At 40.1% G+C, this 72,089-nt stretch overlaps 1 protein-coding gene across 3 annotated transcripts; it reads right to left on the bottom strand.

Annotated features, from left to right (window-relative positions):
• Positions 1-33,136: 33,136 nt before the first annotated feature.
• On the bottom strand, positions 33,137-64,400 carry STX7 (syntaxin 7). Of its 3 annotated transcripts, none has more exons than XM_066546997.1 (11): positions 64,300-64,400; positions 57,817-57,957; positions 43,437-43,506; positions 41,806-41,896; positions 40,036-40,173; positions 39,344-39,396; positions 38,581-38,671; positions 37,908-37,980; positions 37,079-37,161; positions 35,209-35,419; positions 33,137-34,548 (listed from the first exon to the last, which is right to left on the bottom strand). In XM_066546997.1, exons 2-11 carry the CDS (start codon positions 57,896-57,898, stop codon positions 34,418-34,420), a joined length of 1,023 nt encoding a protein of 340 aa, XP_066403094.1. In that variant the 5' UTR covers positions 57,899-57,957; positions 64,300-64,400; the 3' UTR covers positions 33,137-34,417. The 3 variants fall into 3 exon arrangements, with proteins under 3 accessions (XP_066403094.1, XP_066403095.1, XP_066403096.1); XM_066546998.1 differs by lacking the exon at positions 64,300-64,400 and adding an exon at positions 58,705-58,976; XM_066546999.1 differs by lacking the exon at positions 35,209-35,419.
• Positions 64,401-72,089: the final 7,689 nt, after the last annotated feature.

Here is a 72,089-nt window from a genome sequence, read left to right as displayed (position 1 = left end):
TCTCTTTTGGCCTTCAGCGGGGATCACTTTTGGCAAGCTTTGCTGCATGTGCCTCCATTTCATAGAATATGGGAAAATTTTTTCTTTTTTAATTTTAGATTTTCAAGTGTCCATACCATGTTCCTCTATCCTCTCCTCCACGTTGTGTCTTGCTCCTTGCCATTTTCCCCTGCTTTGGCAACGTCTGGGAGCTTAGTTTTGGCATGTTTTGGTCCTTTGCAATGCAGCTCATTTCCTCACAGACCATTTCTTGAAGACACTAAAACTCCCAATTTTCTGCATTTTTTTGGCTTTTTTTCAATTGGATTTCATTTGATCCTATCTCCTTTCCAGAGCGTTTGTAAGCCTTTCTTTATGGGGTCGCAAGATTCCGTTTCCTTCCCGAAAGGAAATGAAATTTCCTTTCGGGAAGGGAAACGGAATCTTGCGATTTCAATGGGGACCAAGAGAGGAATCTTTGGTGCATGTCCCTGCCCTAGATGACATGCCATGACTTTTGATGCCTTTGACTTTGGGAAAGATTTTTTTCTTTTTTTTTCCATTTTTTTTAAGCATCCATGCCATGTCTTTTATATCTTCCCCTCCACGCTGTGTCTTGCTCCTTGCAATTTTCCACTGCTTTGGCAATGTCTGGAAGCTTAGTTTTGGCACGTTTTGGTATTTTGCACTGCTCTGCTATAATCCCGGTCCATTTTCTTAGAGTCACTAAATTGCCCAAATTTCCCAAATTTTTTTTTTTTCTCCTCCAATTGCAATTCCGTAGCTGGTATCTCCATTCCAGCCTGTTTGAAAGTCCTTCTTTTCTCTTTTGGCCTTCAGCGGGGATCAATTCTGGCAAGCTTTGCTGCATGTGCCTGCACTTCATAGCATATGGGAAAATTTTTTCTTTTTTAATTTTAGGTTTTTTTAAGTGTCCATATTATGTTCCTCATACCTTCCCCTCCACGTTGTGTCTTCCTCCTTGCAATTTTCCACTGCTTTGGCAATGTCTGGAAGCTTAGTTTTGGCATGTTTTGGTATTTTGCACTGCTCTGCTATAATCCCGGTCCATTTTCTTAGAGTCACTAAATTCCCCAAATTTCCCAATTTTTTTTTTTTCTCCTCCAATTGCAATTCCGTAGCTGGTATCTCCATTCCAGCCTGTTTGAAAGTCTTTCTTTTCTCTTTTGGCCTTCAGCGGGGATCACTTTTGGCAAGCTTTGCTGCATGTGCCTCCATTTCATAGAATATGGGAAAATTTTTTCTTTTTTAATTTTAGATTTTCAAGTGTCCATACCATGTTCCTCCTATCCTCTCCTCCACGTTGTGTCTTCCTCCTTGCCATTTTCCCCTGCTTTGTCAATGTCTGGGAGCTTAGTTTTGGCATGTTTTGGTCCTTTGCAATGCAGCTCATTTCCTCACAGACCATTTCTTGAAGACACTAAAACTCCCAATTTTCTGCATTTTTTTGGCTTTTTTTCAATTGGATTTCATTTGATCCTATCTCCTTTCCAGAGCGTTTGTAAGCCTTTCTTTATGGGGTCGCAAGATTCCGTTTACTTCCAGAAAGGAAACGGAATCTTGCGATTTCAATGGGGACCAAGAGAGGAATCTTTGGTGCATGTCCCTGCCCTAGATGACATGCCATGACTTTTGATGCCTTTGACTTTGGGAAAGATTTTTTTTCTTTTTTTTTCCATTTTTTTTAAGCATCCATGCCATGTCTTTTATATCTTCCCCTCCACGTTGTGTCTTGCTCCTTGCAATTTTCCACTGCTTTGGCAATGTCTGGAAGCTTAGTTTTGGCATGTTTTGGTATTTTGCACTGCTCTGCTATAATCCCGGTCCATTTACTTATAGTCACTAAATTCCCCAAATTTCCCAAATTTTTTTTTTTTCTCCTCCAATTGCAATTCCGTAGCTGGTATCTCCATTCCAGCCTGTTTGAAAGTCCTTCTTTTCTCTTTTGGCCTTCAGCGGGGATCACTTTTGGCAAGCTTTGCTGCATGTGCCTCCATTTCATAGAATATGGGAAAATTATTTCTTTTTTAATTTTAGATTTTCAAGTGTCCATACCATGTTCCTCCTATCCTCTCCTCCACGTTGTGTCTTGCTCCTTGCCATTTTCCCCTGCTTTGGCAACGTCTGGGAGCTTAGTTTTGGCATCTTTTGGTCCTTTGCAATGCAGCTCATTTCCTCACAGACCATTTCTTGAAGACACTAAAACTCCCAATTTTCTGCATTTTTTTGGCTTTTTTTCAATTGGATTTCATTTGATCCTATCTCCTTTCCAGAGCGTTTGTAAGCCTTTCTGTATGGGGTCGCAAGATTCCGTTTTCCTTTCGGGAAGGGAAACGGAATCTTGCGATTTCAATGGGGACCAAGAGAGGAATCTTTGGTGCATGTCCCTGCCCTAGATGACATGCCATGGCTTTTGATGCCTTTGACTTTGGGAAAGATTTTTTTCTATTTTTTTCCATTTTTTTTAAGCATCCATGCCATGTCTTTTATATCTTCCCCTCCACGTTGTGTCTTGCTCCTTGCAATTTTCCACTGCTTTGGCAATGTCTGGAAGCTTAGTTTTGGCATGTTTTGGTATTTTGCACTGCTCTGCTATAATCCCGGTCCATTTTCTTACAGTCACTAAATTGCCCAAATTTCCCAAATTTTTTTTTTTCTCCTCCAATTGCAATTCCGTAGCTGGTATCTCCATTCCAGCCTGTTTGAATGTCCTTCTTTTCTCTTTTGGCCTTCAACGGGGATCAATTCTGGCAAGCTTTGGTGCATGTGCCTCCATTTCATAGAATATGGGAAAATTTTTTCTTTCTTAATTTTAGATTTTCAAGTGTCCATACCATGTTCCTCCTATCCTCTCCTCCACGTTGTGTCTTGCTCCTTGCCATTTTCCCCTGCTTTGGCAACGTCTGGGAGCTTAGTTTTGGCATCTTTTGGTCCTTTGCAATGCAGCTCATTTCCTCACAGACCATTTCTTGAAGACACTAAAACTCCCAATTTTCTGCATTTTTTTGGCTTTTTTTCAATTGGATTTCATTTGATCCTATCTCCTTTCCAGAGCGTTTGTAAGCCTTTCTTTATGGGGTCGCAAGATTCCGTTTCCTTCCCGAAAGGAAATGAAATTTCCTTTCGGGAAGGGAAACGGTATCTTGCGATTTCAATGGGGACCAAGAGAGGAATCTTTGGTGCATGTCCCTGCCCTAGATGACATGCCATGACTTTTGATGCCTTTGACTTTGGGAAAGATTTTTTCCTTTTTTTTTCCATTTTTTTTAAGCATCCATGCCATCTCTTTTATATCTTCCCCTCCACGTTGTGTCTTGCTCCTTGCAATTTTCCACTGCTTTGGCAATGTCTGGAAGCTTAGTTTTGGCATGTTTTGGTATTTTGCACTGCTCTGCTATAATCCCGGTCCATTTTCTTAGAGTCACTAAATTCCCCAAATTTCCCAAATTTTTTTTTTTCTCCTCCAATTGCAATTCCTTAGCTGGTATCTCCATTCCAGCCTGTTTGAAAGTCCTTCTTTTCTCTTTTGGCCTTCAGCGGGGATCACTTTTGGCAAGCTTTGCTGCATGTGCCTCCATTTCATAGAATATGGGAAAATTTTTTCTTTTTTAATTTTAGATTTTCAAGTGTCCATACCATGTTCCTCATATCCTCTCCTCCACGTTGTGTCTTCCTCCTTGCCATTTTCCCCTGCTTTGGCAACGTCTGGGAGCTTAGTTTTGGCATGTTTTGGTCCTTTGCAATGCAGCTCATTTCCTCACAGACCATTTCTTGAAGACACTAAAACTCCCAATTTTCTGCATTTTTTTGGCTTTTTTTCAATTGGATTTCATTTGATCCTATCTCCTTTCCAGAGCGTTTGTAAGCCTTTCTTTATGGGGTCGCAAGATTCCGTTTCCTTCCAGAAAGGAAACGGAATCTTGCGATTTCAATGGGGACCAAGAGAGGAATCTTTGGTGCATATCCCTGCCCTAGATGACATGCCATGACTTTTGATGCCTTTGACTTTGGGAAAGATTTTTTTCTTTTTTTTTCCATTTTTTTTAAGCATCCATGCCATGTCTTTTATATCTTCCCCTCCACGTTGTGTCTTGCTCCTTGCAATTTTCCACTGCTTTGGCAATGTCTGGAAGCTTAGTTTTGGCATGTTTTGGTATTTTGCACTGCTCTGCTATAATCCCGGTCCATTTTCTTAGAGTCACTAAATTGCCCAAATTTCCCAAATTTTTTTTTTTCTCCTCCAATTGCAATTCCGTAGCTGGTATCTCCATTCCAGCCTGTTTGAATGTCCTTCTTTTCTCTTTTGGCCTTCAGCGGGGATCACTTTTGGCAAGCTTTGCTGCATGTGCCTCCATTTCATAGAATATGGGAAAATTTTTTCTTTTTTAATTTTAGATTTTTAAGTGTCCATACCATGTTCCTCATATCCTCTCCTCCACGTTGTGTCTTCCTCCTTGCCATTTTCCCCTGCTTTGGCAACGTCTGGGAGCTTAGTTTTGGCATGTTTTGGTCCTTTGCAATGCAGCTCATTTCCTCACAGACCATTTCTTGAAGACACTAAAACTCCCAATTTTCTGCATTTTTTTGGCTTTTTTTTCAATTGGATTTCATTTGATCCTATCTCCTTTCCAGAGCGTTTGTAAGCCTTTCTTTATGGGGTCGCAAGATTCCGTTTACTTCCAGAAAGGAAATGGAATCTTGCGATTTCAATGGGGACCAAGAGAGGAATCTTTGGTGCATGTCCCTGCCCTAGATGACATGCCATGACTTTTGATGCCTTTGACTTTGGGAAAGATTTTTTTCTTTTTTTTTCCATTTTTTTTAAGCATCCATGCCATCTCTTTTATATCTTCCCCTCCACGTTGTGTCTTGCTCCTTGCAATTTTCCACTGCTTTGGCAATGTCTGGAAGCTTAGTTTTGGCATGTTTTGGTATTTTGCACTGCTCTGCTATAATCCCGGTCCATTTACTTATAGTCACTAAATTCCCCAAATTTCCCAAATTTTTTTTTTTTCTCCTCCAATTGCAATTCCGTAGCTGGTATCTCCATTCCAGCCTGTTTGAATGTCCTTCTTTTCTCTTTTGGCCTTCAGCGGGGATCACTTTTGGCAAGCTTTGCTGCATGTGCCTCCATTTCATAGAATATGGGAAAATTATTTCTTTTTTAATTTTAGATTTTCAAGTGTCCATACCATGTTCCTCCTATCCTCTCCTCCACGTTGTGTCTTGCTCCTTGCCATTTTCCCCTGCTTTGGCAACGTCTGGGAGCTTAGTTTTGGCATCTTTTGGTCCTTTGCAATGCAGCTCATTTCCTCACAGACCATTTCTTGAAGACACTAAAACTCCCAATTTTCTGCATTTTTTTGGCTTTTTTTCAATTGGATTTCATTTGATCCTATCTCCTTTCCAGAGCGTTTGTAAGCCTTTCTTTATGGGGTCGCAAGATTCCGTTTTCCTTTCGGGAAGGGAAACGGAATCTTGCGATTTCAATGGGGACCAAGAGAGGAATCTTTGGTGCATGTCCCTGCCCTAGATGACATGCCATGGCTTTTGATGCCTTTGACTTTGGGAAAGATTTTTTTCTATTTTTTTCCATTTTTTTTAAGCATCCATGCCATGTCTTTTATATCTTCCCCTCCACGTTGTGTCTTGCTCCTTGCAATTTTCCACTGCTTTGGCAATGTCTGGAAGCTTAGTTTTGGCATGTTTTGGTATTTTGCACTGCTCTGCTATAATCCCGGTCCATTTTCTTAGAGTCACTAAATTCCCCAAATTTCCCAAATTTTTTTTTTCTCCTCCAATTGCAATTCCGTAGCTGGTATCTCCATTCCAGCCTGTTTGAATGTCCTTCTTTTCTCTTTTGGCCTTCAACGGGGATCAATTCTGGCAAGCTTTGCTGCATGTGCCTCCATTTCATAGAATATGGGAAAATTATTTCTTTTTTAATTTTAGATTTTCAAGTGTCCATACCATGTTCCTCCTATCCTCTCCTCCACGTTGTGTCTTGCTCCTTGCCATTTTCCCCTGCTTTGGCAACGTCTGGGAGCTTAGTTTTGGCATCTTTTGGTCCTTTGCAATGCAGCTCATTTCCTCACAGACCATTTCTTGAAGACACTAAAACTCCCAATTTTCTGCATTTTTTGGGCTTTTTTTCAATTGGATTTCATTTGATCCTATCTCCTTTCCAGAGCGTTTGTAAGCCTTTCTGTATGGGGTCGCAAGATTCCGTTTTCCTTTCGGGAAGGGAAACGGAATCTTGCGATTTCAATGGGGACCAAGAGAGGAATCTTTGGTGCATGTCCCTGCCCTAGATGACATGCCATGGCTTTTGATGCCTTTGACTTTGGGAAAGATTTTTTTCTATTTTTTTCCATTTTTTTTAAGCATCCATGCCATGTCTTTTATATCTTCCCCTCCACGTTGTGTCTTGCTCCTTGCAATTTTCCACTGCTTTGGCAATGTCTGGAAGCTTAGTTTTGGCATGTTTTGGTATTTTGCACTGCTCTGCTATAATCCCGGTCCATTTTCTTAGAGTCACTAAATTCCCCAAATTTCCCAAATTTTTTTTTTCTCCTCCAATTGCAATTCCGTAGCTGGTATCTCCATTCCAGCCTGTTTGAATGTCCTTCTTTTCTCTTTTGGCCTTCAACGGGGATCAATTCTGGCAAGCTTTGGTGCATGTGCCTCCATTTCATAGAATATGGGAAAATTTTTTCTTTCTTAATTTTACATTTTCAAGTGTCCATACCATGTTCCTCCTATCCTCTCCTCCACGTTGTGTCTTGCTCCTTGCCATTTTCCCCTGCTTTGGCAACGTCTGGGAGCTTAGTTTTGGCATGTTTTGGTCCTTTGCAATGCAGCTCATTTCCTCACAGACCATTTCTTGAAGACACTAAAACTCCCAATTTTCTGCATTTTTTTGGCTTTTTTTCAATTGGATTTCATTTGATCCTATCTCCTTTCCAGAGCGTTTGTAAGCCTTTCTTTATGGGGTCGCAAGATTCCGTTTCCTTCCCGAAAGGAAATGAAATTTCCTTTCGGGAAGGGAAACGGTATCTTGCGATTTCAATGGGGACCAAGAGAGGAATCTTTGGTGCATGTCCCTGCCCTAGATGACATGCCATGACTTTTGATGCCTTTGACTTTGGGAAAGATTTTTTCCTTTTTTTTTCCATTTTTTTAAAGCATCCATGCCATGTCTTTTATATCTTCCCCTCCACGTTGTGTCTTGCTCCTTGCAATTTTCCACTGCTTTGGCAATGTCTGGAAGCTTAGTTTTGGCATGTTTTGGTATTTTGCACTGCTCTGCTATAATCCCGGTCCATTTTCTTAGAGTCACTAATTTGCCCAAATTTCCCAAATTTTTTTTTTCTCCTCCAATTGCAATTCCGTAGCTGGTATCTCCATTCCAGCCTGTTTGAAAGTCCTTCTTTTCTGTTTTGGCCTTCAGCGGGGATCAATTCTGGCAAGCTTTGCTGCATGTGCCTGCACTTCATAGCATATGGGAAAATTTTTTCTTTTTTAATTTTAGGTTTTTTTAAGTGTCCATATTATGTTCCTCATACCTTCCCCTCCACGTTGTGTCTTCCTCCTTGCAATTTTCCACTGCTTTGGCAATGTCTGGAAGCTTAGTTTTGGCATGTTTTGGTATTTTGCACTGCTCTGCTCTAATCCCGGTCCATTTTCTTAGAGTCACTAAATTGCCCAAATTTCCCAAATTTTTTTTTTTCTCCCCAATTGCAATTTCTTAGCTGGTATCTCCATTCCAGCCTGTTTGAAAGTCCTTCTTTTCTCTTTTGGCCTTCAGCGGGGATCAATTCTGGCAAGCTTTGCTGCATGTGCCTCCATTTCATAGAATATGGGAAAATTTTTTCTTTTTTAATTTTAGATTTTTATGTGTCCATACCATGTTCCTCATATCCTCTCCTCCGCGTTGTGTCTTGCTCCTTGCCATTTTCCCCTGCTTTGGCAACGTCTGGGAGCTTAGTTTTGGCATGTTTTGGTCCTTTGCAATGCAGCTCATTTCCTCACAGACCATTTCTTGAAGACACTAAAACTCCCAATTTTCTGCATTTTTTTGGCTTTTTTTCAATTGGATTTCATTTGATCCTATCTCCTTTCCAGAGCGTTTGTAAGCCTTTCTTTATGGGGTGGCAAGATTCCGTTTCCTTCCCGAAAGGAAATGAAATTTCCTTTCGGGAAGGGAAACGGAATCTTGCGATTTCAATGGGGACCAAGAGAGGAATCTTTGGTGCATGTCCCTGCCCTAGATGACATGCCATGACATTTGATGCCTTTGACTTTGGGAAAGATTTTTTTCTTTTTTTTTCCATTTTTTTTAAGCATCCATGCCATCTCTTTTATATCTTCCCCTCCACGTTGTGTCTTGCTCCTTGCAATTTTCCACTGCTTTGGCAATGTCTGGAAGCTTAGTTTTGGCATGTTTTGGTATTTTGCACTGCTCTGCTATAATCCCGGTCCATTTTCTTAGAGTCACTAAATTCCCCAAATTTCCCAAATTTTTTTTTTTTCTCCTCCAATTGCAATTCCGTAGCTGGTATCTCCATTCCAGCCTGTTTGAATGTCCTTCTTTTCTCTTTTGGCCTTCAGCGGGGATCACTTTTGGCAAGCTTTGCTGCATGTGCCTCCATTTCATAGAATATGGGAAAATTTTTTCTTTTTTAATTTTAGATTTTCAAGTGTCCATACCATGTTCCTCTATCCTCTCCTCCACGTTGTGTCTTGCTCCTTGCCATTTTCCCCTGCTTTGGCAACGTCTGGGAGCTTAGTTTTGGCATGTTTTGGTCCTTTGCAATGCAGCTCATTTCCTCACAGACCATTTCTTGAAGACACTAAAACTCCCAATTTTCTGCATTTTTTTGGCTTTTTTTCAATTGGATTTCATTTGATCCTATCTCCTTTCCAGAGCGTTTGTAAGCCTTTCTTTATGGGGTCGCAAGATTCCGTTTCCTTCCCGAAAGGAAATGAAATTTCCTTTCGGGAAGGGAAACGGACTCTTGCGATTTCAATGGGGACCAAGAGAGGAATCTTTGGTGCATGTCCCTGCCCTAGATGACATGCCATGACTTTTGATGCCTTTGACTTTGGGAAAGATTTTTTTCTTTTTTTTTCCATTTTTTTTAAGCATCCATGCCATGTCTTTTATATCTTCCCCTCCACGTTGTGTCTTGCTCCTTGCAATTTTCCACTGCTTTGGCAATGTCTGGAAGCTTAGTTTTGGCATGTTTTGGTATTTTGCACTGCTCTGCTATAATCCCGGTCCATTTACTTATAGTCACTAAATTGCCCAAATTTCCCAAATTTTTTTTTTTCTCCCCAATTGCAATTCCTTAGCTGGTATCTCCATTCCAGCCTGTTTGAAAGTCCTTCTTTTCTCTTTTGGCCTTCAGCGGGGATCAATTCTGGCAAGCTTTGCTGCATGTGCCTCCATTTCATAGAATATGGGAAAATTTTTTCTTTTTTAATTTTAGATTTTTAAATGTCCATACCATGTTCCTCCTATCCTCTCCTCCACGTTGTGTCTTCCTCCTTGCCATTTTCCCCTGCTTTGGCAACGTCTGGGAGCTTAGTTTTGGCATGTTTTGGTCCTTTGCAGTGCAGCTCATTTCCTCACAGACCATTTCTTGAAGACACTAAAACTCCCAATTTTCTGCATTTTTTTTGGCTTTTTTTCAATTGGATTTCATTTGATCCTATCTCCTTTCCAGAGCGTTTGTAAGCCTTTCTTTATGGGGTCGCAAGATTCTGTTTCCTTCCCGAAAGGAAACGGAATCTTGCGATTTCAATGGGGACCAAGAGAGGAATCTTTGGTGCATGTCCCTGCCCTAGATGACATGCCATGACTTTTGATGCCTTTGACTTTGGGAAAGATTTTTTTCTTTTTTTTTCCATTTTTTTTAAGCATCCATGCCATGTCTTTTATATCTTCCCCTCCACGTTGTGTCTTGCTCCTTGCAATTTTCCACTGCTTTGGCAATGTCTGGAAGCTTAGTTTTGGCATGTTTTGGTATTTTGCACTGCTCTGCTATAATCCCGGTCCATTTTCTTAGAGTCACTAAATTGCCCAAATTTCCCAAATTTTTTTTTTCTCCTCCAATTGCAATTCCGTAGCTGGTATCTCCATTCCAGCCTGTTTGAAAGTCCTTCTTTTCTCTTTTGGCCTTCAGCGGGGATCAATTCTGGCAAGCTTTGCTGCATGTGCCTGCACTTCATAGCATATGGGAAAATTTTTTCTTTTTTAATTTTAGGTTTTTTTAAGTGTCCATATTATGTTCCTCATACCTTCCCCTCCACGTTGTGTCTTCCTCCTTGCAATTTTCCACTGCTTTGGCAATGTCTGGAAGCTTAGTTTTGGCATGTTTTGGTATTTTGCACTGCTCTGCTCTAATCCCGGTCCATTTTCTTAGAGTCACTAAATTGCCCAAATTTCCCAAATTTTTTTTTTTCTCCCCAATTGCAATTCCTTAGCTGGTATCTCCATTCCAGCCTGTTTGAAAGTCCTTCTTTTCTCTTTTGGCCTTCAGCGGGGATCAATTCTGGCAAGCTTTGCTGCATGTGCCTCCATTTCATAGAATATGGGAAAATTTTTTCTTTTTTAATTTTAGATTTTCAAGTGTCCATACCATGTTCCTCTATCCTCTCCTCCACGTTGTGTCTTGCTCCTTGCCATTTTCCCCTGCTTTGGCAACGTCTGGGAGCTTAGTTTTGGCATGTTTTGGTCCTTTGCAATGCAGCTCATTTCCTCACAGACCATTTCTTGAAGACACTAAAACTCCCAATTTTCTGCATTTTTTTGGCTTTTTTTCAATTGGATTTCATTTGATCCTATCTCCTTTCCAGAGCGTTTGTAAGCCTTTCTTTATGGGGTCGCAAGATTCCGTTTCCTTCCCGAAAGGAAATGAAATTTCCTTTCGGGAAGGGAAACGGACTCTTGCGATTTCAATGGGGACCAAGAGAGGAATCTTTGGTGCATGTCCCTGCCCTAGATGACATGCCATGACTTTTGATGCCTTTGACTTTGGGAAAGATTTTTTTCTTTTTTTTTCCATTTTTTTTAAGCATCCATGCCATGTCTTTTATATCTTCCCCTCCACGTTGTGTCTTGCTCCTTGCAATTTTCCACTGCTTTGGCAATGTCTGGAAGCTTAGTTTTGGCATGTTTTGGTATTTTGCACTGCTCTGCTATAATCCCGGTCCATTTACTTATAGTCACTAAATTGCCCAAATTTCCCAAATTTTTTTTTTTCTCCCCAATTGCAATTCCTTAGCTGGTATCTCCATTCCAGCCTGTTTGAAAGTCCTTCTTTTCTCTTTTGGCCTTCAGCGGGGATCAATTCTGGCAAGCTTTGCTGCATGTGCCTCCATTTCATAGAATATGGGAAAATTTTTTCTTTTTTAATTTTAGATTTTTAAATGTCCATACCATGTTCCTCCTATCCTCTCCTCCACGTTGTGTCTTCCTCCTTGCCATTTTCCCCTGCTTTGGCAACGTCTGGGAGCTTAGTTTTGGCATGTTTTGGTCCTTTGCAGTGCAGCTCATTTCCTCACAGACCATTTCTTGAAGACACTAAAACTCCCAATTTTCTGCATTTTTTTTGGCTTTTTTTCAATTGGATTTCATTTGATCCTATCTCCTTTCCAGAGCGTTTGTAAGCCTTTCTTTATGGGGTCGCAAGATTCTGTTTCCTTCCCGAAAGGAAACGGAATCTTGCGATTTCAATGGGGACCAAGAGAGGAATCTTTGGTGCATGTCCCTGCCCTAGATGACATGCCATGACTTTTGATGCCTTTGACTTTGGGAAAGATTTTTTTCTTTTTTTTTCCATTTTTTTTAAGCATCCATGCCATGTCTTTTATATCTTCCCCTCCACGTTGTGTCTTGCTCCTTGCAATTTTCCACAGCTTTGGCAATGTCTGGAAGCTTAGTTTTGGCATGTTTTGGTATTTTGCACTGCTCTGCTATAATCCCGGTCCATTTTCTTAGAGTCACTAAATTGCCCAAATTTCCCAAATTTTTTTTTTCTCCTCCAATTGCAATTCCGTAGCTGGTATCTCCATTCCAGCCTGTTTGAAAGTCCTTCTTTTCTCTTTTGGCCTTCAGCGGGGATCAATTCTGGCAAGCTTTGCTGCATGTGCCTGCACTTCATAGCATATGGGAAAATTTTTTCTTTTTTAATTTTAGGTTTTTTTAAGTGTCCATATTATGTTCCTCATACCTTCCCCTCCACGTTGTGTCTTCCTCCTTGCAATTTTCCACTGCTTTGGCAATGTCTGGAAGCTTAGTTTTGGCATGTTTTGGTATTTTGCACTGCTCTGCTCTAATCCCGGTCCATTTTCTTAGAGTCACTAAATTGCCCAAATTTCCCAAATTTTTTTTTTTCTCCCCAATTGCAATTCCTTAGCTGGTATCTCCATTCCAGCCTGTTTGAAAGTCCTTCTTTTCTCTTTTGGCCTTCAGCGGGGATCAATTCTGGCAAGCTTTGCTGCATGTGCCTCCATTTCATAGAATATGGGAAAATTTTTTCTTTTTTAATTTTAGATTTTTAAGTGTCCATACCATGTTCCTCATATCCTCTCCTCCACGTTGTGTCTTCCTCCTTACCATTTTCCCCTGCTTTGGCAATGTCTGGGACCTTAGTTTTGGCATGTTTTGGTCCTCTGCAATGCAGCTCATTTCCTCACAGACCATTTCTTGAAGACACTAAAACTCCCAATTTTCTGCATTTTTTTGGCTTTTTTTCAATTGGATTTCATTTGATCCTATCTCCTTTCCAGAGCGTTTGTAAGCCTTTCTTTATGGGGTCGCAAGATTCCGTTTCCTTCCCGAAAGGAAATGAAATTTCCTTTCGGGAAGGGAAACGGAATCTTGCGATTTCAATGGGGACCAAGAGAGGAATCTTTGGTGCATGTCCCTGCCCTAGATGACATGCCATGACTTTTGATGCCTTTGACTTTGGGAAAGATTTTTTTCTTTTTTTTTCCATTTTTTTTAAGCATCCATGCCATCTCTTTTATATCTTCCCCTCCACGTTGTGTCTTGCTCCTTGCAATTTTCCACTGCTTTGGCAATGTCTGGAAGCTTAGTTTTGGCATGTTTTGGTATTTTGCACTGCTCTGCTATAATCCCGGTCCATTTTCTTAGAGTCACTAAATTGCCCAAATTTCCCAAATTTTTTTTTTTTCCCCTCCAATTGCAATTCCGTAGCTGGTATCTCCATTCCAGCCTGTTTGAAAGTCCTTCTTTTCTGTTTTGGCCTTCAGCGGGGATCAATTCTGGCAAGCTTTGCTGCATGTGCCTGCACTTCATAGCATATGGAGAAATTTTTTCTTTTTTAATTTTAGGTTTTTTTAAGTGTCCATATTATGTTCCTCATACCTTCCCCTCCACGTTGTGTCTTGCTCCTTGCAATTTTCCACTGCTTTGGCAATGTTTGGAAGCTTAGTTTTGGCATGTTTTGGTATTTTGCACTGCTCTGCTATAATCCCGGTCCATTTTCTTAGAGTCACTAAATTGCCCAAATTTCCCAAATTTTTTTTTTTTTCTCCTCCAATTGCAATTCCGTAGCTGGTATCTCCATTCCAGCCTGTTTGAATGTCCTTCTTTTCTCTTTTGGCCTTCAGCGGGGATCACTTTTGGCAAGCTTTGCTGCATGTGCCTCCATTTCATAGAATATGGGAAAATTTTTTCTTTTTTAATTTTAGATTTTCAAGTGTCCATACCATGTTCCTCCTATCCTCTCCTCCACGTTGTGTCTTCCTCCTTGCCATTTTCCCCTGCTTTGGCAACGTCTGGGAGCTTAGTTTTGGCATGTTTTAGTCCTTTGCAGTGCAGCTCATTTCCTCACAGACCATTTCTTGAAGACAGTAAAACTCCCAATTTTCTGCATTTTTTTTGGCTTTTTTTCAATTGGATTTCATTTGATCCTATCTCCTTTCCAGAGCGTTTGTAAGCCTTTCTTTATGGGGTCGCAAGATTCTGTTTCCTTCCCGAAAGGAAACGGAATCTTGTGATTTCAATGGGGACCAAGAGAGGAATCTTTGGTGCATGTCCCTGCCCTAGATGACATGCCATGACTTTTGATGCCTTTGACTTTGGGAAAGATTTTTTTCTTTTTTTTTCCATTTTTTTTAAGCATCCATGCCATCTCTTTTATATCTTCCCCTCCACGTTGTGTCTTGCTCCTTGCAATTTTCCACTGCTTTGGCAATGTCTGGAAGCTTAGTTTTGGCATGTTTTGGTATTTTGCACTGCTCTGCTATAATCCCGGTCCATTTTCTTAGAGTCACTAAATTGCCCAAATTTCCCAAATTTTTTTTTTTTCTCCTCCAATTGCAATTCCGTAGCTGGTATCTCCATTCCAGCCTGTTTGAAAGTCCTTCTTTTCTGTTTTGGCCTTCAGCGGGGATCAATTCTGGCAAGCTTTGCTGCATGTGCCTGCACTTCATAGCATATGGGAAAATTTTTTCTTTTTTAATTTTAGGTTTTTTTAAGTGTCCATATTATGTTCCTCATACCTTCCCCTCCACGTTGTGTCTTGCTCCTTGCAATTTTCCACTGCTTTGGCAATGTTTGGAAGCTTAGTTTTGGCATGTTTTGGTATTTTGCACTGCTCTGCTATAATCCCGGTCCATTTTCTTAGAGTCACTAAATTGCCCAAATTTCCCAAATTTTTTTTTTTTTCTCCTCCAATTGCAATTCCGTAGCTGGTATCTCCATTCCAGCCTGTTTGAATGTCCTTCTTTTCTCTTTTGGCCTTCAGCGGGGATCACTTTTGGCAAGCTTTGCTGCATGTGCCTCCATTTCATAGAATATGGGAAAATTTTTTCTTTTTTAATTTTAGATTTTCAAGTGTCCATACCATGTTCCTCCTATCCTCTCCTCCACGTTGTGTCTTCCTCCTTGCCATTTTCCCCTGCTTTGGCAACGTCTGGGAGCTTAGTTTTGGCATGTTTTGGTCCTTTGCAATGCAGCTCATTTCCTCACAGACCATTTCTTGAAGACACTAAAACTCCCAATTTTCTGCATTTTTTTGGCTTTTTTTCAATTGGATTTCATTTGATCCTATCTCCTTTCCAGAGCGTTTGTAAGCCTTTCTTTATGGGGTCGCAAGATTCCGTTTCCTTCCCGAAAGGAAATGAAATTTCCTTTCGGGAAGGGAAACGGAATCTTGCGATTTCAATGGGGACCAAGAGAGGAATCTTTGGTGCATGTCCCTGCCCTAGATGACATGCCATGACTTTTGATGCCTTTGACTTTGGGAAAGATTTTTTTCTTTTTTTTTCCATTTTTTTTAAGCATCCATGCCATGTCTTTTATATCTTCCCCTCCACGTTGTGTCTCGCTCCTTGCAATTTTCCACTGCTTTGGCAATGTCTGGAAGCTTAGTTTTGGCATGTTTTGGTATTTTGCACTGCTCTGCTATAATCCCGGTCCATTTTCTTAGAGTCACTAAATTGCCCAAATTTCCCAAATTTTTTTTTTTTCCCCTCCAATTGCAATTCCGTAGCTGGTATCTCCATTCCAGCCTGTTTGAAAGTCCTTCTTTTCTGTTTTGGCCTTCAGCGGGGATCAATTCTGGCAAGCTTTGCTGCATGTGCCTGCACTTCATAGCATATGGGAAAATTTTTTCTTTTTTAATTTTAGGTTTTTTTAAGTGTCCATATTATGTTCCTCATACCTTCCCCTCCACGTTGTGTCTTCCTCCTTGCAATTTTCCACTGCTTTGGCAATGTCTGGAAGCTTAGTTTTGGCATGTTTTGGTATTTTGCACTGCTCTGCTATAATCCCGGTCCATTTTCTTAGAGTCACTAAATTGCCCAAATTTCCCAAATTTTTTTTTTTCTCCCCAATTGCAATTCCTTAGCTGGTATCTCCATTCCAGCCTGTTTGAAAGTCCTTCTTTTCTCTTTTGGCCTTCAGCGGGGATCAATTCTGGCAAGCTTTGCTGCATGTGCCTCCATTTCATAGAATATGGGAAAATTTTTTCTTTTTTAATTTTAGATTTTTAAGTGTCCATACCATGTTCCTCATATCCTCTCCTCCACGTTGTGTCTTCCTCCTTACCATTTTCCCCTGCTTTGGCAATGTCTGGGAGCTTAGTTTTGGCATGTTTTGGTCCTTTGCAATGCAGCTCATTTCCTCACAGACCATTTCTTGAAGACACTAAAACTCCCAATTTTCTGCATTTTTTTGGCTTTTTTTCAATTGGATTTAATTTGATCCTATCTCCTTTCCAGAGCGTTTGTAAGCCTTTCTTTATGGGGTCGCAAGATTCCGTTTCCTTCCCGAAAGGAAATGAAATTTCCTTTCGGGAAGGGAAACGGAATCTTGCTATTTCAATGGGGACCAAGAGAGGAATCTTTGGTGCATGTCCCTGCCCTAGATGACATGCCATGACTTTTGATGCCTTTGACTTTGGGAAAGATTTTTTTCTTTTTTTTTCCATTTTTTTTAAGCATCCATGCCATCTCTTTTATATCTTCCCCTCCACGTTGTGTCTTGCTCCTTGCAATTTTCCACTGCTTTGGCAATGTCTGGAAGCTTAGTTTTGGCATGTTTTGGTATTTTGCACTGCTCTGCTATAATCCCGGTCCATTTTCTTAGAGTCACTAAATTGCCCAAATTTCCCAAATTTTTTTTTTTTCCCCTCCAATTGCAATTCCGTAGCTGGTATCTCCATTCCAGCCTGTTTGAAAGTCCTTCTTTTCTGTTTTGGCCTTCAGCGGGGATCAATTCTGGCAAGCTTTGCTGCATGTGCCTGCACTTCATAGCATATGGGAAAATTTTTTCTTTTTTAATTTTAGGTTTTTTTAAGTGTCCATATTATGTTCCTCATACCTTCCCCTCCACGTTGTGTCTTGCTCCTTGCAATTTTCCACTGCTTTGGCAATGTCTGGAAGCTTAGTTTTGGCATGTTTTGGTATTTTGCACTGCTCTGCTATAATCCCGGTCCATTTTCTTAGAGTCACTAAATTGCCCAAATTTCCCAAATTTTTTTTTTTTTCTCCTCCAATTGCAATTCCGTAGCTGGTATCTCCATTCCAGCCTGTTTGAATGTCCTTCTTTTCTCTTTTGGCCTTCAGCGGGGATCACTTTTGGCAAGCTTTGCTGCATGTGCCTCCATTTCATAGAATATGGGAAAATTTTTTCTTTTTTAATTTTAGATTTTCAAGTGTCCATACCATGTTCCTCCTATCCTCTCCTCCACGTTGTGTCTTCCTCCTTGCCATTTTCCCCTGCTTTGGCAACGTCTGGGAGCTTAGTTTTGGCATGTTTTGGTCCTTTGCAATGCAGCTCATTTCCTCACAGACCATTTCTTGAAGACACTAAAACTCCCAATTTTCTGCATTTTTTTGGCTTTTTTTCAATTGGATTTAATTTGATCCTATCTCCTTTCCAGAGCGTTTGTAAGCCTTTCTTTATGGGGTCGCAAGATTCCGTTTCCTTCCCGAAAGGAAATGAAATTTCCTTTCGGGAAGGGAAACGGAATCTTGCGATTTCAATGGGGACCAAGAGAGGAATCTTTGGTGCATGTCCCTGCCCTAGATGACATGCCATGACTTTTGATGCCTTTGACTTTGGGAAAGATTTTTTTCTTTTTTTTTCCATTTTTTTTAAGCATCCATGCCATGTCTTTTATATCTTCCCCTCCACGTTGTGTCTTGCTCCTTGCAATTTTCCACTGCTTTGGCAATGTCTGGAAGCTTAGTTTTGGCATGTTTTGGTATTTTGCACTGCTCTGCTATAATCCCGGTCCATTTTCTTAGAGTCACTAAATTGCCCAAATTTCCCAAATTTTTTTTTTTTCCCCTCCAATTGCAATTCCGTAGCTGGTATCTCCATTCCAGCCTGTTTGAAAGTCCTTCTTTTCTCTTTTGGCCTTCAGCGGGGATCAATTCTGGCAAGCTTTGCTGCATGTGCCTGCACTTCATAGCATATGGGAAAATTTTTTCTTTTTTAATTTTAGGTTTTTTTAAGTGTCCATATTATGTTCCTCATACCTTCCCCTCCACGTTGTGTCTTGCTCCTTGCAATTTTCCACTGCTTTGGCAATGTTTGGAAGCTTAGTTTTGGCATGTTTTGGTATTTTGCACTGCTCTGCTCTAATCCCGGTCCATTTTCTTAGAGTCACTAAATTGCCCAAATTTCCCAAATTTTTTTTTTTTCTCCTCCAATTGCAATTCCGTAGCTGGTATCTCCATTCCAGCATGTTTGAATGTCCTTCTTTTCTCTTTTGGCCTTCAGCGGGGATCACTTTTGGCAAGCTTTGCTGCATGTGCCTCCATTTCATAGAATATGGGAAAATTTTTTCTTTTTTAATTTTAGATTTTCAAGTGTCCATACCATGTTCCTCCTATCCTCTCCTCCACGTTGTGTCTTCCTCCTTGCCATTTTCCCCTGCTTTGGCAACGTCTGGGAGCTTAGTTTTGGCATGTTTTGGTCCTTTGCAATGCAGCTCATTTCCTCACAGACCATTTCTTGAAGACACTAAAACTCCCAATTTTCTGCATTTTTTTGGCTTTTTTTCAATTGGATTTAATTTGATCCTATCTCCTTTCCAGAGCGTTTGTAAGCCTTTCTTTATGGGGTCGCAAGATTCCGTTTCCTTCCCGAAAGGAAATGAAATTTCCTTTCGGGAAGGGAAACGGAATCTTGCGATTTCAATGGGGACCAAGAGAGGAATCTTTGGTGCATGTCCCTGCCCTAGATGACATGCCATGACTTTTGATGCCTTTGACTTTGGGAAAGATTTTTTTTCTTTTTTTTTTCCATTCTTTTTAAGCATCCATGCCATGTCTTTTATATCTTCCCCTCCACGTTGTGTCTTGCTCCTTGCAATTTTCCACTGCTTTGGCAATGTCTGGAAGCTTAGTTTTGGCATGTTTTGGTATTTTGCACTGCTCTGCTATAATCCCGGTCCATTTTCTTAGAGTCACTAAATTGCCCAAATTTCCCAAATTTTTTTTTTTTCTCCTCCAATTGCAATTCCGTAGCTGGTATCTCCATTCCAGCCTGTTTGAATGTCCTTCTTTTCTCTTTTGGCCTTCAGCGGGGATCAATTCTGGCAAGCTTTGCTGCATGTGCCTGCACTTCATAGCATATGGGAAAATTTTTTCTTTTTTAATTTTAGGTTTTTTTAAGTGTCCATATTATGTTCCTCATACCTTCCCCTCCACGTTGTGTCTTCCTCCTTGCAATTTTCCACTGCTTTGGCAATGTCTGGAAGCTTAGTTTTGGCATGTTTTGGTATTTTGCACTGCTCTGCTATAATCCCGGTCCATTTTCTTAGAGTCACTAAATTGCCCAAATTTCCCAAATTTTTTTTTTTCTCCCCAATTGCAATTCCTTAGCTGGTATCTCCATTCCAGCCTGTTTGAAAGTCCTTCTTTTCTCTTTTGGCCTTCAGCGGGGATCAATTCTGGCAAGCTTTGCTGCATGTGCCTCCATTTCATAGAATATGGGAAAATTTTTTCTTTTTTAATTTTAGATTTTTAAGTGTCCATACCATGTTCCTCATATCCTCTCCTCCACGTTGTGTCTTCCTCCTTACCATTTTCCCCTGCTTTGGCAATGTCTGGGAGCTTAGTTTTGGCATGTTTTGGTCCTTTGCAATGCAGCTCATTTCCTCACAGACCATTTCTTGAAGACACTAAAACTCCCAATTTTCTGCATTTTTTTGGCTTTTTTTCAATTGGATTTAATTTGATCCTATCTCCTTTCCAGAGCGTTTGTAAGCCTTTCTTTATGGGGTCGCAAGATTCCGTTTCCTTCCCGAAAGGAAATGAAATTTCCTTTCGGGAAGGGAAACGGAATCTTGCTATTTCAATGGGGACCAAGAGAGGAATCTTTGGTGCATGTCCCTGCCCTAGATGACATGCCATGACTTTTGATGCCTTTGACTTTGGGAAAGATTTTTTTCTTTTTTTTTCCATTTTTTTTAAGCATCCATGCCATCTCTTTTATATCTTCCCCTCCACGTTGTGTCTTGCTCCTTGCAATTTTCCACTGCTTTGGCAATGTCTGGAAGCTTAGTTTTGGCATGTTTTGGTATTTTGCACTGCTCTGCTATAATCCCGGTCCATTTTCTTAGAGTCACTAAATTGCCCAAATTTCCCAAATTTTTTTTTTTTTCTCCTCCAATTGCAATTCCGTAGCTGGTATCTCCATTCCAGCCTGTTTGAAAGTCCTTCTTTTCTGTTTTGGCCTTCAGCGGGGATCAATTCTGGCAAGCTTTGCTGCATGTGCCTGCACTTCATAGCATATGGGGAAATTTTTTCTTTTTTAATTTTAGGTTTTTTTAAGTGTCCATATTATGTTCCTCATACCTTCCCCTCCACGTTGTGTCTTGCTCCTTGCAATTTTCCACTGCTTTGGCAATGTTTGGAAGCTTAGTTTTGGCATGTTTTGGTATTTTGCACTGCTCTGCTATAATCCCGGTCCATTTTCTTAGAGTCACTAAATTGCCCAAATTTCCCAAATTTTTTTTTTTTCTCCTCCAATTGCAATTCCGTAGCTGGTATCTCCATTCCAGCCTGTTTGAATGTCCTTCTTTTCTCTTTTGGCCTTCAGCGGGGATCACTTTTGGCAAGCTTTGCTGCATGTGCCTCCATTTCATAGAATATGGGAAAATTTTTTCTTTTTTAATTTTAGATTTTCAAGTGTCCATACCATGTTCCTCCTATCCTCTCCTCCACGTTGTGTCTTCCTCCTTGCCATTTTCCCCTGCTTTGGCAACGTCTGGGAGCTTAGTTTTGGCATGTTTTGGTCCTTTGCAATGCAGCTCATTTCCTCACAGACCATTTCTTGAAGACACTAAAACTCCCAATTTTCTGCATTTTTTTGGCTTTTTTTCAATTGGATTTCATTTGATCCTATCTCCTTTCCAGAGCGTTTGTAAGCCTTTCTTTATGGGGTCGCAAGATTCCGTTTCCTTCCCGAAAGGAAATGAAATTTCCTTTCGGGAAGGGAAACGGAATCTTGCTATTTCAATGGGGACCAAGAGAGGAATCTTTGGTGCATGTCCCTGCCCTAGATGACATGCCATGACTTTTGATGCCTTTGACTTTGGGAAAGATTTTTTTCTTTTTTTTTTCCATTCTTTTTAAGCATCCATGCCATGTCTTTTATATCTTCCCCTCCACGTTGTGTCTTGCTCCTTGCAATTTTCCACTGCTTTGGCAATGTCTGGAAGCTTAGTTTTGGCATGTTTTGGTATTTTGCACTGCTCTGCTATAATCCCGGTCCATTTTCTTAGAGTCACTAAATTGCCCAAATTTCCCAAATTTTTTTTTTTTCTCCTCCAATTGCAATTCCGTAGCTGGTATCTCCATTCCAGCCTGTTTGAAAGTCCTTCTTTTCTCTTTTGGCCTTCAGCGGGGATCAATTCTGGCAAGCTTTGCTGCATGTGCCTGCACTTCATAGCATATGGGAAAATTTTTTCTTTTTTAATTTTAGGTTTTTTTAAGTGTCCATATTATGTTCCTCATACCTTCCCCTCCACGTTGTGTCTTCCTCCTTGCAATTTTCCACTGCTTTGGCAATGTCTGGAAGCTTAGTTTTGGCATGTTTTGGTATTTTGCACTGCTCTGCTATAATCCCGGTCCATTTTCTTAGAGTCACTAAATTGCCCAAATTTCCCAATTTTTTTTTTTTTCTCCTCCAATTGCAATTCCGTAGCTGGTATCTCCATTCCAGCCTGGTTGAATGTCCTTCTTTTCTCTTTTGGCCTTCAGCGGGGATCACTTTTGGCAAGCTTTGCTGCATGTGCCTCCATTTCATAGAATATGGGAAAATTTTTTCTTTTTTAATTTTAGATTTTCAAGTGTCCATACCATGTTCCTCCTATCCTCTCCTCCACGTTGTGTCTTCCTCCTTGCCATTTTCCCCTGCTTTGGCAACGTCTGGGAGCTTAGTTTTGGCATGTTTTGGTCCTTTGCAATGCAGCTCATTTCCTCAGACCATTTCTTGAAGACACTAAAACTCCCAATTTTCTGCATTTTTTTGGCTTTTTTTCAATTGGATTTCATTTGATCCTATCTCCTTTCCAGAGCGTTTGTAAGCCTTTCTTTATGGGGTCGCAAGATTCCGTTTCCTTCCCGAAAGGAAATGAAATTTCCTTTCGGGAAGGGAAACGGAATCTTGCGATTTCAATGGGGACCAAGAGAGGAATCTTTGGTGCATGTCCCTGCCCTAGATGACATGCCATGACTTTTGATGCCTTTGACTTTGGGAAAGATTTTTTTCTTTTTTTTTCCATTTTTTTTAAGCATCCATGCCATGTCTTTTATATCTTCCCCTCCACGTTGTGTCTTGCTCCTTGCAATTTTCCACTGCTTTGGCAATGTCTGGAAGCTTAGTTTTGGCATGTTTTGGTATTTTGCACTGCTCTGCTATAATCCCGGTCCATTTTCTTAGAGTCACTAAATTGCCCAAATTTCCCAAATTTTTTTTTTTCTCCTCCAATTGCAATTCCGTAGCTGGTATCTCCATTCCAGCCTGTTTGAAAGTCCTTCTTTTCTCTTTTGGCCTTCAGCGGGGATCAATTCTGGCAAGCTTTGCTGCATGTGCCTGCACTTCATAGCATATGGGAAAATTTTTTCTTTTTTAATTTTAGGTTTTTTTAAGTGTCCATATTATGTTCCTCATACCTTCCCCTCCACGTTGTGTCTTCCTCCTTGCAATTTTCCACTGCTTTGGCAATGTCTGGAAGCTTAGTTTTGGCATGTTTTGGTATTTTGCACTGCTCTGCTATAATCCCGGTCCATTTTCTTAGAGTCACTAAATTGCCCAAATTTCCCAAATTTTTTTTTTTCTCATCCAATTGCAATTCCGTAGCTGGTATCTCCATTCCAGCCTGTTTGAAAGTCCTTCTTTTCTCTTTTGGCCTTCAGCGGGGATCAATTCTGGCAAGCTTTGCTGCATGTGCCTCCATTTCATAGAATATGGGAAAATTTTTTCTTTTTTAATTTTAGATTTTTAATTGTCCATACCATGTTCCTCATATCCTCTCCTCCACGTTGTGTCTTCCTCCTTGCCATTTTCCCCTGCTTTGGCAACGTCTGGGAGCTTAGTTTTGGCATGTTTTGGTCCTTTGCAATGCAGCTCATTTCCTCACAGACCATTTCTTGAAGACACTAAAACTCCCAATTTTCTGCATTTTTTTGGCTTTTTTTCAATTGGATTTCATTTGATCCTATCTCCTTTCCAGAGCGTTTGTAAGCCTTTCTTTATGGGGTCGCAAGATTCCGAAAGGAAATGAAACGGAATCTTGCGATTTCAATGGGGACCAAGAGAGGAATCTTTGGTGCATGTCCCTGCCCTAGATGACATGCCATGACTTTTGATGCCTTTGACTTTGGGAAAGATTTTTTTCTATTTTTTTCCGTTTTTTTTAAGCATCCATGCCATGTCTTTTATATCTTCCCCTCCACGTTGTGTCTTGCTCCTTGCAATTTTCCACTGCTTTGGCAATGTCTGGAAGCTTAGTTTTGGCATGTTTTGGTATTTTGCACTGCTCTGCTATAATCCCGGTCCATTTTCTTAGAGTCACTAAATTGCCCAAATTTCCCAAATTTTTTTTTTTTCTCCTCCAATTGCAATTCCTTAGCTGGTATCTCCATTCCAGGGTGTTTGAAAGTCCTTCTTTTCTCTTTTGGCCTTCAGCGGGGATCACTTTTGGCAAGCTTTGCTGCATGTGCCTCCATTTCATAGAATATGGGAAAATTTTTTATTTTTTAATTTTAGTTTTTTTTAAGTGTCCATACCATGTTCCTCATACATTCCCCTCCACGTTGTGTCTTGCTCCTTGCCATTTTCCCCTGCTTTGGCAACGTCTGGGAGCTTAGTTTTGGCATGTTTTGGTCCTTTGCAATGCAGCTCATTTCCTCACAGACCATTTCTTGAAGACACTAAAACTCCCAATTTTCTGCATTTTTTTGGCTTTTTTTCAATTGGATTTCATTTGATCCTATCTCCTTTCCAGAGCGTTTGTAAGCCTTTCTTTATGGGGTCGCAAGATTCCGTTTCCTTCCCGAAAGGAAATGAAATTTCCTTTCGGGAAGGAAACGGAATCTTGCGATTTCAATGGGGACCAAGAGAGGAATCTTTGGTGCATGTCCCTGCCCTAGATGACATGCCATGACTTTTGATGCCTTTGACTTTGGGAAAGATTTTTTTCTTTTTTTTTTCCATTTTTTTTAAGCATCCATGCCATGTCTTTTATATCTTCCCCTCCACGTTGTGTCTTCCTCCTTGCAATTTTCCACTGCTTTGGCAATGTCTGGAAGCTTAGTTTTGGCATGTTTTGGTATTTTGCACTGCTCTGCTATAATCCCGGTCCATTTTCTTAGAGTCACTAAATTGCCCAAATTTCCCAAATTTTTTTTTTTTCTCCTCCAATTGCAATTCCTTAGCTGGTATCTCCATTCCAGCCTGTTGTTCTTCTATTATTTCTATAGAGTCCCATATTGTTATTAGATTTTTAAAGTCCATACCTCTCTGGTGTATTCTCATGGCCGCAGATCTTCACAGCATGGAGTCCTTCTTCTGCATGCTGTTCTCTCTCTGGTCAGGGCTCCTCCAAGGCTCTCCGTGACTGGCTATCCTGCCCCCTTGTATCCTGGTCATCTTCATCGGTTACAGCTGCAGCCCAATTAAGGACATCGCAGCTGCAGCCCATCGAGGGCAACCAGGATCTCTGGGGCAAAGCCTCTATACAGATATTTAAATACAATACATAGCTTCTACTATATTTCCCCCTTTGTTTTTACTTAAGTTAACAGTTATACAGATGTTTAAATACAGTACATTTTCTCATGACTCACAGGCCATGTTCAACACCCACATTCTCCCATGACTCACAGGCCATGTATAACCCACATAGCTCCTTGCTCAAAGGCCATACTCTTTCACAGCTCCCTGACCCAAAGGCTATGTTCCGTCGCAGCTCTTGGCCGCCACAGCTCTCAGCTGTCTTATGTTCTGTTAACTATGACGTCGGGGTCACTACTTGTTCTTCTTCTGTTATTTCTCTAGAGTGCCATATTGTTATTATTAGACTTCTAAAGTCCATACCTCTCTGGTGTATTCTCAGGGCCGCAGATCGTCACAGCATGGACTCCTTCTTCGGCATGCTGTTCTCTCAAGTCAGGGCGCCTCCAAGGCTCTCCATGACTGGCTATCCCGCCCCCTTTTATCCTGGTATTCTTCATCGGTTACAGCTGCAGCCCAATTAAGGACATCGCAGCTGCAGCCCATCGAGGGCAACCAGGACCTCTGGGGCAAAGCCTCTATACAGATATTTAAATACAATACATATCTTCTACTATACCAGCCTGTTTGAAAGTCCTTCTTTTCTCTTTTGGCCTTCAGCGGGGATCAATTCTGGCAAGCGTTGCTGCATGTGCCTGCACTTCATAGCATATGGGAAAATTTTTTCTTTTTTAATTTTAGGTTTTTTTAAGTGTCCATATTATGTTCCTCATATCTTCCCCTCCACGTTGTGTCTTCCTCCTTGCAATTTTCCACTGCTTTGGCAATGTCTGGAAGCTTAGTTTTGGCATGTTTTGGTATTTTGCACTGCTCTGCTATAATCCTGGTCCATTTTCTTAGAGTCACTAAATTGCCCAAATTTCCCAAATTTTTTTTTTTCTCCTCCAATTGCAATTCCTTAGCTGGTATCTCCATTCCAGCCTGTTTGAAAGTCCTTCTTTTCTCTTTTGGCCTTCAGCGGGGATCAATTCTGGCAAGCTTTGCTGCATGTGCCTCCATTTCATAGCATATGGGAAAATTTTTTCTTTTTTAATTTTAGTTTTTTTTAAGTGTCCATACCATGTTCCTCATATCCTCTCCTCCACGTTGTGTCTCTTCCTCCTTGCCATTTTCCCCTGCTTTGGCAACGTCTGGGAGCTTAGTTTTGGCATGTTTTGGTCCTTTGCAATGCAGCTCATTTCCTCACAGACCATTTCTTGAAGACACTAAAACTCCCAATTTTCTGCATTTTTTTGGCTTTTTTTCAATTGGATTTCATTTGATCCTATCTCCTTTCCAGAGCGTTTGTAAGCCTTTCTTTATGGGGTCGCAAGATTCCGTTTCCCTTCCCAAAAGGAAATTTCATTTCCTTTTGGGAAGGAAACGGAATCTTGCGATTTCAATGGGGACCAAGAGAGGAATCTTTGGTGCATGTCCCTGCCCTAGATGACGTGCCATGACTTTTGATGCCTTTGACTTTGGGAAAGATTTTTTTCTTTTTTTTTCCATTTTTTTTAAGCATCCATGCCATGTCTTTTATACCTTCCCCTCCACGTTGTGTCTTCCTCCTTGCAATTTTCCACTGCTTTGGCAATGTCTGGAAGCTTAGTTTTGGCATTTTGCACTGCTCTGCTATAATCCCGGTCCATTTTCTTAGAGTCACTAAATTGCCCAAATTTCCCAAATTTTTTTTTTTTTTCTCCTCCAATTGCAATTCCGTAGCTGGTATCTCCATTCCAGCCTGTTTGAAAGTCCTTCTTTTCTCTTTTGGCCTTCAGCGGGGATCAATTTTGGCAAGCTGAAATTTTTTTCTTTTTTAATTTTAGATTTTTAAGTGTCCATACCATGTTCCTCCTATCCTCTCCTCCATGTTGTGTCTTCCTCCTTGCCATTTTCCCCTGCTTTGGCAACGTCTGGGAGCTTAGTTTTGGCATGTTTTGGTCCTTTGCATTGCAGCTCATTTCCTCACAGACCATTTCTTGAAGACACTAAAACTCCCAATTTTCTGCATTTTTTTGGCTTTTTTTCAATTGGATTTCATTTGATCCTATCTCTATTCCAGAGCGTTTGTAAGCCTTTCTTTATGGGGTCGCAAGATTCCGTTTCCTTCCCGAAAGGAAATGAAATTTCTTTTCGGGAAGGGAAACGGAATCTTGCGATTTCAATGGGGACCAAGAGAGGAATCTTTGGTGCATGTCCCTGCCCTAGATGACATGCCATGACTTTTGATGCCTTTGACTTTGGGAAAGATTTTTTTCTTTTTTTTTCCATTTTTTTTAAGCATCCATGCCATGTCTTTTATATCATCCCCTCCACGTTGTGTCTTCCTCCTTGCAATTTTCCACTGCTTTGGCAATGTCTGGAAGCTTAGTTTTGGCATGTTTTGGTATTTTGCACTGCTCTGCTATAATCCCGGTCCATTTACTTATAGTCACTAAATTGCCCAGATTTCCCAATTTTTTTTTTTTCTCCTCCAATTGCAATTCCTTAGCTGGTATCTCCATTCCAGCCTGTTTGAAAGTCCTTCTTTTCTCTTTTGGCCTTCAGCGAGGATCACTTTTGGCAAGCTTTGCTGCATGTGCCTGCACTTCATAGCATATGGGAAAATTTTTTCTTTTTTAATTTTAGATTTTTTTAAGTGTCCATATTATGTTCCTCATACCTTCCCCTCCACGTTGTGTCTTGCTCCTTGCAATTTTCCACTGCTTTGGCAATGTCTGGAAGCTTAGTTTTGGCATGTTTTGGTATTTTGCACTGCTCTGCTATAATCCCGGTCCATTTACTTAGAGTCACTAAATTGCCCAAATTTCCCAATTTTTTTTTTTTTCTCCTCCAATTGCAATTCCTTAGCTGGTATCTCCATTCCAGCCTGTTTGAAAGTCCTTCTTTTCTCTTTTGGCCTTCAGCGGGGATCACTTTTGGCAAGCTTTGCTGCATGTGCCTCCATTTCATAGAATATGGGAAAATTTTTTCTTTTTTAATTTTAGATTTTTAAGTGTCCATACCATGTTCCTCCTATCCTCTCCTCCATGTTGTGTCTTCCTCCTTGCCATTTTCCCCTGCTTTGGCAACATCTGGGAGCTTAGTTTTGGCATGTTTTGGTCCTTTGCAATGCAGCTCATTTCCTCACAGACCATTTCTTCCTCCCACTCAGCTGGCAGGAGAGTCTGAATACCTGGCTTCAGCAAATGAGTCTGTGGGTTATGCCCTCCCCCTGCCTCAAACAGACAGAGCTTATTTTCAGGACCGATGCTGGGATTACTTTCCTTGTGGATACAATCTTCTCCCTCAGCTTTGTTTTTTTCCTTGGACCTGAGATAATTGAAAATTAGTGATGCCCTCTTCTGTTGTGTGGCCGCTCAGGTGCCCGATTGTCCTTTTCCCAGGGATGCTGCTGTGGGGCAGATGAACGATAGTGGCTCTGCTGCAGACATCTCCCCTCCCCTAGAGCTTCAAGCCTTGCAGTCCCTGCTGGGGAATTTACAGACTACTTTGTATACTAAGAGAAACAATACAAGTCAGAGACAAATGGTCTGCTTCGCTTCTCTATTTAAAGTTCTCGGATTATTTTAAATAATGATTTGCTGAAGACATCAAAACTATGGCTGATACACAATAAGAAAGCCTCAATTTGTTTTTCTCATCTTACAAGACAGCACAAATCTACTTTTTAATAAGCATTTCTGATCCCCCAAACTTCTTCATACCCAAACTAGGTCTCCCTACAACACAGTGGCTAATCTCCAAGATAATAGTTATTCTTTATCTAATTGAAGAAAATCTGTTGGAGGACAGAGTATTAGACAATAAGAAATCTCCTTATTTCTGTAATACCATGCCAGAGAAGTTCTTGAAGACAAGATACGAAGGACCCGATTTTGGGGTTTCAGTTTCCTCTGCATTGAGAACATCTGTGTCTATGAGAGGGGAGAGGGTGGGAAGGGAGCAAACATGGTGCAGATGGCAAGGAGTATATTTATCTCCCTCTCCCCAGGTTGCTGTCTGACGTTCTCCTCTAGAGGGGAAAAGACCCTCTCCTTGTCCCTGCTTACCTCCTTTAGATAAAGGTCCATCCAGTCTGCAGGACTTGGGAGCAGCTGAAGCTGTTGCTGAGGAATTCCCTGTGGGTCTTGGAGTCCTTCCTTCTAATATCAAACTTGGCAGCTACAGTGAGCTCCAGCAGCTTTTATGAGTAAAGTTGGGAAGGTAGATTATCATTTATACTGCCTGGATTACGCAGTGAGCTTACTCCTTCCCACCCTTATTATCTCTTCACACTTCAAACTATATTGCCAAAGACCAAACATTTTCTGCATAAATATTAAATAAAGGAAAAACACAATTAAAACTCATATCAGAATGAATCTTGAAGGAGGAAGGAGGGGTGAAATGTGCTGCTAGTGACTTCCAATATTCTTTGTGTTTATTTTTACCTTTCCCCTTTTACAATTTTTAAAATATGTAAGACATATTATGAGATGTGACAGTAATAAAAAGAAAAAGCTTCAAAATTATTATTTTTCTTGTGCTAACAAGCATTTTAATCTAGGTTATTTTTGTCTAAAATCAGAAAAATATATTTTATCAGCAGTAGCAAAGAAGTGATGTTTTCATATACAGAGATATGACTATTAAAGAGCAGACATTTATACTGAATATTTCTTCTTAGGATATTCTTGCAAATGCAGAGTCATAGAATAGTTTGGATTGGAAGGACCCTTTAAAAGTAACCTAGTCCAGCCCTCCTGAAATGTGCAGTGACATCTTCAACTAGATTAGGTTACTCAGTAATTAGTAATTAGAGCCCAGTTCAGCCTGGTCTTGAATGCTTCCAGGGCTGGGTCATCCACCACCGTTCTGGGCAACCTATGTCAGCATTTCACCACCCTTATTGTAAATAATTTCTTCCTTATATCTAATCTAAACCTACCCACTTTTCAGTTTAAAACCATCCCCCTTGCCCTATCACTACACATCCTTGTAAAAAGTCCCTCTCCAGTTCTCTTGGAGGACTTCTTCAAGTACAGGAAAGCCACAATTAAGTTTCCCTGAATTCTTCTCCAGGCTGAACAAACTCAACTCTCTCAGACCTCAGAAAGGAGGTGCTCCAGCCATTTTGTGGCCCTCCTCTGTGGCTGCACCATACCCACAAGTGGGATGCATTCCCTTTCCTGAGTACTTTTCTGATATTTGAAATAGTGATACTTGGGATAGGAGCAAACCAAATCACTACAGCTGTGCTCAACACTAGACATTCAATACAGCCAACAGGAAAAGTTAAAAATTAGTTGAGAAGCAAGCTACAGCAACATTTGTTGCTCTCTAACTCTAAAAGTTGAAGATTTTGCTAACTTTTCTGGTTATTCCTGTATTTGTGGAGTTCTTTAGTATTATGCAAACAAAACTCCCTTTATCATAGAAGGATATAATGTATCAGGATACACAAAGCTAAGTAAATGCTTACTATGTCATCTGCATTCTTGAGCTACAAAAACCCCTGTAGCATCAGGGGCCTCCTCAGAGATCCCTACAAGGACAAAAATGTCTGGAAGCTGATTGCTTTTAGATATTCATTCTTGCAACCCTTATACTGCAATAGCATCTAGAATGGCTCTGCAGGTGGGCACCTCATCAGAGGATAATTAGTCCTCACTCCATAACAGCTTTGGGTGAGAGCTCTGGATTTAATTGCAAACTGAAAGAGAAAGCTGTGTGGTACCCACTTAAGCAGCACTTTGCACCACATGTACCCTAAGAAACAGAAAGTCATCAACTGTTGATACCCAGCAGCAAGGAGATCTCTGCACTTTCCTCTCTCACTGGTGCTCTTGAAATCATCAACGAGGTTCAAGCAGAATTAAACAAAAGCCAAGCAAGTAATTTCTCTCACATGTGATACTCAACCACACAGTGCTTGAAACATCCTAAGCCAGCGATAAACTATGAGGGTATTGGTTCAACTTCACTAACAGATCATGTCATTCTCTCCATCCCTCCCCCCACCTTTAGACCCTTTACTCGTTTTTGTCATGTTTTCAAACTACTGATATCCAAAATCTAGCCCACCCCTCTGATACCAAGCATATTTGCTGACAATACACACACATTGGAGGGGTGGGTGACTTAAGAAAGCTCCTAGGTATGAAGTGAGCTTGGTATTAGTATTGTATACCCTGCTGATTACCAGAACAATTTAAAAGGGTTCAGGGAAAAAGAAAACAAAAACCTTTAAAAAGCTGTGTGCCCCTGTGATTTTCAGCCCTTTGAAAAAGTAAGAAAGAACAGAAAAACACCCCTGGGGTGTGGTTAAGATAACTACAAAGGAACTCTTCTTAGCAGGTTCCTTCAGTAAAATGAAGGGTGCTTTGATTGCATTTTTTGGCCTTCCTAATCTGACAGATATTGGTGGATAATTCAGAACAGCCAAAATCTTTGTTCTAAAAACATTGACTCATACATGTTACACCCAGATGTTTTATTGGGCTCTTAATAGATATCAAAGCTTCCTTCAAAAACTTGGAAGTTGCATTTCATACATTTAAGAGTGTATGCACGTAGGGGAGGGAAATAATAGAGAGAAGCTCCATTAAGAGCAGCTTAGAAAGGAGTATTTATGCCCCCCAACATGGACACTCTAAATACAACCCCTCCCAGCACTTTGTTTCTGCCTAATCAAGTTTGAAAATGAACAGCCCCAAGTTCCTTAATGTGCAATTAGGGCCTTGCAGGCTGGTCTCTCCAACAGGTACAGGAGATTGTGTATAAACATTCCAGCACTGACCTCCCCACCAGCAGCAGCAGCCACCATACCTGCCAGAACATCCCTGTGACTTCTGAGAACTGGCTCATTGTCTCATCCAGAGGTAAAGAGCTCCAGTATCCCACCTCCATAGGATTCAAGGAAGAATTCTTTCATCTGAGAGCATGTGGGGGAGGCACCCCCACATCACAAGCAGGGTTTTATTTCAATTAATCATGAATGAAAGAAAGCAAGGCACCCACAGGCACTCTCAGCAGCACTCTTCTCCCCAAGAGTGCCCCCACCACTAAGACCAGAGAGCAGCTGAACAGGCACATGAGTCTGAAAATAGAGACAATTCCATGTGGGAAATAAAGACATGCACATAAATCAGACACAGAAGAGCAGAGACCGTAGGTTGCAGCAGGGGTTCAGGAAATGCAATGCTGTGAAACTTGCAGAATTTCCAAGTTATTTGGTGCTGTTGCCCCAGCTTGATTCTCATCAGCTCCTCATAGTGGAGGCTTTTATGTACTGGCTGTCCCACCTTGCAGTCACTACTGGACAAACTCAGTAAAGAGGGTATTCACCCCTTTACAAGGTAAACAATCAAACAAGATAGTAAATATACCATCTCTTCCTAAGAAAAATATTCTTTAAGGTGGTATGCATTTTAGTAGAGAATCCTCCTAATAGAAAACCAAACAAGAAGAACAAATGCAATGTAATGAGTATCAAGCATAGACAGAATTTCTGATCTGTCATGAGTCAGAGGTGAAGTTCTGCTGCCAAAGAGCTTTTTTCATTCCTCAGCATGTAAATAAAATCAGTCACTGACAGAGACAGTTATGAGGTATTGCAACAGGGAAAAGATTCTCCTGTGTAGGGGGATAGAACGTAAGAAAATAAAGGTAGTATAGAAAGTAATTTTACCCCTTAAGGATTTGCATCTGAGCCAACTGGGAAGAGCTCTCTCCAGCTGAGAGATTGGGAACAGGCCTGACTATAACAGGCCACAACTGTAGGCAATAATAAGAGTGCTATAAAAGAGTGGATTGGTTGGTTGAGAGGGAACTGGAGTTAGTTGGCTGCTACGAGAAGAAGGAAGAGTCAGTGCTTAGAGGAGCTGCCTACCAGAAACATCAGGGAGGTATGGAACTCTAGCAATATGGAACCCTTGCAATATAATGACAATGACAATAGAGCTCTTGTAATATTATGACAACACTCCTGAGTGAATGGGATTAGGTCATCCTTCTGTGCCTGTTTGCAGTAGCGCAAAGAGTTTGTTAAACAGTAAAGCCAGGAAATTTCCAAAGTCAGTTTTAGCTCATTGGTAAGAAAGCTACCTGGCTAACTGTTGAATGCTGTTCTAGTTTAGACTAGTGTAGTCTGAAACCAAAAATCTCACAGCATTAGCGTCACTAGCTGGACATACAAGATCCAGAAGTATTTTCATTGACAATGTGAAGTACAGTACAGGAAGAGAGATTCCCTGGGGCCGCCTCACCAGCTGAGCTAAAATTCTCTGGAGTTGTTCAGAGAAGTTTCAATCATTCACATAAAGGCAAAGACAACAGCTGTGCTTTTAAAGATGGATTCTGAAAAAAAAACAACTACTAGAAAAGTGCACTCTTTAAAAGGCCTTTATTCTGGTTGCATGGTTACAATTCATTTATGCTTACAGTTAGATTCTTCCCAAATAATATTTCATAGCTCACCATGTACACAGTGTATTCTCTATCATTCTGGTATGGAGGAACTCTAAAAAATACAGATTAAGTGACTTTTATCTGTACACTTTTCAGATTAGTTAATCAAGATTAAGTAAAAAGGCAAATAGATTAATTGGCAAAAAAGTGGTTTTACATTTTTAATATATTAGTACAAAATGGCACAAAAGGAAAAAAGGTCATTTTAAAGGCTATAACCATCAAACTTTTTAAATGCTTTCAGTCAGTTCAACTGATTTTAACTTAATTTCAAATACCAGTGTTGAACTTAGAATTGAACTTGTAATCTTCTTTTCTTAAGCTGTGTGAAAGACATCACATTCAACTTTGTACCTGTTCATGGAAACTAAATCACAGCAGTTTCAGAACAGTGACATTCAAGTGCAGCTAGGAAGTTGGGAATTTCTATTCTTCCCAGTAAGTCTATGAAGTCACAGACTAGAGCATATTTTTGTCTAACCAAATTCACTCATGCACACTTCAGATGCAAAGATACCAGATGTGTGCAATAAAACACAGTATTTCCTAATGCAAGGACTGGGAAAAAAAATCACATAACTACATCATTCAACCTTCCTACCTTTCCAGGAGGCTTCTAGACATAACCATACTTGATGCCAGATATAGAGATAAATTGAACATTTAAAAGATCTCAAGCAAACTGAAGGCTTAATTCACAGGCTTCAGGTATAAAAGAGAGATCACATCAACTTCAGCAACCTATGTTTTATGTTTGAACTACCCATATCAAATGGGTAGGTGAATGCGATGGAAGGGAAAGAGAAGAAATATATTTCTAACTTAAAAATAAATTCTGAGATGTGAATTTGTTGCCTCAAGCAACAATTCAGGAGTTTGTTTTGGCAGCAACATTTAGCAATACCCCAAAAGATAATTACCCACCCTGTCAACACAAGTTATCCTTACTTTGATTAGCCCCCTAAACTTTAAGATGTTTCATGTTTAAATTAACAGAACAGTTTATGATCTTGACTGTTATTTTCCTGGTAACACAGCACCCACATCTGAGAGGCCAGGCAGCTACACTGATGGCAGTACTGAGAACATTACTTCTCAAGTTAAAACAAAAAGTCTTATAAAAAAAGTAAGCGTGATGAAATACAGAACCACTATTTTACTCAGCTTCACAATGAGCAAACCATGACTATGAATTTCCTAATTTAAATACAAATTACAACGCTTTCTCCAGAGACTTATCTTACAATTAACCATACGATGACTCCAAGAAGCAATGCTCCAACAGCAAGTATAATAATGAGTATGCACATCTTCTTTCGGGATTTTTGCTGGCAAAAGAGAAAAAACACAGTTGATTGAAAACTGTACCACATCAGAAAACTATTCAGATGCTTTTATGGTCCTGCTACTTGTGCATTCTAACTAAATTGTGTCCTTACATATAAAGATGGTCAAGACATCTAAAGATGTTTAAGGAAAAAAAAAAAACTATCTACACTACTTTATAGCTATATTATTCAACAGAATTATTTCAGTGGTATTTTCTGGTACACATAATTAATTAAAACACAGTAATGTAATGAATGGATATAATTAAAACTCTGGGGGAAGTAACATGAGGTGACAGCATAGAGAGGAAAATGGACAATCAGTTGCACAACAGAGAAAGTAGAAATGGTCTGCTAGAAAAAAAAGACTATTAGTGTATATACAGAAGGGAACAACAGACTACAATTTTGGGCTGCTGTGTATCCATTCACAGTTATTTTAAAGGTGTTTTTGCCAAGTTTCTTAGGTAGAACTTCCTCTTAAAGAAAACAAACAAAAATAACCAAACAAAAGAGACATGACTAGAGAACCACTTAAATAGATGTCATTACAATAAAGTCCAAGCTATGAGCATGTTGAGAACTTTCACATTTCCCATACAGGTCTATAACTTGAGATACCAAAGCACTCAAGAGCAGCAGCAGTCTTTCATCCTTTACCTGAAGGGTATAGAATCTGAAGGTTTCCAGAGGATGGAAGAAAATTACCAAATGGGTTTCTCAGGCTTTTGCTAATAGCCAAGGAATAACAACTCAGATCTTGGGATTCTAGGTCATAGTCCCAGAAGTAAAGGCAGTCTTTGCTGTACTTGGCAAAAGTTCTTCTGCCTGGGTGGTTTTGATGTTTTGGGTTTTTTAAATTTTTTTCTCTCTGAAGAACAAGATCTGTGTCAGTTCTTCATAGAAGCTGTCAGTTCTCTAACCAGTAATAGCCAGACCACCACATTTCATAAAAATTCTTTTAGTTTTATTGTCTCATTGCCACTTCTCCCACCATCAGGCTAAGATTTCTTAATTTCATTGTTTTACTTGCTAGAACTCAATAAGCTTGCTGGAGTACCTTCCCCCTCTGTCCATTATCATTTCCTTACACTCACAATCTCTTTCTTCTGCATCCTGCTGACCCCCTTCTTACCAGAACTGCATTGAAGTCAAACATTTCCCCTGTAATACTCCTTAAGCAAGGCATGGCAAACTTATTTCAACATACAATTGATCATCCTTTCCAAAGTGCTGAAGCAGCCTGGCTTTGCCCCTATTGCTCTGCAGTGTGAATGCACTCCACAGGGCAGATGAGTGATACAGAGCTCATCCAACCACAAACAGGAGCTGTAGGAGTATCAACACCCTTGTCCCTCCCCACATACCTGGGCCTCTAACACTCCCTTGAGAGGGTTAGGCCAGATACAATAGTTGCCAAAATTTTTCAGCACCTTGTAACAATGATAAGTTTTCAAGCAAAGGAAAGCAAATCCAAAGCAAACTACACAGTCCTTTCATCAGCAACTCTGCAGTGTTTGGTGCCTCTTGCAAGACCCACTGAACAGAAGCTTGTCAAGTCTTGATAACTTTCCTTTGAGATTGGAAGATCCTTTCCTCCTCAAAATAAATCATGAAGCTTTTCATTTTAAATTTCAACTAGAAAACTTATACCTTACACTGAAATTTTTGGCTATTTTTTTTTTCTGGAATTTTTAAAGTATCAAAATAGGAGTCATCAAACATACTTAATGTGACAATTAGTCCCAGCGAGAATACAGTTCAAGGATGCATCCCCTCTCCTACTTCTGAAATCAGCAGGCAGCCTCTCAGACATTCTGTCACTCATTTACTACTAACACACATAAGAGGGTTTTTTAAAAAAAAAGTCTAAGGACTAACTCTAACTTAAAGGGGAAGATTAGTAATTAGAAATACTATTACTTTATATAAATATTATATATTAGTTTTATATATATATAATAATACTATTATTTCTAATAAGTTCCAAAAATGTTATAAAGAAATGGCATTTAAAGGTATTAAAGGTCTTTTCAAAAAAGTTTGACAGTTTGAAATATGTTTTTATCATCAAAGTAGCAAGTAAAAAAAGCTGGATATATACAACATCAGGAAGATTTTAGACAGCAAAAATTGGTAATAACTGGCCACATCTTCAGAAGATTTTCCTGCCTATCTTCCCTACTCCACCAGTGATCTCCAAAGGCTTGCTCTCCCATATACAGGAACCTTTAACTTTTTGAATTATAAAAGTAGGAGTCTCTTTGTGTAAGGATTTTTGTTGGTTTTGGAATTTTTGTTTAAGTAAAGGTGTAACTCCAGGTGTTCTCACAGAATCGCATAAGATACTGAAACAGTCTGGCTGGAAACAGAGGAAACCCAAAGCTTTCAAAAGTCACTGACTTATTTTATATTGACCTAGAAATACCATTGTAGTCTAACATAAACCTTTAAGTCTTCAAGCCTTGAGGAATTTGCTAGGCAAAATCTGGAGTGCATAAGCAGGACAGTTTCACACAACTGGCATTACCTGGTAGTTTGCTGCTCTTGACAGCTGCTGGTTTGCTTGCTGCACATGTACATCTGCACTTTCCACATTGGCTTCTATGCTGTCTTTGTTTTGAAAAGAAAGATTGCAGATTTTGATAAGTCATAACCCAGATAAAGATTTGGAATGCTGAAATATACTTGAGAGCATATAAACAGCTGCCCCAAAATTCTGGTGTATTCATCAATGTACCTTGGATTATGAAAGCTTGATCCATCCTACACTTATGCTTGAGCTCATTCCAAAACTGCCCAGGCAATACTTGGCTGAATTCATGTCAGGTAACAGCTCTCCTGTTCTGCATGCAGGGCTAAAACTTTGATACCAACTGAGGCAGAAGTTTTTCAGTACTTCTACCTTTTTTTTTTTTTTTTCATTTTTAAATTACCTTTTACTTGTCCTCCAACTTGCTACTGACTACTCTCTGCTCAGATTAAAAGAAGTCCTAAGGTTTATGAAACAGAGGCAATGGACCAAACAATACCCAAGAGGCATGATTCTAGTTTGGTGTTCTATCATATTGACACAGATTGTATTTTTTTCCAATTTTATATACAAACAGTTCTAAAAACTACTTTAGAGACATTTTATATACATGAAAAATTATATGTTTTAAACTAAATTTTAAGCACTCTTTCTTACTGTGTTCCCAGTCATCTCAGCCAGTCTACCCATTATTAGGTTCTATCTGATTTGCTTTAGCATTAATAGTGTCATTAAAGGAATTTTTCGAGCAAAAGGAAGTTCTACACTGCAGCTCACCAGAGAAAGTGAATAAAAAAATTTCAGGTAATATTTGAATTGGACTTACCTATTACATCACCTTGTTCATGAATCATCATTCCTAGATCTTTGAAAATTTCATTGATGTCCATAATATCAGCCTGCAAAATGAAATCATTAATGTACATCACACATTTAAGCATCTGTGTGCATTATTTAGATATAAATACTATATCCTTCTCCTCCAGGATGTGCATCCATGACTCCTTATATTACAGGATGGAAAAAAAAATCCTTAATGTGTTTATTTTAAAAGTTTTTCTCGTACTTTGAGACCGAGTTTGAGGTCCTTACTTACCAGAGTTTCAATGAAATAGAAAATCTCTGTATTTCAAGAAATGTTCAAAAAAGTCCACTTAAAAATGAACATGATGAACAATACATTGGGAAGACGTGTGACAAGACGTTTAATTTCGCTACATTTATATTCACTGTTTAAAACAGTTCTATAATATGACCATATTGGAAAAAAATGGTATGCATCTTTTCTTGCAATCACACAAGCACTCTTATTCCACAGAACCACTGAAGTTAAACACAGTATATCAAAACATGGCTTTCATACAGTAGATTTCAAATACCCACAGACAAATCCAAACTACTCAAGATTCATGCCACCAATCAATGCTCATGCTCCTTTAAAAATGCTATTGTTTTGGAACATCAAAAACATGTTCTGCTGTAAAACCACTTGTACTTACTTCAAGCTGCCTAATGGAAGATTCCCTCTCCTCAATAAGACGGAGGTCATCTTCTGTAATTTCTTCATCTTGCACTTGTGTTTGTGGTTGGCTATCACACACAAAAAAAAACCAACAAAACCAAAACCCATGCAGAACTAAACAAATACAATGAGAAATTATTCAAAAGGATAAAACTACAGTTAAGTACATAGCACGTTTTACGTTATCAGTCAATAAAATGTGTGGTTTTACCCTTGTCTGTGCCTGGCTAACAGAAATGGTATAACCATCACAGCTGTGGTGTAGCAGAGCTGCTGGAGCAGTGCTGCACAGAGCAGGGGACTGACTGGAAATTCTAAGTATGAATACAAGGTCAAAGTTTCTTCTGAACTATCAACTGCAGACTTTACATCTATCTGAGCAACAAAAAAGAATCTGAGACTAAGAAACAGTTCTCAAAGAATATGGAAGTAATGGGAGTTTCCAGTAAACACTGGACCCTTATCACAAAAGCTTTACTTTTTTCAAGTTGGAATCTTCTTCCCTAAGTTTTTGGTCCCAGAAAACCCAAATGCGGCTTAGGGGAGCTTAAGGACATGTGTGCAGCTGAAGCATCAGGAAAAAACGAGGGACATTATGTGAACTGCTTCTTTTTCTCCCCATGTATGCCATCAAAGTATCTTTATGCTAAACACAAAAAAAAACCCATGGTCAACTTACTTCCCTGCAGGCCATTCATTATTCTAAGCTAGGATAAGGCATATTAAGTGATTCAACCTACCTGTCCCAAGAGACAAGTGTTCCTTCTTTGTAGTTATCTTCTGGAGCCCCACCCTACATGATCAGTGTTTAAAAATATAAATAAAACATTATACCCCTGAAAAGAGCACTGGCAGCATTTCTATAAGGAGTCAATACTGGAAGGTTTCTGGTAAGTCAAACTGAAACATGATTCAACATGTTCTCTCTGATTTTGCTTTATGCATGCATAAGGCTGAAATATGAGCAAAAGCATTCAGCTCAGTAACTGCCTGCTGCAACTTACAAGTATGGAATGTGTATTGGCACAGAGTGAAAAGGCAAAATTGATATACTGACAAGGAAAATCTGAAGCTACTCAGCACTTCTCCACCTTAATGCTCCACTGAAGTCATTCTTCCCCAAAGGAAAAAATCTGTTGCTATGTAAAGGTAGAGCAAAAGCATTTCAAAATCTACTAGAAGCTGCTTTTGCAAGATTACAGCATGAACACGGGGCAGTTCATTCCTCTCTGTGACAAAGGAAAGGAAGAAGTAACAGTTGTCCAGGGAGGTTATTACAACTTAATGCAGCCTTTACTATAATATCATATAGCACATGTTCTGCAGCATTTAGACTCAGCTATAAGCTAAGTAGCACTGTGGAGGTAAATCTGACACAGAACCCCCCTAACACCAATGTAAAGAACATAGTGGCATATTTTCTGATACTTACAGACACCCTTGAGCTGGCTCTTACTCTGGCTACAAAGTCTTTTTCCTTCTCAGCAGCTTGCCTTTGGAGTCTTTGGAAATTTGTTAGTGCTGTGGTGAACTCTCCCACAAGACGATCTTTCTGTATTTTTCTTTGACGCTGTAGGAGAAAAAGTTTTACCAAGTCAAATGAGCTCAGGCTTTTCAAGGCTTTACTATTTCCAGTCTGCTAAATACCAAGGCATATATATCCTTTCTACTAAATTGGTGTAAGGGAAGGCTGTCAACAAAACCATTTGCAATTCCATGGACAAGCCTTCTTTCCTTCTGGGATAACATAACCACATAAATTAAGGCATTTAAAGAAGAAATCAATGTATTTATTTTCATTTAACAACTGGAAATGAGCAATGATAAGAAAGCTTCTACCTTCCTTATTATCCACTGATTGTAAAATCTTCTGCTTTATTGTGAAATATTTTGACACCAGGAATGCTAAAATATGCAGAGATGACTGAATATAGAGGGGAGGAAGGGTGCAGAGAAGAAAGAACAGAGCACTTAATATGTATTTTACATAAATGCTGGAAATACATATTGAACTGAATCCAGCAGTGGGTTCACGTACTCCCTTAAATGCATTAAAACAGATCCAGAAATGCTTGTTCTCTCCTTTCAGGTTTGTTTTTTTCCAAGATGTAATGAGGAGAAGGGGAATATTGGGCACTCAGGAGAGCCTCCACCATATTTTGCTAAATATATGCATTCATCAACCCTTCCAATTTTCTGAAAGGTTGTCATTTGCCATTCATGAATCTGTTATTTATGCATTTCATTAAGAAATAGCTTTGATAAAAGGGTAAAATTAACCTATAAAACATTTCACTGTGAACTTTTCAAGTCCAAGACAAGCAAACAGAAAATAACCTGACAAACTAAAGATACTTTGGCTGAACTAGAGGTTATATACCAAGATCAAGTTCTAACACTGCTGTTAGAAGTTTACAGCTTGACAGGATGAGCACACATAGATCACGGCCTGCCATTTGAACTCCGTGTTTTAAGACCATTCACTTTTCCAAAGGCTCCTTACTAACTACCCACGGACCAGACTAGTTGTTTAAGTGACAATAACCTGAATCCATGTTTTCTAGGAACCTGTTGTTCTCCCCTTATTTAAGTGACAGATTTTGCTAGGATAAGAAACCACAGGAGGGCAAACAGGAGTATGCTAACCACAACAGCCACTTCACATGTTTCTGACTGAAAGATTTTACACACACCTCAGAAAGAAGATTGATTTAGTAACAGCTCCTGTCTAGTCCTCTTGAGAAAGGAAATGCCTGTGACAAGACATAGCATATGCTGATCTGAATGATGCAGAACAGACATACTGTGATAATCAAATTACTCAGACAGTGAGTGAACAGTGTTTTGCCACACAATTCCTAGACCCTGGAAGCAGTCAGAGTGCTGGCAGAGTCAGATACAGCATCACTGCAATGGATTACAAAGTGTCCAGCTACCTGAAAAAGCAGAAAGGCACAGCCCATTGCCTTGATTCCCACTACTTCAATCACACTACTTCATTCCTGATACATAAAAACAAGTTTGGGACAAGTCTGGACGGTAACAAAATATTCTTACATTTTAGTGAATTCCCGCTTGTGCAAATGTGTTGACTAACTAACTAAACAGTGCTTTGAAAACAGGAATAAAGAACTGAAGTGGCTCAAATACTTTACATGAGCCAACATATTAATCAAACAAGCCATGCTTTTTGGTTTTATACCTGTTCACTTGTTGCAGGCAAAGATCCAAACTCTTTAATGTATTTGTCAGTTTCTTTGGCAAGTTGGTTGGTGTATTGCTGCTTCTGTTGCCTAAAACCAAATGCAAATTTTTATTAGAGACCATCAGGTTACTTTGCTGAATTTCACTGATTCTCAAAAAACATCAGTACTAAAAGCTTTCTCTGAAGCACACAAAGCCATCTTTATTCTGTTGTTTGCTGTAAAGGCATGAAATCATGGATTCCAGGCAAGACAGGTGTTGAAGAAGGTGTATTCTGCAGTGTGACAGCATAATTAATAATTACTCACTTTTTTTTTCCCTTAGGTTTCCTCTATTTTATTCATGTGCAGTAATACATTTGTAGTCATTATGAATACATAAATATACTTCCGATTTTATCACACAATCCTTTACCAATATTCACTTTTATTTTGTTCTGAAGCAACTCAAATTCTTTACCTGCTTTGGCATCTTCCCCACCCAGTCTATATAAAACGGTTTTATCTGGAAAGCTATTATCAAGCCATCAGCATCAATATTTAAAATAATCAAATAACTCTTGGAAAGGCCAAATATTCAGAGAAGTGAAAGACCAATAAAAACTCAAGCATGTTTACTATATATACATAAATTATTCCAATAACGGTCTGAAGCATGTCCTTAACAACAGTTTCTGTGCTGTTTAGGTGTGAATTTATGCTTAGATCTTATTGGGTTATTTCATCAACTGCATGTGTGTATGTTGCTCTTCACCTGTTCTGTCTCCAGTAGAATATCCCCTGTGGATTGTACCTGGCTAATGTTATGGGCCCTAAACTTAGGCTGTTATGAAGAAATTAGGCTGTTCACCAAAATGAACATCACAACTTTGGTCCAACACACACCTCCTCCTACTAGTCAATGGCCATAGCAAAGCACGAAACACACAAAAAATGCCAGGATGAGCACATGTTGCTTACATGCATTTGTGATGCTGAGATTAATGTGGTAAAGAAGTTTAATGAAAAAATCATCCTGGTTCATTAGACCATGCAGAAAAGCAGAGAGCAGCTGCAGTCTCTCCTAGAGGCATATTAGAGGAAGTCCACTTTTAGGTGACTGAACTCCAGCAGAGCATCTGCCTTGGAGTCTGATTTCACTTCAGTTATGTTACTACTTCTGGTAGGTATTTATTCTATAATGTCACCCCTTACTGTAGCTTTCATCACTAAAAATGATATTCCCCTTCCTCTTCCAGTATTTCACCTCACAAAAAACCCATCCCAATATATTCATTACCTTGTGACACTTCTACAATCAGATTGGAAGCATTGACTGGAGTGGAGGGGTGTGGGGGTATGTTTTTGAGCAGTGATACTGCTTTCTGTTTGTGCCACTTTGCTAATAAACAGGACAGGTTTTACAGATGCACTGATACTGCAGGCAATGTGCATGGTAAAATCAGCTGATTCGAGTTTACAGTCTACCCTACTTTATAAAGCACATCTCAACATCTAAGTTTCAAATCTTTCTCTATCTCACCTTGCTCAGGAAAATCAAGCACTCTGCCTAACAGAAACCCACCTCATCACCTAAGAGGAGATTGTTTACAATGCAATGAAATGAAGTGTTATGATGTGAAGTACTCACAGCTGTTGCCTCAACTCAGGCGTGTCCTGTGGTGTTCCAAGTTGATGGAGTATTCTTTGTATTTCAGCAGCTGTTTGTGAAGAGGAAGAAAAAATTGAATGGGGCAGAGACAATTGCTATTCAGTTTAATGCATTTTTGCTTGACAATTCTAAAGCCATGTAAATAAATTGACAGAAATGGATATGCAGGACTTTTTCAACCTACTACAAAGATTCCATTTGTAAGTCCCAAAACAATTATTGAATGATTTTCGCTATGTCAAAGACAAAACCTGAGGTTTCTTATGAAAGAATGTATTAAAATCTTTAGGTAGAAACAGGCAATTTAAAGATTAGTCAATGATTTCATTATAGTAAGTCTAAATCAGGGGTTTTATTTTTTTTTTAAATAAACAGCACCATTCTTATTCTGGTTTATTTTATATATGTCATTTTGGAAAACCATATGGAAGACTTCTATAACATCTTACACGAACATTTCAGAATCCATGCATCAATGAAGAGACGGCAATAAAGCATTCATGGGTTAACAGTACATTAAAAAGGAAAGAAAACTTGTGTGTCCAGGTTTAAATTGCAATTTTGAAAATCTTATGGTTGTAAGTCTGGGATACAAACTGCCAGTGATTTTAAAGTGTATTTCATGAAACACATTAGTTTTGAACTGCAAGAAGTGACATATTGTCTGAGGCTTATTTTCAGCCTAATATATTTTACTGACATGTGAGAAAGCAAGGAGAAAAATGAACAGAAACTTAAAGGATAGGTAATTTTTCACACTGTAAAGCTTATAGTTTCTCTGTATTTCTGTGGCTCTTCCCAGGCACAATGGTGTACCACATAGACAGATATGGTACAATATTATGTGGGATCCTCACTTCCTTATCTCAGCATCTATTTTTTTCCTTAAACACAGTTGAAAATGCATTAAGTGACAACTCTACATAAGGAAGAAAAACATATTAAAAAAAGAGAGTACTTTTCTATACACTATAGAAGTTACCTGTAGGAAACAGAACTACAGGTAAGAAAATAAGCTGAGTTATGTTAACCAGTTAGATAAAACTGCAATTCCTTAAAGCATTTTATTAATAATGTTAATTCTGATCTTTGCTTCATAACAAATCTTCAGTGAATGTAGTATAGCTGATAGTGGATTATCTGCACTACTTTACAAAACATCCCAATGCTGGCAACTGCTATAGCCAATACTTTGTGTGCACATCCAGGTAATGAATACATCAAAACAGGCAAGTTAGATTTACATGAGGTAAAAAAATCAAATACTTAATGCAAGTGTTTTTGAGATAACTATATGGCATAAACAACTAACAGAATTTCTGTGTGGAATAGCACTGTAAGATGGGTTTCATGCAGCTTGTATTTTAACTGAGCTGAAAAACAGCAAAACATGAGGGAAGATTTTTTGATTTTGGCTACAGTCACCACTGGCTACTAAGGACCAGCCCTTCCCTGCTTCCTGCATGCTGGGCAAGGCAGTGCCTGTCTGCCTGCACTTCTGGGCAGCTGCAGCTGCTCACAAACACTGATCAACACGAGCTCGGGGTTATCAAGCTTCTTTTTTATGGCCAGTGTAATGCACTGTTTTAAAATAAGCAAAAAGATAACTGGCTGGTGTTATCTTCAAAAATATGGAGTTTTAATATCTATAAAACTGAACACTAATTATTCTGTATTTGTTCCAAGGCGCTCTGCCTTCTGACTGCAGAGCCGAGGAGCTCGGTTACTCGTATGTACTTGGAAAAGGGAGACTAAAAAGGAAACCCAAAAAGACAGAAATAAGTCTCAGTGTGTCCTACCGCTACCTAGAGGTGCATTATTTAACTGCAAGTGAAGAAAATGCAGGTTTGTGTTTTAAATAAAAATTCCCCAAAACATGGCCTATACTTAAAATATTTGTATGCCAAGCTAACTGCATATTTACCTTACTTCTAAAGCTGAACACAAGTAGATAATTGAGAGAAAATTAAAAGCCCACATTGCAAATTTGGTCAGATGTACAATTCCAAAGGCAGAGTTTGTGGCAGGTCAGGTCTTGTGATTCAAAAATTTAGCATAAAATTCAAACACAAGTTATCATGAAGTCTGTAAGTATGCATAGAAATAGCAAATTTCTAATAGGACTTCAAATCACAAGGGGAAAAGTTTGAGAAAAAAAATCCTAAGGACTGAAATAATAGCATTTTCTATGCTTCCTATAATTCAGTATTTTCCACCTTAACCTTTCATAGGTATTACTGAAAAAAAAGTTCCTGTTTATATGAAGTATAGCAAAAAATATTTTCATAGGAAAATGAAAATGCTTATTTGAGTAAATAAATAGAAAAAGAGGCAGAGCACAAAAAGTAAATTTTGGCCAATAGCCTTCAGCAGCATTCTGGAAGATGCTTCATGAAAAAGACAAAAACAAGTTAGTAGGGCCAGCATAACAAAGGAAGTGGAGAAGCTGACTTTCCTGAAATCTTGGTTTACAGTATATACCTACAGATTGATGAGTTAAAGAAATCCAGTCTTTGCACTCCTTTGTATTAATATAAATATGCTGGCATGTATACAGACTGAAAAATACATTCTTTATAGTCTTCTAACTCTTTTGGTTTGGCTTGTTTTTTTACTGATTTCTCACTGCAGCTACTTCTGATTCAAATATTTTATCTAATATTATAGATGTAATCACAAAGCCACCTAAAATATGTTTATAGTGATAGTTTCATGAACAAAATTTTTGAACAGGATTAAAGATATTACCACGGGGATCACAGAGGGAAAGGGTCTCACAGGTGTCACAGAATCTGATTAAAAGCAAGAACTAGCTCTGCAACTCCTTAGATCATAGGACAATATCCCTTCCTTTACTCAAGGGAAAAGCAGGTAGCCTTAGCGTCTCCTAGACTGAAGAAATACCTCTGCTTGCTCCTTGCACTGCTCCATGTGTGAAAGAAGCAGGGAGAAGAACCAAGCAGGCAATTGGGAGCAAAACTGCTGAAAAACTGGGATTACTCTTTGGAAAACAGAAGTTCCTAAATTCCTGGTTTCACTGCTGATGGTTGTATTTATAAGGGTACTGTCTCCTTCCTTCATTTAGCCAGCATTTCAGGCCTGTGTAGGGAGTTCAGGCGGGTAGATCACAGCACACAGCATCTGCTCTGGTGCCCTCAGTCCATCAGTAACACTCAAGCGTCCCAGAGAGCTAAAGGCTTAGGCCTAGCTCACAAAGCCCTAGCACTGCACTGCAAACATACTGGTAACAGTCAGGGACCCAAGATCACAACACAGCTTTGACAAGTTCCTAGGCTACTTTACTCGTTATGCTTTTCCCTTCCCCAGTTTCCCAATTCTTCAAACATCCCAAGAAGTTCCAAAAGACAGGAATAACCTAAGGTCCCTCCTGTCTTGGACATTACCAATCCTGCCACAGAGACCGACTGGATCTTGTGCATGATTTTAATTCATTTCAGTGCAAAGTCAGACACTGGCTCACGTGAGCACTTAGGCTCCTTGGTGTACATAGGTGGCTGCTGGACTTTGCTCAGGAGCTGCACAAGGGCACACACCACATGTGCACACAGGCATTCTTTACCAAAGTCACCAGCGCATGGCAACACCCTGCAAACTCCTGCAGCCACTTCACACTGCACATCAGGGGAGATGTTTGCATAGAATGGAAATCAACAGCTCTGTCAGGGCTCACACTGTACTGGCAGGAACAGCACCTTGCCAGCTGTGGGCAGGCAATATAAGAAAGCAAGCCCACTTTGGAAACTGAGCAGAGCAGGAAGCAAGGATACATGACAGCATGCAAGCAAAATGCATTTTTTTCCAAGAAACTGCTGTCTTACATGCAAAGGAATCCCATTTTTTCTACTGAAAATTAGTCTTGTCTTAGAAAGAAGCAATACCATAACATTAAGAAGACTTTCCATTTGTCCTTGCAGTATTCCTGATCTAAATGTCACAATACACAACTATTAGCTGATAAAAGCTACTCAGCTTCTCTAAGGCTGATCACATGCTCAGAAACAGGTCAGACATGGTTAATGATGAGCCAGAGAAACAATTAAGACCTAACCTGAATTCCTACAGAGAAAATTATTCAAGAGTCAGCTCATGTTTATTTTTACTAAGCCAAACAGTGGTTCCATTTCTAGTCAGTAGAAGGCTCTTCCTCTAGTTAAGGAGAACATCAAAAGGAAAGTAGTAGTCTGATATAAAAGACCTCCTTTCCTCTACAAGAGTCATGGAAGTAGAGATAGCTGGAGTGGAAATACTTACAATGTTTAACAGGTAGGAGTACTTGAGAAACATGTTCCTGACTGATCTGTAATAATACAATTTTTTTCATAAATAAAACCATGTTTCACATATTGGATCACACAACTACCCTTGCTTTAGGCTGGCAAGCAAAGAAGAAAGCTTCCTCTCCTTCCTCCTTGTCTTGTTTTTCAGCCAAATTTGCAAAGCTGTTTCATTACTACAAGTAAATCCATGTTGACATACTGATGGTTCCAGTCCTTGAAATCAGAACATTTAAAAGGTGGCATAGGAAATTTTAAAATTAAAATACAGACAAAAATAAATTAATGCAATGAAGACCAAAATGCAAACAACTTCTTTCTTCTAATATCATGGGTGAAAATAATCTTAATCCCAAACTGTGAAATAGTAATCACTGTACAAACTGTAATACCACAGTATTGTTGCAGTAGAAAAGGCAAAAAAAATACCCACCCAAATCCTTCAGTAAAATCCTAATGCTTGAAAGGTACTGCATCAACTAAGAGAATGGAAATGAAGAACAAAGTGGAGGTCACCTACCTTCTCTGGCAGAGCTGAGAAGTGTCCAAGACTGTTACTGATGTTCAGCTACAGCATTAGACAAAGGAAACTGAGAATGGTCTTACTTTGCAATGTTTACCAGCAACTCCAGCTACAGGAGAGAAGCTTTCGCAAGCTACCCATAATCAGCTGTCTTCTTACCTTAAACTCTGTTCTATTTCACATTTGGAAAACCAAACTTTAAAGCCCCAAGTGGCCATGACCAAGCTTGCTGCAGCTTTACGAGTTGGAGAATGACATGTATCAACAACATAATCCTGAGAGTTCTAAAAAATATACCTCAATATAGAAGCATGAAACTGAGGGCAAATATGTTTAATGAGTGCTGCTTATTACCCCACTGCAGTAACTTCACCTCTTACTTGGATCAAAACTGCTTTATAGCCATCCAGCAGCTGTTTCCTTTAGCTTCCTTCAGCCAGATCCACCACATTGCCCAGTTTCATAAAGCTATGGTCTAATGCTTCCACAGAAAATGTGGCACTCACTGGGTGTGCATGGAAGAAACGCCAACAGCAGCACAAGCAACAAACACTGAGGCACTGCTCTGCAGAGGACAAGAACCAGACAAGCAGGAAGAGCAAGATCAATGAAACCTGCCTTACAAAACAGCAAGGACTGGGACCTCACAGGAAGAAGGAGCAGAACAGCTCCTCCTGAATGTTAATTGCAATGGTCCCACCTATGTCACCATCCTATACTTAAAAAGTGACAGACAGGGTTTTACTAACTGTCTGAGGTTCACAGGGCTAACACAACAACAGGCATTTAAAGACAATGCTTTTTACTCATTTTCCTTATTCCTGCACCCAAGGAGAATAAACAGAATCAGCAAAGTGTTCCTTCGTGTACACCTAATGCAACATTTGATTTGCTCCATGTGAGCCTTATGCTCCAACTGTGGCTTCATAAGGCAAATAAGCAGTGACTACAGCACTAGCACAGTCACCTTGCAGAAATGCTTTGTCAAATACCTCACATGCGCTGAGACCGGCTGGGTAACTATGAAGAAATCTCCTACTTCTTTCCAGCTGAGCAAGTGAGTCAACAAACAGCACATCCAGTTACAGATTAATTTGTGTGGAATCTAATAAACTTCAGAGTCCCTCCAGAGCAAGTTATTGGAACAAAAGAATTATTTGTTAAAATTACACCAGTTCAAACTGCTTTTGCCTGGGGACAACAAACTTCCTCAATTTATTCAAATCCAATTCAATGTGTTTTCTTTCTGCACTTCAACTGAGGGTACTTGACTAAAGATGAAGAGATGCTGAAGAAAACATTCCTAGATCAAGGAAAATTAAGAGAGACACATTTTACAAGGGCACCTAGTGATTGGACAAGGAAGACTGGCTTCAGTCTGAAAGAGAATAGGATTAGGAAAAAAATTCTCTACTGTGAAGGTGACGAGGCACTGGAAGAGGTTGCCCAGAGAAGCTAGGGATGCACCATCTCTGGAAATCTTCACATCCAAGTTGGATGGGATTTTGAGCAGTATGATATAGTGTGTAGCATCCCTGCACATTGCTGGGAGTTGAAACTAGATGATCTCTAAAGTCCCTTCCAACACAAGCCTTCATATGACTCAGTGATTCTGACTTAGTTGCAATATCTTCATCAGAGGTAAGTCTCCTGTGTAAGGCCCTCTTTAAAGCTATTAATCTAGTTCACTCCCTCAAATTTTGCATAAATCACAATGCCATAGTGCTGTCTTGCTAGCCCTACTTTAAACAAGAGTGACAGTTTCTCAAAGGAATCAAATCCAGGACACCAGTCAAAAGAGACCAGCTTACATTAAAAAGCATCCCCAGGAACTCACCTACTTGAAATCAAATATCCAAAAACTTTAGTAATTTGGTTTTAAGTAATTTGCTTTATTCTATCTTAACTCAGTATGCAATACTGATTATTCTAAAACAGGAGAATGCATCAGCACAGAAAAACAGTAAATCATGCATGTGTGGGAAGGAGAAAATAAAATGAGGATGGGCCTGAAGATTGTCCCCTGAGCTCCAAGAACTCAGTACGCTTGGACTAGTGGGAAAACATCCAGTCTTGTAACCTTTTCTTTATATTTTGTTACAACTTCTGGCATTTCTAAACAGAATCATGCCTCAGAGCAACCAGGAACACCAGCAACAATGCCTGAAGTTCAGGATCTGCCCTCATTTTTTTCACTGCTGTTGTAATTATTTCATTCTAGGGTACTCCCATCTATAATGGTCTTTCAAGGACAGAGTGAAGTGGGGGCATTGAAGTATTGGCTCTTCTTCTAATATGGGTGTAGAACACACTAAACACACATTGTTAAAATGTACAATTACTGATCATGCACTCAATTATTACAGCTCAGCCAAGGCAAAGTCATTAAACCAATCCCTTTATATTCTTATCCTAAAGTGTCCCTGGTAACTTCCTGAAACTCGGAAGTTTAAGCATTTCTCTAAAGAATACCAGTAGCTTATTAAATGATGAAAATGAAGCATTGTTCTGCGGTAAACAGTAACTGCACAAACACCATAACCCAACCCATTTCCATGAAGGAAGTCTGGTTTTTAAGAGGCCAGGTCATTACTGCAGCCACCTCAGGAGCTGACATGGAAGGAGACACAATACACCACAGACCGGTCAACACAAGCAAGTAGCTGCTACTGCGGGGTCACTCACAATCAATCACTGACCTGGGTTTATTCTAAGCCCTGACAGGTGTCTAGCCCCAGCACAGCAGTTTTATAGCAGATTTGATAGAGGACTCTCTGTATAATCAAGCTGCTACGCAATCTCCTGTCCACAAGAAGGAAAATCCAACAAAACTGAGCTGCAGCAGGCATTTTAAGTACCTTAGAGAGCATCTGAAATACAACTCTCCAGAGCCAGGAAGAAGCATGAGGACTCTGGCCACATCCCTTCTCCTCTGCTGCAGGTGCAGGCTGTTTTGTAAAAGTTATCTTATCAAGGTGAGTCCATTTATACTTGCTCCATCAACAAAAGCAACAGTTGCAGAAGAAGTGCGGACGTCTTCACTGGCCACCTCTCTGCTTATAACTGTAATGCAATACAGTGCCAGTCAAGGAAAAACTCTCCCTTTTTTGCATATATTGACACAAACTGTGCTGGGGCATACATGGAAGACCCATTTTTTCAGTCTTTTCTGCTGCTAGCATAAATAAATCCCTGCCCCTCTTGTGCAATGTCATCCAAATAAGACAAAGACAAGAGAAAACACAGAAAAATATTAAAAAGCTTCCCAGATTCATAGACAAATCTGTGATGCATGCTTTCTTAAATGTATATGCTATTTTACATAGAAAAAAACCTTTAAGAACTGCATGGAAATTATTCAGGCTTGAGGTTTTCTATTTCTATTTTGAGAAATAATTTGTTTCTGCAAGAACTGTGAGCTTCATAACTTCACCTCATTGCAAAGACAAGCATTTAGAAAGACTCAAATTAGCTAACTTTCTCCTCAATTCCTCAGCCTTGGAAGAAGTCCACAAAATGAAATGTGGAAGGATACAATGGTTCTTAAAATCCCTAAATAACCCGCTTTTTCCAGGTTTTATAGAAACTTCACTCCATAGCCAAGAAACCTTCCACACAACAGCAACAATAATAATATATAAATTGTTTCAGCTGGTATGTTCCCACAAAGTTTAATCTGGTTAACAGCAGCTAATTGGAAATTTCTGACAATACCACATTTAGAAGCCTCAACAAGCTCTACTGGGAGACTGTTTTCTTAAGAATCACACCTGTACAAAACCACACTTTTTATATATAGACAAAACAGAATTTTCTTTTCATACAGGCTGTGATTTCAACACCTCAGTGATCTCATTTACTTTTCATGCGCCCATCTGTGTTCTTCTTTAGCCAAGAGTAATCATGCGAACCTGCTGGTGTTTCAAACATAGTGACAGATACAGATTTTTGTGAATGTTTTTAGCAGAACATTTTAACTACCTACTGGGCTTAAACCACAACATAGAGGCATCCATTGAAAGTGTTAATATTTTTCAGGGTTTAATCTACATTTATTATTTTTTACAGTCAGATCAAGTTATAGAGGAAGTCATATGATTGATCTAACTTAACTCCCATCTTAACGACATTCAGTGAGAATAGTAGCTTATACAAAACTTGAGATGCAAGAGAAATTGAATGAAATTGTTGTCACAGGACAGGTATCACATGGCAGAGGGATTTCTGCTGGCTTAAGCTGACCTTCCAGGAATGCGCTCTATATGAATTGATACTTGTGCTGCATTAACGAACAGCAAAGGACATCAGCAGAAAGCAGAAGTCCCTATGAGAAAGTATCTCTCAAAGTCAGCCAGACCCCCTCCAATCATATGTGGATTGTGGCTACTGAATTTTATTTTTATTACCTTGCAGGCATGCAGAGAATGTGTTTGTTCAGCTAGGGTGATCTTCAGTGTGAATGAACAAGTCAAATACTTTATCAGCGACCTACCATGCCAACACTGAGCAAGGCTAGATTACGCCATTCTTACTGGCTTCTCAACCAACTCTGTACAAAATGCTGACACTACCTGGAGGAGTTGGGGAGTGAAGGAAGGGTTTGGTAGGGAAGGAATATGAACCATTACTACAGTTAATGTAGTTCTCTAGCTTGATTACTGTTTGCAAACTAAAAAAAAAGTGCTTTAAAAGAAGTGTTTTAAAACCCAAAGACTGGGCATATTTTACCAATATCAGGCTTTGTTCTGTGTTCCCAAGCAAAAGGCAGCATTCTAAACTGCTTCTAGATGGGCAGCTCCAAAGCTCAGCTCAAGATGCCAGTGGAGACTTGATAGTTAGAAATCTAGCCTGCACTGTTCTTGCTTTTTTTAAAGGAATGCTCCAAGTAATGTATTTGGTAGCTACAAATAAAATATTAACTACAAAGCAAAACAAAGGCATACTAGCCTGCTTCCTCAGTGTCCCACACATGACAGAGTTATTGTATGTGTGGGGAGGAAAAAGCATGGCTTGCTACTTCTTGCACTGTTCCTGTCAGAGACATGAGTCAAATCTTTCCAGCTGAGCAGAAGAGTCAGCTCCTCTAACTGTATCCTTCCCACATTTATATCTGTGAAGTTGTTCCTGTAGAGGAATGCAATTCCCATTTTTCTCCCTCTTGGGAACATCTTTTTAAATAAAATGCTTTCCCTCCTTTAGCCACACAAAGAGAATCAGTTCTTTAAAATCAGAAAGTGGTCAGATTTCAAAGAACTGCTCCCCCTCATCTTCAGTTGTGAGAAGTCTGAAAATTACATATTTTAAAGTCTTTAAATTAGGCTTTTTGTCTCACTTAATCTACTTTCATCTGTCCACTTGTTGGAAGATCAGATTTATACAATTGTATGCCCTTCCAAAAGAGAGGGAGAGGAAAAAAAAAAGAAAAAAAAAAAGGAAAAAAGGAAAGAAACAATCACACGGGCTCATCCTCCCAGGCGTATCCCAGTACGGTAAATGAACATGCCTGGTAGAAATACAGTTTTGTAAGCAGGCAGAATTTGTTTTGTCACAGAGAAATATATTTTGATAACTCATCTTGTATCTGTGCATCACACTCATTCCTTGTCCATCCAGTTGCTGTAGACAAGAGGAAATATTTCAAGGAAATATTGAAGGGAGGCATTTAGATTTGTCTCAAGTTAATAGCACTGCCATTAAGCTGACAAATAGGTGAGAGTGCTACCTGTGAAATCCAGTTCTAGAACAACTGCTCCTTCAGTAAACTGATTAAACCACCTTGATAATAGGTTCTCTGTCTGCAAAGGCCAGACAGGTTGGAGCTTTACATCCTACATATATTCTTCCACATATTCTCTCCTCCATATTCTTGTTCTTCATATTCAGAAAGCTAGGGACAAACCTCAACCACCTTTAAATGCACTACTGGACTTTTAAAGCATGAAATGTAGGTCACCAAGATTTTATAAAGATATAATATAGGCCTGAAATGAGAATTACAGTTACTTTAGACTAGGATCCAGACAGACCATCAAACCTTAACTACCAGTTGTGTTCTAGTAAGATAGAAATTTAGCAGCTATCCAAGTCTAGCTCATTATACACTTCTTTGGCTTTATTATTTGAATCTGAAGTTCCCTTAGCTGTTTGCAGATTTACTTCTCATCACTGCTAATACAGACCCGAAACCAAACCAGCGAGACATGGCTTGCAGGCATTGCTGCCCTCACTGAGGTTCAGCACACAACACTGCAGCTCATTTGAGCACATGTGATTCAGGCTCCCCAGACTTCAGAGCACTGCTCAGTCACATGGATACTCAAAAACTCCAGGAGTCAGTCTGAGAGCCTAACTCTCTCTCCTGCCTCAGGCCTGCCACTTTCTCTGGATATCAAGAGCAGCCTTAAGTTTTGCAACTCCAGCTTCTCAGTGAAACAGTTGTGACAAAAGTAATAGAGAAATACCCCACTGACTAGTTCCTTAAATCTCAGCTCAGAGATGTCACTGATAAAATATAAGTTTCAGGCTGAGCAAAGCAACTGCTCTCTAGATGTTGTTAAGTGATGTTATACACATTTATTTCTGCAGAAATGCTGGAAAAGTGAAACAAAGCACATCCTTCTCTACGGAACAGCTGAGAGAAGTTTCTACACAAAGAATGCTCTGGGGTTGGGGATCTCAAACACAGGCAGGAGTAAGAGAACTCACAGTACAGACAGCAGCATATGCTGCTTCCCATTAGCTAGCTCAATTTCAATCTTCAAGGTCCTAAAAAGGACTCACCAACACCCTCTCCTCCAAAGAAACTCAAACAGTCCAGTACAGATAGCATTTATTGCAGCAGCTGAACAAAGGTTTGTACAAGGCAGAAGCAATTTATAGCTATTAACACACCTTCAACAAAACAATCAACAGCATGATTGCATCAACAGATAAAAAAATCTGTTCTTTGAAGTTAAAAGGCTAACCAAGATGTTACCAACCACAAGTGTATGTCCTTCCATTAACCCAAACCAAAAAGAATACTATCTTGCAACTGATACAATTATTGAAGCAGTGTGTTAAACCAGCATAGAGAGGAGCTTTCCTAACCAATCAGTAACAGTGGGCTAGATGAACTAGAAAAGAAATGAGAGTATTAATACAACATAAGCATCCTGCCCATGCATTATGAGTGAGGTACTTAACATATGTATTTTATCTTGAAACAGATCAGTTTTATTACTTGGAAGGTGAGGATGTAATAATTCAGCCTTGAAGAAATGTTAAAGATTGTTGTTCTCACCCATGCTACTTCCTATAAACTCTGGTGTATTATGAAACCTTGGCTGCACAATGTTATCTAATATAGGAAGTTCTGTATTTCCCCAACAAGTTAAAGGGCCAGCTTGTAGCTCAAAGGGTCAGTTTCTTTTCAACTAATCTGTATCTCATCTCCATCTCTATTAGTAGTATTCCCACCTTGCTTGCATGTTACCGGAAGTGTAAACTAGTTTTGAGGTACCTCCTGAAATAGCCTGGTGATCTGAAATGAAATTCACTTCCTCTATTAATCTCACACTGAAAACCAGAGTATCCACACACCTCCAGGTTAACCAAGAAGAATTCAAATGTGTTGACGCCTCTCACAAAAGCTTAGCATCTCCAGGCAGAAGTGCAAAACCAAGGCAACTGCTTAGATGAAAACCCATGCATTTATGGTTAAGATTCCTGTCTCTCCCCCTTCCTTCCTAACCAAGATGAAAAACTGCAGTCTAAGAGACATGTTCAGCATCTCACTAGCACTGTAAGTGCCTAAGCTTGCAGGTTTCTTCCATCTGACCTGGAAGTTCCTGCAGCTCCCACAGTGCAATAGAAAGCTGCATGGGTATTACACACAGTGGGAAAAAAAAAGCTAGAAAAGTCTGTAAGTCCTTAGAGACCTCAGTTCAGGAAACACATAGGATCCAGACCCTCATAAAAATCTATGGACTGCAAGAGTAACTGAGTGGTTACAATTCAGTCAGATCTACACAAGAGCAAGGGATGGAATCCAGCTGTGTCCCTACCAGGACTAGAAAATCTTTGGCTGCTGCTTTTCAGAGCAAAGCTACGGTTTCTGAAGCCATGCAGCAGTGGGGCTTAGAGACATTTGGACTTGGGTCTTGGCATGGCAGTAGCACCTATCCATTGCTCAGACTTTAGCCATCTAAATTTCAAGATACAAAAGACAGTAGAACTGCAGATAACTCTTCTGGCACATCTCCTATCTATGCATGGGCAGCTTGCTGTTAACATGCCTTGGGGAGGAGACAGAAGAAGGAAGAGAAGGGACGGAAGGGGAAAGATGAGATTAAGGAATCAGGGAGTCCAGCACAAGACAGTTAATTATGTTCAGCAACTTCCATAATACTCCAGTTTCAATCACTGACTTTATGTTTTCATCTGACAGAAAACCCTTGTTTTACATCTTGGAGCCTCAGTGTCTGTCACAGGTGGGCAGCTGCCTCTGGAAGACCAAGTTAGAAGCCATCAGACTGAATGAGTTCACTGCACAGATTTTAGGAAATAAAACATGAGGACTTTTACAGAGTTTGTTTGTTAACTTTAGGTTGTGGAAATATCACCCTGAAGTACAGAAACTTTTCAATAAGGCAAAATTGCAATTTTTGTTCTTGCCTGTTGAGATCTTAAGAAATTCTTTCTGGAAGAAAATAGAAAATGTAACTGAAAAAACCAGGAAAAAACCCAGTCTGTGCCACTAACCTGCCCTACAAATACCAACTTCTAGAATTTGTCTTCAAAACAAAGATCAAAATTTTAATAAAAACTGACGTACTTTACTGTCCAGAATTCATTTGAAGTTTTAACATTAAAATACTCATTTCTGCATGCACTCTGCATCCTGCACAACATAAAACACACGTACCAAAACTAGCCACATGTTGTTCATGACTATTTCCCTTCTGATGAACTATATACTTTACACAGTTTGTCAATCAAGTTGTATTTGCTTTGTATTCACATACATTAAAAAAAAATGGAAAATGGTGGAAAAGGGAAAAAGGATTGACAATCCCAGCAGCCTAATTAACCTCTAGCTTGAATACCCCAGTTAGGTGGCTAAAAAAAACTAAGTAGCATGAAACTAAGTACTGGTATTTTAAAACTTGCAGAATCTTATTTACAAATCTAAGACATACAAGGAAGAAGGGGAACCTGCGAGGCCACAGCTTCTGTCCCTGCTAAAAAATTCAAGCTTCAGTGAATACTTGATGCAATCCTTGCTCAGCAAACACCTCAACCTACCATCTTAAAGTGTCCTTTAACTGCCAGGACAAAACTGGTGAATACAGAGTGATACTATCTGTACTTGCCATGGCAGATCACTGCTAACAATACACATGAAGGAAGGAATGATCACGCTGTGTGGGGTGCCACAAACCTACCAAATGAGTAGGCAGAGTCAGAGTTAATTCCCATGAATGAATCTGAGACACTCACCTTGAGTGGGGCCACCACCATTACTAAAATTTTACACAAAACATGCACAAATGTAACTTACAGCATTGTGTGATCTTCTGGATGTTAGAAGTTATGCGTTGGGCTAGTTGATTAGGATCCCCAAAACCTGGTCCGTACGACATGGCTGAGTAGATCTGCTGTCACAGTCATCCACAACAGGAAAATGACAGACAGTCTCTACCTACAGAAAACAATAGTTATGTTTTGGTCATTGGTTTATAAAGGTCTTCATCTTCTTAAAGATACATGGGAGAATACATGGGAGAAGATTAAAGAAAACTCCATATACTAATGTTTACCCTCCTTGAACGCACTGTACTTCACGGACAGTTTATCTTTTGTCAAACTTCTTATATATTTTCCCCACTGTAATCAAAGAGTAATTTTCATTGCATTTACCATTCCAGTAAAAAAATGTTTCATCTGAAACTTCCAAACCTCTGAAGAATTACATCCCAAACCAATTACATTGTTATTTACATACCATATATCACCCACCCCAACAATAAAATCCAGCATAAGTAACCACTGGAAAAAAACTTCAGAAAAAAGGCAGCAACCAGTTTCCTCCAAACAGCAATCATTTGTATCAACTTCAGTTTTAGTTTAACCCAGTGCCACCTAAGTTCTATGAATTAGCACTTTATCCTGTTTCAGCTGCTGTGTTTGTCGATATGAATTCTTTTTTCAACAACTTGGGTATGCAAACACATTTTTAGGGGTGTTTTTCCATCCATACAGATAAAATTTCAGCACAAGCTCATGGGCACATATCCTAAATCAAAATTACCAAGACATAAATTACAATGCCTGTGCAAATCAAAACTGGTGGTTTATCTGTTCTGCAGTGAGAATGCAAAATAATCAAGTGCAACACATCCAACACAAACCCACAATTTCATCCAGGCTGTGCTTTCCTGCACATCACCTTCACAGGTTGAACATTTCAGCTTCACCACTTCCCCGCATTTCCACTGTTCAACTCAAACCACGTGCTTTCCAAACAATGTCCTCTCCTCCTGACCCATCAGCTTCTGCTTAAGAGACACCGCTAAAATTCCATTTCAGGTATAGAGAAAAAGAAAGCAAATTTACTGTGTGAAAATAAGGAAATGAAAAGACCAACTGATTTGTCAAGTATGACAGCAGCTGTACTACAATTTGCAAACCCAAGTCCTTAAAACCTTTTTTTAAATACAAACAATTAACAGTCATTGTTGCCAAATATTTCCTTCCTACCTTGGAAATGCCTGTATTAATACAGGCAGCAATACCCTGGCTGTTTTAAAACACAACTGGTTTCATATCTCTGTCATATAAAATGATCTCTAGCAGAGCCAAGACATGTACTGGTCTTGACATTGGTACAACTCACCAAAACTTCACCAGAGGTTAGGCCCATCCCTGCCTCCCTGCAGGTGACATCACCTGTGCCCCATGAAAAAGCTGCTGCTACCATGAAGACAAACTCTGCTTAATTTAAAAATGCCTGCTTCACTATGATCCCAAGCCCTGCTTGGAGTCATCAGGCCCTAGTAATGAATAACCTGACAGCAGACGAGGTCACAGGGAGTGTATTTGCACTCCTCTTCTTGCTGCACCACTGCCAGAGTCATGATAACTGCCTGCAGTGTCGTTTCCTTTGTCTGTACCACATGCAGATTCAAGTTTTTCTGACTAAAGTCTGGAGTCAGTCAGCCAGCCAGCCTAAATCTCACTTATGTGGGCCAAGGCTGGAACTACAACTTTTGATTTTTTTTGGAAATTCCAGGCAAAATCGCACTGAATTTGTATTGCAAGACCAAACCCATGCAACCTTTACAGCAAATAAATGGCTCTATACCTTAATGCATTGACTACGTAAGGAAATCTACTAATTCAGTGAAAAATACAATAATAGGCATAAAATACAAAGAAACCACCTAAAAACTAAATTTGAAGAAGATTTCTCAGAACTGCTGACAGGTTTTTGTAAAAGTTATTACTATTTCTAGATACCTTAAAAAAACTTTTTAGTTAAATTATACAGTTAATGTTAAAAGTTGTTTAACTTTTATGTTTAATGGTAATGTTAAAATGCCACTGCTAAGGAGAAGAGATGGCAAAAGACCAAGCTACCTTGTGTAGAATTAACTGAAACAACATTTCATGATTGTTTTTTTTTTTTCTTTCATCTTGGTATTCACCTAACAGCTGCCTGTAGCACTGTTCTCAGGAATACCTTTACAATCAAGAGATATGCACTGAATATTTCATCCAAGTCTTGACAAAAGCAGCTACTGCTTTTTTTTTTGTCTTGCAAATTTCTACAGCTAACTGTAAATATCTTTAAAGAAGTTACACTCCACTACACTGACAAGCATACAGATTGTTCAATACATAAGACAAGAATTTTTAAAATTTCTACAACAGCCAAACACAATAGATAGCAAGATGTTCAGATGACAGAGTACAAACTCCACAAGATATAGTTCAACTTTTCATCTGCACATGTAGATCTCTCTAATTGTTGACACAATTCTTTTTATCAACTCACATACTTAACAATTGAGTACTTATAGCAAATTTGTAGGATAGCCATGTAAATTCACAGCTGGTTTACTCCATACACATTCTTCTGCTAACAGAGCTATTCTTGAGTATTTCAATAATACAGATAGATGACAATAAGTGACTGTCTGGGGAACAGACAGAAAGAGAGGTAAGAGGACAGCCATCAGCTGTCATCACCTCCCAATCTTCACCACATTTTCTCCCTCTAGTTCTCACAGTAACATGGGTATCTGAACCTGATGAACACCCTTCTTCCACTCACAACCCCTTCACTTGTGAGTGCTGAGTTACTCAAGCTCCTCTGAAAACACAGATAAGCTGAGCCCTTGGAAAGTCAACTGCTAATGACCTAGACAAGGTCAGGGTTTCAACCACCAGGAAAAAAAACAAGCATGCACCAAACACTTCTTTCCATCCAGGGTGATAGGAGCATTCATCACGACACTGTATTTCCACAGAAATTACCCCTTTTCCCTTTCACAGCATTTAAGTACTCTGTTGTGATGTATTTGGTATGACTGGCTGCACAACTTACAAAACAGGGAAGTTAAAGGCCTGCTGCAGTTGCAGGAAGTACACTTTGCCTTCAGACTGGAACCAAGCTGCACTTGTGGTAGTCTTAAGTTCCTCTAAAAGTTTCAGTCAGGTGTGAGTTTCTTATTGCACATTTTATCTTCTGCTCAACATCACTGCCTCTGAATGGGAGTACACTGAGTGCCAATTCAGCTTTTCAAGCTACTGCAGAAATTCCAAGGAACTGAGTTGACAAGCACAAATTAAATGAAAAATCAGAACATTTTATTAACACTAACTGAAGCAGGATCTCACTGTACATTGAGGTTTAAAGAACTCAAAGGACTGAATATATTTTCCGTAATTTCTGCATTAACTAGTTCCTACATCATTTGGTCACTTCATACCAAAACAAAAAATGAACATTAGTACCAACATATCTTCTAGAAAGGTGTTTATCAGGCATAAGAAAAAATCCACTTTTTCATCAACTATGAATGTAGAGACAAGAAAGTCTCCACATCTAAGCAGCTCCCCAGTGTCATTCCTGAAGCTCCATCAGGACAAAAGGAAGTGATGTGACAAGCACTGCACATGTCAGATTTCACAGCAGTTGCACGAATATTTTGCAGACTCCAGTAAGCTACAGTTAATAAGCACCTAATCTATTTTGTATTCTCTCATTTAGATATTCGAAGAATTCTCCTTCTCCCAGAAGTCTAGCCCAGATACATTAGGATAAGAACCCTTAAGCAATAGTTTCACTGTTTGAGCAATACTATAGCATTAGGACCTAGAATGTTTACATGGACCCTTAACTTTCAGAAAGCAGAAAGTACACACTGCATTCCATAGAACACTTGAAAATTTAAATCTGATCTGATTTTATGCCTTTAAGTATCCAGAAATAAGTCATGGGGCTTTCCTTACAGGATATTCTTTTCCTAAATAAAGGTCACAGTAACAAAGCTTCTCCTAAACAATATGTGGCTTCCTTTACGAACTACCCCTCCCAAAAAAAAAAGGTCAAAATTCTTCAAGCAGGGTGAAAACACAGCCAAAAGTGATGAACTGCTGAAAAACTTGGGCGAAAATTTCAGCAAGTCACAATGTTTGCTACAGAAAAGATAAGAACCTCCTGCTACAGCACCTGAGGGATTCTCATAACAGACTCTTAGCAACTGAATTAATAAGATACAGGTGAGCATTAAATCTGTCATTATTTTGCTAAGGGATGAGGGAGGTTTAATTTTTTCCTGGACTTATGTCTCTTTTTCCTTTATACTTCAGCTAAAATATTTAGAGACTGATATTACATTTCCCACTTTCTGCTTTTACAGCTCCTTGTGCTGAAATCCTGGTCCACAGGCAGGCTGTAGGCCCCCATAATACAAAACCTACCGTGGAGCATAATAAATAAGCAAACAAAGTAGCAGTAAAATTAAATTCTTCTTGCCTTCTTAAAAGAAAAATTTCCAGATTATTTTTTTATCCTCTACTTTCAGGTAGAAGTCAAACTTAAATCCATATATGGTAGGAAAAAGCAAAGTTTATTTAAAACAGCATCAACACTAACAGAAGAGATGTCAAAAGGTAACTGCGTAGCTACTCTGCACAATTCCCTTAGCCTTGCCATGTTACTGATGCTGAAACCTACCAAAACCAAGCGCGCGTCATCTAACAGCTCTATGTTTGGGGTTTTTTGAAATAATTATTAGATTGTGCCACTAGTCAGTGTTTTTAGTCATTTTTTTCTAAAAATGATTCTGTTAAACAAAGATGCAATTTAAAGCAGCAACATTTAAACTGCTCAGCATGAAAAGCTAAATTACAGAAGCCTGAAATTCTACTAGGCCTAACACATCACCAACGCTAAGCATATACGGATAAAAATTACCACCCTTACAATTGTCTGATTCATCCACACTGATATTTATGATGAACTAGGTGAAGGAAGTGCATAGCTTTCACAAGCCTAAGAGAACATATTAGTGCTTGGAAAAATGCCTTAAGCAAGAGAATTATGTTTCCTAGGAGCACACAAGGCATTTAAAAGCCTTATGATGAAGCAAGGAAAAGGAACGCTGGGGACTGGAACTATGGGGAAAGAGAGGGAATGAGAAGTCTGAAAATGGACCTGATGACCATTTCAAAGTGCCCAGTTTCTTTTGCAGCTGGTTATCTCATGGGAAAAAGAAGATGGATGAGAAGCCTGATATATGTGGTGTGTTTGTTCTCACCCAATTCTCCATCATGGTAGCTTGTTGGCTACCAAGTGAACAGATCAAGCACACCAAGGGATAAGTTTACCTTTGCACAAAATCTGATTGCAATGCATGCCAAGTCTCTCTGAGGCCTACCGGGGTGCTAATGACTACATATAGCTCATGGTCTCTTTTCTTCTCCTCTCTCAAGAGTTTCACTTCAGTGTAAGCCACCAAGAAGACTGCTACCTCATATTCTTCCAAAGACTACAAAAGGCATCATCATGAAGCAAACACAGACACAGGTTATAACAATGCCAACACTGAGCACCACTTTCTTCTAATTTTGACATATTTTAACCCTTTTTTTTGGTCCCCTTTTCCTTCTTTTCCATTAAGAGCAATTGCACAATCCCCAGGCTCCAAGCAGAAGGGCTGCACTGCCGGCAAAGCACAAGCCTGTATAATGACCCGTCAGGAGGGCTCCACTCGCCCTGCTGGCACAGCCCTCTGCCTTTGAATGGCTCGTGGAGGGGACCACAGCATAGGAGCACATTGCTTCTGACCAAGTATCCTGAGATTTTAACACCGGGCGTTTTCAATTAAGGTGTAGTGCCCTGCGGTGCATGCAAAGCGGAGTGAAACCTTCCACTGACTTGCTGAGTTTGAAGAAGCCTGAGTTTCTGATGCAGCACCGAGTGATTCACCAGGAAAACAGCGATAACGCCGGGCGCCAGGCCCGGGCTCACTCTTTACACCGGCCACTTTTATAATGTCCCCTCCTCCCGCTGACACGCTCACCTCGGACCTGGAACAGCACGGGGAGCATTTCCACAAGGCGGGGGTGCCCGTCCCACCCCACAGTTCCACACCAGCTGCTATAAAACACCCGCTGTAGGCCCCGACCAAGAGCATCGCCAAGCCCAAAGCCCTGGTACCGTGGGTGTCACAGGGAAGGGTGCGGGGAAAGGAGCTGCCACTGATACGACCGACCGCGCTCCAACACCGCGCTCCCCGCACAGCCCGACCCTGGCCCCGGCCCCGCCACCCCCGCCTCGCCCAGAGCCGCCCCGCTCGCCCCACGGCCAGGCACGGGGGCGCGGCCCCGGCTCCAGCGAGGCCCTTCCCACTGCCCTCCGACAGGCTCCCCGCGCCTGACAGCCCCTTCCCGGCGGGCCGGACGCCGCCCGGATCCCCCCTGCCTGCAGCGGGCAGCACCCCCAGCACCCCAGAGAAGCTCCTGCGGCTCTTACCCGGCCCCGGCGAACCCGCTCCCAGGGCGGCGGCTGGGGGCGGTGGCGGTGCAGGGCGTGGAGGGGCGGGCAGGCCCCGCCCCGGCCCGCCCCGCCGTGACGAGGGAGGCGGGGGGAGGCGCGGCCCCGCCCGGGCGGCTGCGAGAGCGGGGCCGGGCGGTCCCTGAGGGGCGGCTCCGCCCGGGCCTGTGGGGCCACCCTGCTGCTGACGGGCACCGGGGGCTGCCGAGGGGAACGGGACAACCCCGGCAGCTGCAGCCCGATGCGATTGGAAAAAGTGAGGGTGAAGGGTGGAGAGAGTGTCTTTCAAGGTGTTGCATGGTTGCTGTTGCATTAGGAAGCAAGGCGAAAACATGGGCAAGGATACAATATTATAGTGAAAAATACGACGTTACTTTGTTAATAGCCTGCTTTGCCCGTCCCGCCTTCCGCTTGGGTTATTTCTTCTCTAAAGGGGAATGGACAATTCAAAGAGAGTTGCGCGGTAGATCTCTTTAAAGGCGCCTTTGAATGCAGAGATACACAATATACAGCTGGGATGGGAGGCAAGCGATGCAGGAGCAGGAAAAATGAAGGATGCATTCACACGGCTGCCGGTACCGGGCTCGGGAGGACAAGGAGGATGCGATAGCCAAGCACCAGGGCTCCTCCCGGCCCAGCTACCTGGGAAGTGACAGGCGAGCCTCCAGGCTGCCTGCACAGCATTTGAGGCATTTCTGCATCCTCCCCACTTCTTCAAAGGGACAATGACAGGGCCAGACGCTCCCCAGAGCGCCGAGGCTGAGCTGCTTCGTCTGCAGGAAACCCCCGTGCACATTAAATAGCACAGAGCAAACAGCCCGCAGACCTGATTGCTGGGAATGCTGCCTCCTCCACACAGCCCAGCCTCGCCTGAGGAACAGCTTCAGGAACTGGGAACTGCAAGCTTAATTGTGCTTTATCATAGATCTTGGTCTTTGCTAAGATTTAGAAATAGCTGAAGCAGTGAAAAACATACTAGGCATGCTAACCCAATAATAACAGAGAAGTCTAATAAACTGCAAACACAATGGAGTGTTAAGCTAAAGGCCTGAAATAGGCAAGACTACTCTTTACCTTACATGGCTGGTGCTTGCTGGGTCTCAAAGCATGCTGAAAGGAGAGAAAGGAGAGACAATATAGTCTCCAAGACTTGCATACCTATACAGAGTTCTGACGTTAATTGATGGTTGGAAGTGTCATTTTATCCCTTTCATGAATTGAAGTTACTAAGGAAAAAAGCCATTCTGATATGCCTTTTTGCTGCAGGAATATTGGCTATACATAGCCAATCTATTTTTACCTGGCTATTTTATTAATGATGATTTTAGCTTTGCTACATGTGCGGGTGTTTCCTCCAAAATCCCACTAGATGGTGCACTAATGAGGGTATAATGCACATTCCTTCCAAATTAAGGGCCTGCCTCGATTATTATTTCTGTCATATAAACTCCATTGATTGACCCAGTCACTCCTGCTTTATAAAACTTCAGCAGAGATCACTGTCAGTTTTCCTCCGGAAAACAATACATCTTTTACTTTATGATTTCAAAAATGCATTTCCCCTTAAAATGTGATGCTACATCAGTGAGAATACTTTGCCTGCAGGTCACCATTCAGGTACTTTTTTTTTAGGCTTAGAGGTAAGACCTAGTCATTGCTGATCAATGCTCATTCTCATCCTACAGAAACAAGTATCCAAATGCTTTCCTAGTGAAGCTGTGTGCTTTATGAAGAAAATCCTGCTCCTCACCTGCTGTTAGCTCACATCATGAGCATCCACATTTTACTGTTAAATATCTCAAAGTCATTATTATTTAAATAACCAGTTGAAGAATAATATAAAAGCCCAAGAGGGGAAAAAATGGATTATAAAATAAGCTTTTCAATGAAATGTCTGTATATAAAAATACCTAAATAGCCTTTGCAATAGAACCATAAAATAATTATGAATGTACAGTTACTAGACTATTGATCATGTTTATTGATCAGAACTGCTAAGAGCATGGTATGCCCTCTGAATATTTTTGTTAACTCCTATAGAAAAGCCATTGACTGGGAGAACATGTCCTGTTTCACCCTTTTAAATAAAACAAGAAGATTCCCTCAGTTTCCTATTCTAGCAATGGTGCACAGACAGGGGCTGTAAAGAAGCCATGCCTAAGTGTTATCAGAGATGCTGATGCATTTGTGCCTCTAAATGCATTTCATTGGCTTGTCTCTAGGGCTCTCACACCAGCATTACCTTGGGATTGAATTAAGAATCATCATTCACCTACCTTTCCTGTTTCTTGTGATACAAAATCAGATTTCAAATTACTGAATTAAATGGGGAAATATTGAGCCCCTGCTATGCACAGTCACTGCATACCATGGAAGATGCTCTGGATATTTACTGACTGAAGGTCAGAGTGTTTGCTATTTATATTCTTGTCATGTGTGTAAAACGAAAATGAAAGGATGTCCTCTTTGGGGATCCATGCCCAGTATAATGTCTGAAAGAGATGAAAGTTAAGCCACAGCACCATGGTGTGATTTGGGAAAAACACAGCTTCTTCCTAGCCCAGTATCCAAATTAGAACTCACCTACCTGACTGTATTTCTGCCTCCCACCTCCTGCTCCTGCCCTGGTCCCTAATGAGCGGGCACACAGGCCCAGCAGTGTGGGTGGCACAAGCTCCAGGGCCACTAGTGACACAGATGAGGCACTCATTTCCATGCAGCTCCCAGGGCCAACACAATGCATGATGAAATGAAGGGGAGCAGCCCAGCCCTGCCCTTATGTTCCTGATGAGTGTCCTCTTTCCAAGGCATGAGCAGTGCCTGAGCAGTGCGTAATTTACTGCACAGGCCAACTTCATTCTCTGCTATCACATCTCACTTGCACGCCTCTAGCTTTACATAGGAAGAGTAATGTTTTCAGTATTTGGCAAAAAGTCTGGCAGAGCTTCCCAGACAGTTATTACTGATGCATTCCACCATTAGCAAGAATTCCTTTTATTATCGTTGTCATCTCTGTTTGCTAATTTAATCAAAATATCCACTCCAGAACCTGAAATGAGATTAAGTTCCTATTATACCCAGGCCTAAACAGAATTATGATGGATGATGGTTTCCAGCTTGAACAGATTTATGGGTTAATTGTACTGCAGAATGACCTGTAAAACCTCTTTATTAAAAAAAAAAAAAAAAAAAAAAGCATTGACCATTTGCATGTTATTTAGGCTGGCACTTGCTCTCCATCAACAGTAATTAACATAGTAGCATATGTTTTAAATAAACAGAGAATTCTATTCCCAATATTGATAATGTTTCCTTAAAAAAAAGAAAATAATCACTACCAACTTATTTTCAAATCTTTCTTTGCCTAACAGTTTAATTTTCAAAGACATGTTATACTTTCATCTGCAGTAGTGAAATGAGCTGACATTAATATTTCAAATCCCAATGTTTAATTAAGTAGTACCTGAAAATCCATAATTTCTCTAACTTCAGACAGACCATTTTGAAACAATTAACATTTATAAAAGGCATAAAATGAAACAGCATTGCTTTGTTCAGATAGAGAAATACAACCCTACATAAGAAAAATATTAAAAATTAAAGAATCTATGGACTGCAAGTTCAACAACTACCTCTGATAGAATCTGATAGATCTTCATTTGGAAAATTAGGTCACTGTTAAGCAACCAATATTCATTATATTACAGCTCATCATCATCTTTGTCCTCCTCTTCATTTTCAATTCATAATTACCTTAATTGCTTTCAGGAACCATGCAAAATAAAAGAAAAAACTTACACAAAGTAATCTTGACAGAACTTGGTAAACCAAACAGATATCAAAGGTAAGGGTACACACAGCAGGGCTATAAAGGTTAGGAAAATGTTGTTTAATGATATTTCCAAAATGCAGTGTCAGAAAACCAAGAAATCTTGGCTTCTCCCAGAATTTGAGCAGTATTTTCTCCTCACTTACCTGCTCTGCCATTGCTACTGTACATATCAGTACTCTGGGTTCTGCTTTTCCCCTTCTCCATCATTCCAGCCTGCAGTTTAGCCAAAAATGAGATCTAGCAACAATCACAAGATATTATGGCACAATTCTCACATAGCAGCATAGATGGTGGTCACGCACCAAGGGACTAAATCTCATCCACTTCCACAGAAGAAAACTGTAAAAGCAAATTATGCAAAGGGACTAAAAAAAAAAAAAAAACAAAAACAAAAAAAAAAACCAAAAAAACCCCAAACAAAACAAAACAAACAACAACAACAACAAAAAAAACCCAGAGTGACTAATTAACTGCATTCATGGCATAAACCCTCTGTAATCTGTTGAGGACTGGTAGAAAATATCTCGAAAACTGATTAGCAACTTTGTGAACACTCGCTTTCTCTATAGCCTTGGCTGCAGTGAGTTCAGAGCAAAAGATGTCCATGTAAGTTATTAAAGGTAGTTAATAAAGTTAAGTTATTAAAGGTGTCAATGTTGTTAAGTTGCCCCCAGGACACGACTCAGTTTGAGGCTTGCAGATTTCTGCACAGCTAAATGTCAAAACTCTGTTATGTGCCTTGCTTAAGCCTAATGCCCCACAGAGAAGCATCTTGTGCCATTTCAGATGCCCAGATGTGTCTCACTTTGCTCTCAGCTACTGTGTAGGCATCCCAGGTTCCCTATTACACCTTATGTGACATTTGGCAAATTATTCATAATTTCTGAATAGCCACTGACCACTAGAACTGGAACTTAAACAGCCATTCCAACTGTAGCTATAATCAGGACTTCAGACACTTACCAGAATTAGAAACACCTACTTATAAACTTCAGAGTCTTAGTCTCAAACTCATCCCACAGTCTAGGTCTTCCAGTGTGTACCACAGCTTTCCTGTGTATTTCTGTGGCAATTTGGCACCAGAACTTTTATAAGAATTCTATTCTGCCCTTCACTCATCAGCCTTTTCCTGTGGGTTTGGTAACCTTATTATAGAAAATCTACAACTACAGGCAGTATGGGACGGGTTTTTACTTTCTGCTATAGCCTGAATAGACAGAGGATCAGTAGAAGCAGCTTTGGCTTCTGTTCTAAGAAACAACGAATATTAATCTGACAAAACAGGGGGACATCAGACACTGGGAGAATATAATACGATTGAATTACACTCCAACTCTAAGCACAAGGCCTCCTAAAAGTCACAATTTAAAACCACCAAAATTTTGTGATTACTCTCTATTCAGGAAATCCCAAAAATATCACATAGGCCCTCCTTCTCATCTCCTTCCTCCAGATATTTGCTCTAATTTCAGATGTGTTGAATACTAATATTTTTTATCTGACCAGAGTCTTAACCTTATGGACAATACCAAAAAGGATTTGAAATAAACAGGTGTCAGAACAGATTACATCATCTCAAAGTTGTAACTAACTTGTACTAAGAAAGGAAACTGTTCTTGACATTAAAAAAATAATAATGATTAGATAAAACAGAGGGAAAATTTGTTTACCATTTATTTTATTGTACATATTAAAATATATACTGCAGGGGAATAGAATATAAGTAAATGAAAGTAGTATAGAATGTAAGCTTACCCTCTAAAGAGTTGGGGCTGAGCCAATTATTAAAGATTAGGAGCAGGCCTGATTTTAACAGGCTACAGCTGTAGCCAATAAGAACAGTGTTATAAAAGAGTGGATTGATTGATTGAGGGGAAACTGGTGTCAATTGGCTTCTGTGAGGATAAGGGAAGAGTCAGTGCTTAGAGGAGCTGCCTATAAGAAAAATCAAGGAGGTATGAAACTCTAGCAATAGGAACCCTTGCAATATGACTACAACACATAGCAGCTACAGCAATCACTGTATTGCACTGATATCCTATGGAATATCTACTGTGCCATTTATTTTTCTAGTTCTTACATATGTAGGGCCTGATTCAATTGCCTGCTGCATGTTATGAAAAACTTACCACTTTTTTACAGGCTGTTAGGCATCTGCTGGTGTCTTGCTGTTAGCTGCATGCTTCCTACAGCTGTCTTTTTCTTCTAGTGTTTGTACTTTCCCCCCTCTCTTCTCATCTGATCATGGAAAAAGAGACCAGTTCACAATTAAGAGAAGAGTCAAATAATGACAATTCACAGCTTTCTAATTAGGAACAAGTAGAGATTTTTATCACATATTAACTTACAATGTTGAGAATGCTATCACAGAATTTAAAAATGCCCATCATACTGTTCCTTCTTTTCCTTCTTCAGATAAAATTTCTGGGTTCGGTCTCAAACTGAACTTTTGTTGAATGTGCTATTGTGGTGGTTTGACAGGAAATGTGTTTTTTGGGATGCTGTATTTTGGCTAATGGATATTCAGACTTTAATATTGGCATTTAACCTGGCGATTAGGACATTGGACATGCCTCTGAGAACACGGGGTTAAAAGCAGGGCTCTCCCCTGGGAGCCTCCTCTTTTGGGTTTCCGGTGGGAAAAAGTTCGGGTCTCTCCCCGGCCCAGCTGCTGGCTGGGCAGGGGGAGGGGAAAGCCATGTGGCCGGGAGAGGTAGGCCTGAGCCCCGGGGTGGAAGGGTGGAAGAGAGAGAGAGACTGGGAGCCACTGGGCAGCCCCCCCTGAGAGACACAGAGAGAGAGAGAGAAAGAGCCGCTGCCTGGGACTGTAACCTTGAGACTTGATAAACATGGGCCTGTGCCGGCAGCACGGCTGGGAAGGAGAAGAAGGGGGGGGGGGGGGGTGCAGCCGGCCGCTTGTAGGAGCTTTTAACCCCTTTTTCGGAGAATGAGAACTTTACAGATCATTGACCTCTCCTGGAAGATGAGTGGAAGATGAGGAAGGAAATGTGCAAGTGTGAGAGAGGTCTGGGCGAGCGAGAGATAGTAGAAGAGTAGAGAAGAATCCTAGTGGGAAGAGATGATGGAGTGGCTTTTGCTGGACTCTTTTTGTACAGCCATGGACAGAACCATGTTCCTTGTGACACAGAGACTGCATCTAGGGGGAGGCAATGGCCACAGAACCAAGAGGGTTCAGTGTTGGTGCCCCTCGGCCCCAGGGGGTGAAAAAATATGGGGGGGACAGGTGTCCCAAAGGAGAGATTGTGGGGACAGGTGTCCCAAAAGGAGAGACTGTGCCTTTTTTGGATTGGGACAGAGCATCCTTAAAAAAGACAACCCTAGAAGCAGCTCTGGTCCGTGTTCAGTGGTGAGAGCACTGGACATGAAAAGGAAGAAGTCACAACGGCAGATGTACTCTGGGCGGTGCCACGAGTGACACAGAAACACACGAGGCTTCAGCTGTGTTTCCAGGGGAAGCCCATGGTACAAGAAGGACTCCTCTCCTCTTGATGAACTGAGGATTGATTGTTTGAAGAGTGGTGCTGGACTAAGAGTTGGTGATTTGAGGAGTAGATGTATTGTGTTGGAAATTTGGTGGGGGGAGGAGGAAATTTATTTGTAAGGTTTTCATTTTCCCTGTGTGTGTTCCTTTTTATCTGTAGTTGTAGTGTAGTTAATAAAGTTTTGTTTTCTTTCTTTCCTAAGTAGGAGCCTGCTTTGCTTATTCCTGGTCACATCTCACAGCAGAAACCAGGGAGAAGGTATCTTCATGGAGGCACTGGCATTGTGCCAGTGTCAAACCATGACAGCTATGCACCCCAGCAATCCACAGGATAACCCAAAAAAATAGAATGAGTGAGCTGTCTGATATGGTTCAATCTGCAGTGAAGTCATGCATAGCCAATGTCTTTTTTTTATTGAAGCTGCTGCACATAAC

The sequence above is a fragment of the Molothrus aeneus genome, chromosome 3 (assembly GCF_037042795.1).
Source record: "Molothrus aeneus isolate 106 chromosome 3, BPBGC_Maene_1.0, whole genome shotgun sequence".
Classification (NCBI taxonomy): Eukaryota; Metazoa; Chordata; class Aves; order Passeriformes; family Icteridae; genus Molothrus; species Molothrus aeneus.
The sequence above is the reverse complement of the archived record's forward strand: the minus strand, read 5'-3'. Positions and strand labels throughout refer to the sequence as shown.

Excerpts from the sequence above, each read along its gene's own strand:
- STX7 (XM_066546997.1), bottom strand. The coding sequence starts at position 57,898 with ATGTCGTACGGACCAGGTTTTGGGGATCCTAATCAACTAGCCCAACGC. Across the intron at positions 38,672-39,343 it reads ACACTTGTCTCTTGGGACAG|CCAACCACAAACACAAGTGC; the intron begins GTAGGTTGAATC and ends TGTGTGTGATAG. Across the intron at positions 37,162-37,907 it reads TGAACAAGGTGATGTAATAG|ACAGCATAGAAGCCAATGTG; the intron begins GTAAGTCCAATT and ends TTCAAAACAAAG.